Source organism: Mesoplodon densirostris, chromosome 2 (genome assembly GCF_025265405.1).
Source record: "Mesoplodon densirostris isolate mMesDen1 chromosome 2, mMesDen1 primary haplotype, whole genome shotgun sequence".
NCBI classification, from domain to species: domain Eukaryota; kingdom Metazoa; phylum Chordata; class Mammalia; order Artiodactyla; family Ziphiidae; genus Mesoplodon; species Mesoplodon densirostris.
Window position 1 is genome coordinate 59,633,425 of NC_082662.1, and position 72,089 is coordinate 59,705,513.

The 72,089-nt window shown below is 38.4% G+C and overlaps 1 protein-coding gene across 1 annotated transcript; it reads left to right on the forward strand.

Moving 5' to 3' along the window:
* Positions 1–592: 592 nt before the first annotated feature.
* Positions 593–60,572, forward strand: IL23R (interleukin 23 receptor). The gene is made up of 10 exons (XM_060084422.1): positions 593–662; positions 4,535–4,831; positions 17,828–17,951; positions 28,544–28,704; positions 32,779–32,924; positions 38,281–38,437; positions 51,209–51,298; positions 53,621–53,723; positions 56,276–56,366; positions 59,922–60,572. Exons 1-10 carry the CDS (start codon positions 593–595, stop codon positions 60,570–60,572), a joined length of 1,890 nt encoding a protein of 629 aa, XP_059940405.1.
* The last annotated feature ends 11,517 nt before the right edge of the window (positions 60,573–72,089 follow it).

A 72,089-nucleotide genomic window follows, 5' to 3' on the forward strand; every position in this document is an offset into this window, starting at 1 on the left:
GGTATTTCTTTTGAACTCTCTACAGATAAAAGGGCTTTCTGTAGATTTAACTGGTGATAGCACATAAGCCTTTGTCTCACTTTCTCTTTCTTCATTTTGAATGCTTTTTTTCCTGGAAGTTCTGACATTTTTGGCTTTTCCTGAGTTTTACTTATCAAAGACTAATATTTCTGGAGCTTGATAGGCATGTAAACCTGGTCAGGAAAAGAACTGAGCATCAGGGGTTAGAGCAGAAAGAGATTTCTGATGAGAGAGGCAAGATTAGGAGGAATTATATTTTATCAAGGGCCAAAATGTCCTACTAAGGTAATTCATAGTGATTTTTGGAGGGTATAAAATTCCATACTTTTGCTTTACTCCTCAACCTGTATTCTACCTCCTCGCACTCCAGTAACTCTTCTTTGCCCTGTTTCCTTTACCTCCCTCTTCCTTCCTTTTTTTCTTCCTAATTAAAGATTCTCATCACAAACAACTGTTAGAAAAAATGTTATGCCTTTTAGTATTTTATTGTTATTTTATTAAAATATTACAATTTAAACATTTTTCATATTTTTTCTAGAGGGCGACAAAGAGCTCTTTCCTGCTTTCAGGCATGAATCAGGTCACAATTCAATGGGACGTGGCAATAGCTCTTTACATATTCTTCAATTGGTGTCATGGAGGTACAGTGTTTTGAGTACCTATTGTTATTTTTTATTCAAATAAAATATTGAGTGTTTATTATGCTCATGGCATTATGCTAGGATCTCTGAAGAATAAAAACTTATTATGTTCAAAAAAATTATAAGCATATAAAATTATGTGGGGCTTCCCTGGTGGCGCAGTGGTTGAGAGTCTGCCTGCCGATGCAGGGGACACGGGTTCGAGCCCTGGTCTGGGAAGATCCCACATGCCGCGGAGCAACTGGGCCCGTGGGACACAACTACTGATCCTGCGCGTCCGGAGCCTGTGCGTCCAGAGCCTGTGCTCCGCAACAAGAGAGGCCGCGACAGTGAGAGGCCCGCGCATCGCGATGAAGAGTGGCCCCCACTTGCCACAACTAGAGAAAGCCCTCGCGCGGAAACGAGGACCCAACACAGCCAAAAATAAATAAATAAATTTATAAAAATAAAAATAAAATAAAATAAAATAAAATTATGTGGAATGAAATAAAGTCCAACCTCCCTCCTAATGCAGGATTCATTTATCAAGCATCCTAACAGACAGACGTCTAATTCTTATACCAACATTTCCACGAAGGAGCTTATTGTTTTGAGTTGGCATATTCTATCTTTGAACATTTTTTTGTTTGTTGTTTGTTTTTTTGTTTGTTTGTTTTTTTGTGGTATGTGGGCCTCTCACTGTTGTGGCCTCTCCCGTTGCAGAGCACAGGCTCCGGACACGCAGGCTCAGCGGCCATGGCTCACAGGCCCAGCCGCTCTGCGGCATGTGGGATCTTCCCGGACCGGGGCACGAACCCGTGTCCCCTGCATCGGCAGGCGGACTCTCAACCACTGCACCACCAGGGAAGCCCTATCTTTGAACATTTTTAACTTATACGATAACTCATCAAACATTTCAACTTAATTCAATTCCACAAACCATTTATTGACGGTTACCGTGTGTCAGGTGCTGTGCTAAGCCTTGTATTCCTTTGTGCAGTAGTATTATGTGCTATTATTATTCCTATTTTGTAATTCACACAAACATCTGGCATTATGACAAAGGCATACACAGATTTTAGGAGTCCAGGAGGGAGATCATCAGAAGTTCAGGCAGGGCAGCCATCAGCATTTGAGAGTTTCTGCATAGCATCCTGGGCAGGCGACAGGGATTCATTTACTAGGACATAAGCAACACCAAGGCAGGGTCTTAGACCTTGAAGGAAACTTTGCAAATCATGAAAGTTACTCAGAATAGTGACAAAAGCAAAACTGTCTTCTGTAGGTTGGGACACATTATATTAGAGATATAGAAGTACCCCACCTTGAGAACTAGAATCCTTCCAGCAGGATACTGGACACTTCCAGAGTCAGATCAACAGCTATCCAAGAAGATTTAGTAAAAATAAGACACCAGCTACTTTTTCCAGCTTCTGGAAATATGCAAATGATAAGTAGGACTTCTGTTTATATATCCAAGTGATTAATATAAAGCAGAGAGAAATAAGACAAGCCCGTGTCATGTAGCATTAGAGACCTACCAGCTGTCCATTAAAAAATATTTTATATATTATTGTTCAATCTGCTATGAATATTTTTAATATCATCCAGACTATCTTTTCCACGTTTTCTACTAGAACAATATTTTACCCCTTTTTAACAGCTTTGCTGAATAAAAAATATACTATGTTTAGCATTCTTCTGACCAATCTAAAAAAAAAGAAGGAATTAATGTTTTATATGACTTATTTTAACATATTAAAAGAGAAATTGACAATTTTTCATATGATTTTTTTTTTTTTTTTTGGTACGCGGGCCTCTCACTGTTGTGGCCTCTCCCGTTGCGCAGCACAGGCTCTGGACGCGCAGGCTCAGCGGCCATGGCTCACGGGCCCAGCCGCTCCACGGCACGTGGGATCCTCCCGGACCGGGGCACGAACCCGTGTCCCCTGCATCAGCAGGCGGACTCTCAACCACTGCGCCACCAGGGGAGCCCTGACTTATTCTTATATAATCCATGTTGATTCCTGCTGATTACTGATTTTCTTCTATGTACTGAAAAATGATCAACTTACTAATTCATTCTTGAATACTGTGAAGCTCAGCGGTCCAGTGTTTCTGGGGTTCTTCTTTATTCCACTTTTTTTTTTTTTTTTTTTTTTTTTTTTGCGGTATGCGGGCCTCTCACTGTTGTGGCCTCCCCCGTTGCGGAGCACAGGCTCCGGACGCGCAGGCTCCGGACGCGCAGGCTCAGCGGCCATGGCTCACGGGCCCAGCCGCTCCGCGGCATATGGGATCCTCCCAGACCGGGGCACGAACCCGTATCCCCTGCATCGGCAGGCGGACTCTCAACCACTTGCGCCACCAGGGAGGCCCTTTATTCCACTTTTGAAAGCCAGGAGAATATTTGTCCAAATCTGAAGTCTTCTGACATTTTTGATATTTTCTGTGTATTCTCAAACACTACTCGCAATGGTTTCATGAAAGTATTCACAGATTTTTTAAGGTGCTCAAGATGCAGTTTGTCTGAACTTGAATTGTTGAACTTATTTAAAGCAGTCAGATGCTTTCTTAAAATGTCTTTTCACGTCTTTGCCTTCAATTCCCTATAGATAATGATGGAAGTATTTTTATCATTACTTCAACATTTAAATATTTATAACTTATATGTAAATGTTCATTACACAAATGGCCATATTCAATTATGTTTATATTATTAAAAAGTTAATTCTTTAAGCTTTGAATTCCAAAGACAAGAACCCTTAAAAATCAAATACTGACCTTTAATTATCACTATTTTGATAAGGTTTTAAGATATTCTGATACAGGTATTTCCAGAAAAAGCCTACAATAAATTTTCCTTGATGTGAATTTAATTTAATTGATATTGCATTGCATTGTCATTCAAGTTTATGAAAATGACTTTATTGTCTTTTGGTTATAAAAATAATACGTTATTGGGCCTCCCTGGTGGCGCAAGTGGTTGAGAGTCCGCCTGCCGATGCAGGGGATATGGGTTCGTGCCCCGGTCTGGGAGGATCCCATATGCCGCGGAGCGGCTGGGCCCGTGAGCCATGGCCGCTGAGCCTGCGCGTCCGGAGCCTGTGCTCCGCAACGGGGGAGGCCACAACAGTGAGAGGCCCGCATACCGCAAAAAAAAAAAAAAAAAAAAAAAAAAAAAAAAAAAAAAAAAAAAAAAATAATAATAATACGTTATTATATAATTTTTAAAACACAGAAATATACAATTAAAAATAAAAATTACTCTAACACACAGAGATTATCATTGTTAATATCTTAGTGTATTTCTTTTTAATTCATTCATCGAGTTATTTTTAACATTGAGCCTCCATTAAATATGTTGTTTTGAAACTTGCATTTCAACTTAAAAATGATGAATTTTAAGTGGTTGTCAAGGAATAAATTTTTGCAGTTAGTAATTAGTACTGATTTTACTCATTAAACTCATAGTTTTCTGTTAAAAGTAGCCTTTATCAAAGAGTGAAAGATTGAGTAGCTGGTGAATGGGGTTTGGATTCTGCAGTGCCAATTCTTATTCCTAATGTTACCTTTGAAAAATGAGGTAGACTCAAAATGTCTCAGTCCTCACCTTTAAAATAGGAGAGCTAATCATATTTGCTCTTTAGATGCTAGAGAAACTTAAAGGCTGAAAGCTGATTCTAGTCTTGTGTCATGCTGATGAACATCAACAGAACACGGTAAAAACACACTTTGCTAAACTAAACAAATGATACTCTGAGTCCTAAAACTCTTTTCCAATGGAAATTATTCAATTAATCGAAAAAAAATTTTAAATGCAATAGCACATTCTTCTGAATCTCTGGTTTTAATGCTTTACATGGAATTTTTAATTTTATCTATTTGTTTTCCAGGAATTACAAATATAAACTGCTCTGGACGCATCTGGGTAGAACCAGCCACAATATTTAAGATGGGTATGAATATCTCTATATATTGCCAAGCAGCAATTAAGAACTGCCAACCAAGGAGACTTTATTTTTATAAAAATGGCATCAAAGAAAGATTTCAAATCACAAGAATTAATAAAACAACAGCTCGCCTTTGGTATAACAACTTTCTGGAGCCACAAGCCTTTATGTACTGTACTGCTGAATGTCCCGGATATTTTCAAGAGACACTGATATGTGGAAAAGACATTTCTTCTGGATGTAAGTGTTGAGGTGCATTCAAAATCCAAATGAAAGTTAGTCTAACAATTAACTGGTAATTACCAATCTTGTCTAAAAATAGAGGCAAATTAATATAGTTCACTTCTTGTATTAGTTTAATGTAGGAATTGCAAATTCAAATGTCTCCAGGGGCCAGGCTCGTGAAATGTGTGAGTTAAGGAGGCTGGTGGGATCCTTGCAGAGAGGAAAGCACAGAGATGGTCTACTGGGCTCAGCCACTGCCCAGCTTCAGCATCTATGAGGGCCCAGTATCCCTAGATCTTTGGACACTTCAAAAGAAGACAGAAGTGTAAATTTTCAATGTGAACTCTACAAACTTTAAATGTTTGTATGCCAACGCACTCAAAAAATAATTTTCCAACACTAGTCTGGCCAAACACAGCATATGTGAAGGGCAGCATCCTCAGATTTTCACTGTTGCTCTTTTCATCTGTTTTTTACTTAACATCGTTATCTAAACTATTCAATAATATCAACCTTGAAGCAGTTCCCATTGAAAAATGTTGAGGCTAAGATTTAGGAAGGAAAAAAACATTTGCAACATTAGCTTTGTGTCCCTGCTATACTTCTTACCAGCTGTGTGACCTTGGGCAAGTTGCTTAACTAGTCTGAGCCTCAAGTCCATGTCTGTAAAATGAGGCTAATTATATTGGCTATGTATGGTAAGCATCAAATTTCAATAATTTATTTGAAAGCATATTATACACTTTAAACTACAACATTAATGTGCCTAAACCCTTTTAAATGCATCCTTTTGATAAAACATGGGGAGATTCTGATACAGTTCCCTGCTCCTAATGTCACTGCCCCAATTGTGAATAATTGTGTTTATTATAATTATTAAGAAAAAAATTAATTAAGTTAATTTTTTAAATATTTGGTAAGTTCAATTTGTGTTCATGGTATTCTGAAGGTGTTTAAGTTACTATAGTAATATGGGCTGGCTTGTATAATTATATACTTAACTCTTGGTTCTACTATTATGAAGGAAAAATCAGTTAAGTTCAGCACGGTTTTAACCCAGAGGTTCATTCCCTACAGCATCTGGGCCCATTTTCAGTGAAAGATAGAGGGCTTTGGGTTTTTGTCATGCTCCCTTTCTCCATACTTTTGAGAATCAAATCTGAGTTCTTCCTCATCTCCAGTCCTCAGCTAGACAGAGCAAGCCCACCTGGCCACCTCCACCTGCCCCTTGAGGGGATGTCTGAGAAGCAGGAGGCTTCCTTGTTCTCAAGTAAGGCTATCGTCCTGCTGGGCTCCTGATCTCTGTGATTTTCAAGAGAGAAGAGTCGTGGGAAGCAGTAGAGGTGAACTAAGGAAGGAAATTAGTAGGTTTTGGAGTCAAAGAAAAAACTTATGCCTTAAAATAATACTAACATGCTAAACTTGCCCTAAATTGTAGGAACTGAAACCACAAGTAGACATCTTATCTGATGTCTAAGGACTTCTTAGCTTGTGCACATCCTCAGGAAACAGAAATAACCCTTCATGCTTAAATACTTTCCTATTTATTCTTTGGGGCTGTGGTGGGGTGTTGAGAGAATATTTCTTTAGAGGGCAAATGAGTAACTTTCACAGTTGTGTGGAAAGGTTAGTTTTTAATTAAAGCCAGAGTAAGAAAGGAGGCAAAAGAAGTACGCCTCTTTCCCTCTGTTGCAGTTTGGGTGACAGGTTATTGCCAACTGCTCTCCCTGTGTTGCCTGAGGCCCTCTGCCCTCAAACACAACCACCAGGCAATGTTTAGGGCCAGGGAATGGCCTTTTCTCCCCTTCTAGGACAACATATTAGAAGCACTTACACTTTTTGCTGATGGCTGCTTAGAAAGAACATCACCCTTTCCACTTATTTACTTTGTGAGTTGGAACTTCTTACATAGACCTCTGGTTATGAGCGTGAAATTGTAACTGCCATGTAAGGGTGTACTCAAACTCCTGGATTCAAGAACCCCTGTGTTCTCAGGCTCTGCACTCTTAGCAAACAGAACTTTCTATTTAAGTAGGTCAAGCAAAGGTTTTTGAGGGGTTTTGTGGTATTCTAGAAATCACACTGCTTTCACTGGATCACTTTGATTACAGGATATTCATCCTGTGAGCTTTACTGTGTCAACTTATCATCACTGTTCTGAACAAAATGATTATGTGTATTTTTTAAACTGGAGACAAATCATAAAAGACAAAGAGAAGATAAATGAGTCGTTGCTGTTCCTAAAAAGATATCTAAACATATTAAAAAGGTTCTGTACCTTAATGTGTAATTTGTGAAATACAAACTATTATTATCACAGTTTTCATTTTTAGCCATAATCTTAAAAACTTCCTAGATTCTTATCTGTGATTAAATACATACATATTATGAAAAGTGTTCTATCAGAGTCACACCAATCACGGAATAAAATACTATGTCTTTATTCGTTTAAAAACACCAGATTAAACTATTCATGAAAGTCATATTTCCAAATAATCATTTATTTAAAAGTTTAAATATCTTTGACTTAAATTTTAACCATCTTTGATCTCTACTTGTCATCATGTTATCTAGTAGAAGGCACTGAATATTCGTCTTTAACATTGCTACTGAGTCTCATTAGAGACACAATAGGCTAGTCTGTGTGCTCCTTAGGTAAGGGATTATGGAGTGATCTTTGCCAGAAGTATTGACTTTCTTTTAATTTTAAATTCTTCTCATTGTCATTTTATTAATCAAGCCAATCAAGTCATGAAATAAACTTTACTAAGTGGTTGGTATGCACCAAAAATGTGTTAAACGATAGAAATTCAGAGAAGAGAGGATCACAGACAGTGTCTTCAAGAAGCTCTCAGTAGAAAATGATACTTGGCTAAACTCTGAATTAACAAGAAACCTGGCCTGTGAATAGTGAGGGACCCAATGGTAGGGGAGAGGTGCAATTAGTAGGAGAGAGCAGAGTGTTTTTTGCTATCTGGCTGTACAGGTTTTTATCCATGGACATTTAATAACCTGGCAATGAGATCTAAAAACAATTCGGTCTTATTCTTATAACCATATTCACATTCCCTTCTTTACATAGCTTCACTTTAACAAATAGTGTGTATATTTGCATGTGTGTATATAATCCATTTGATCTTTTGCAAAGTTAATCAGTTACCAGACACTTCAGAGAGAATGCTGTGGAATAACATAGCCCAAAAGACTGACAGTTGTCTTTTAGGATGGCCAAATCTGTGATACTCTGTCTGAAACCAGAGGGAAAAAATAACTTCAGCACAGATCACTGAGGGACCCCAACTCAATCAATATCCAAAATGATTTAAATTTATGTTTCCACAGCTACCTCCTTCAAGGCTCAAAGAAAACTTAAAGATTTCTTTTATCCTACTTGGAGTCCAGTTTCTCCCCATTGTAACTTGATACTACAACTCACCAAAATATTCTAAATCATTTTAGTGTGTTCTTGCTGTTTGAAAACACCTTTTTTTGTTGTTTTTTTTCTGAGAAGGCCAAGTTAAAGTTTTATTTTTATTTCTTTTAACATCTTTATCAGAGTATAATTGCCTTACAATGGTGTGTTAGTTTCTGTTTTATAACAAAGTAAATCAGCTATACATATACATATATCCCCATATCTCCTTGAAAATGTTTTTTAATTGTAAAATCAAATTGTATTCATGTAGAAAGTTTTTAAAATTTTGGACCAACAAAAAAGAAATACTCATAATTTCTATATTCCCATAATCTCACTACTAACAGACTCCCTCTTTAATAATTTGGAATATGTCTTTTTCAGTTTCAGTCTTTTTCTCTCACTTCCCTTCTCTATCTCTCTGTTTGTCTCTCACATGAGACCACTATACTATACTATTTTTTTCACTTTATCATATGGCCAGTACTTAATTAATTAAACATATTTCTAGTGCCTTCCAAAGGCCATATACTTAAACTGTCTTCTATAACTTTGTTTTTGGATGTATTTTAGGAGTGTATTTTGGGGTGTTAAGGTGGTCTCCAATTCTTCCATTATTAGGGACAACACTTTAAGAGGCAAACCCTTTTTAGCCAAATATATTTGTATATCTATGAACATTTCAGTAAGGTTGCATTCCTAGATTTAAAATTGCTGGGTCACAAGATATTACTCCCACTTTTAAAGATTGTGATATGTAAAGTGCTCTCCATAAAGGTTGTATCAATTTGCATTCCCACCAGCAGTGTGTTAGAGGATTTCCCTGAGTTCATTCCAATACTGTGGATTAACATTTTTCAAAATCCTTGCCAATTTGATAGATCTAAATGACATCTATTATTGGTTTAATTTGCAATGAGGATAAATTTTTTATATATTTATTTCTTCTTTTATAAGTAGTATTCTTGGTAGATGATTTATTTACAGGTGAAGTGCAAGAACATATTTGTACTTAAGATAAAGCTTTGGGCATAACTTCAGGTGCATAAATGTCTGTATTTTTATGCTTTCTGAGCCCCCATCCTTTCCTTTTTTTTTTAATGGGAAAGAATTATCATTTTCTTTTTTTTTCCCCCCCTTTTTTTTGGACGCACAGTGAGGCATGTGGGATCTTAGTTCCTCGAGCAGGGATCAAACCCGTGCCCCCTGAAGTGGAAGTGTGGAGTCTTAACCACTGGACTGGCAGGGAAATCCCTCTTGTCATCTTTTGAGTCGTCAAGTTTCCCAGGCAGTATTGCAAATGTAGGCCCAAGCTGAAAAGTGAGCATATGGTAAACACTCAGTATTTCCATACTTCTTTTTTTATCTTGATTCTTGGTAATTTATTATTGGATGATGCATCTGAAATTCCAGATGTAGTTCTACACTTGCTGGGGTTTCATAGGTTTCAGAGGTTCCAAGGGCTCAAACGATGTCATTAGAACTCTCTCATCTTTTCTCATTTCTTGGGTTTTGTTTTCCCCTGTGTTGGCTTCATTCTTAAATAGACTGTTTCACTATGACAGCAAGATGGCCATCAACAACTCACAGCTCACATATTACTCAGAGATAGCAGTTTCAGCAGGGGAGAAGCACCTCTTTTACAATGGCTCCAGAAGAAGATCCTTGGATAACTCTGATTGGTTCATCTTGAGTCATGTGTTCATTCCCAAGGGAAATACTCTGATTAGTTAGTCTAGGTCAAGGGTACACTTCTGTGTGATTGACAGCCCTTGGCATAGGGGTGGAGTGGGGATGAGGTTGGGAGTGAGGGAGATGTCAATTCTCAAAGGGAAAGATGGTAGCAGAAAAAACTAACAATATTCCCCATAATAGGGTCACTCAGAGAAAGAGTTGAGGGCATGGGAGAAGCGAAAAAGAGAGAGAAACCAGAAATAGAATTCTGTGAATGCCAGAAATTTTTAATCTTTTTTTATTGTAGTAAAATGTACATTTTAACTATTCTTTTTTTTTTTTGCTTTATAACAAATTTAATCAGTTATACATATACATATGTTCCCATATCCCCTCCCTTTTGCGTCTCCCTCCCACCCTCCCTAACCCACCCCTCCAGGCAGTCACAAAGCACCGAGCTGATCTCCCTGTGCTATGCGGCTGCTTCCCACTAGCTATCTACCTTACGTTTGGTAGTGTATATATGTCCATGCCGCTCTTTCACTTTGTCACAGCTTACCCTTCACCCTCCCCATACCCTCAAGTCCATTCTCTAGTAGGTCTGTGTCTTTATTCCTGTCTTACCCCTATGTTCTTCATGACATTTTTTTTTCTTAAATTCCATATATATGTGTCAGCATACAGTATTTGTCTTTCTCTTTCTGACTTACTTCACTCTGTATGACAGACTCTAGGTCCATCCACCTCATTACAAATAGCTCAATTTCATTTCTTTTTATGGCTGAGTAATATTCCATTGTATATATGTGCCACATCTTCTTTACCCATTCATCCGATGATGGACACTTAGGTTGTTTCCATCTCCGGGCTATTGTAAATAGGGCTGCTATGAACATTTTGGTACATGTCTCTTTTTGAATTATGGTTTTCTCAGGGTATATGCCCAGTAGTGGGATTGCTGGGTCATATGGTAGTTCTATTTGTAGCTTTTTAAGGAACCTCCATACAGTTCTCCATAGTGGCTGTACCAATTCACATTCCCACCAGCAGTGCAAGAGTGTTCCTTTTTTTCCACACCCTCTCCAGCATTTATTGTTTCTAGATTTTTTGATGATGGCCATTCTGACTGGTGTGAGATGATATCTCATTGTAGTTTTGATTTGCATTTCTCTAATGAGCAAAGATGTTGAGCATCCTTTCATGTGTTTGTTGCCAGTCTGTATATCTTCTGTGGAGAAATGTCTATTTAGGTCTTCTGCCCATTTTTGGATTGGGTTGTTTGTTTTTTTGTTATTGAGCTGCATGAGCTGCTTATAAATTTTGGAGATTAATCCTTTGTCAGTTGCTTCATTTACAAATATTTTCTCCCATTCTGAGGGTTGTCTTTTCGTCTTGTTTATGGTTTCCTTTGCTGTGCAAAAGTTTTAAGTTTCATTAGGTCCCATATGTTTATTTTTGTCTTTATTTCCATTTCTCTAGGAGGTGGGTCAAAAATGATCTTGCTGTGATTTATGTCATAGAGTGTTCTGCCTATGTTTTCCTCTCAGAGTTTGATAGTGTCTGGCCTTACATTTAGGTCTTTAATCCATTTTGAGCTGATTTTTGTGTATGGTGTTAGGGAGTGATCTAATCTCATACTTTTACATGTCCCTATCCAGTTTTACCAGCACCACTTATTGAAGAGGCTGTCCTTTCTCCACTCTACATTCCTGCCTCCTTTATCAAAGATAAGGTGACCATATGTCCGTGGGTTTATCTCTGGGCTTTCTATCCTGTTCCATTGATCTATCTTTCTGTTTTTGTTCCAGTACCATACTGTCTTGATTACTGTAGCTTTGTAGTATAGTCTGAAGTCAGGGAGCCTGATTCCTCCAGCTCCATTTTTCGTTCTCAAGATTGCTTTGGCTATTCGGGGTCTTTTGAGTTTCCATACAAATTGTGAAATTTTTTGTTCTAGTTCTGTGAAAAATGCCAGTGGTAGTTTGATAGGGATTGCATTGAATCTGTAGATTGCTTTGGGTAGTAGAGTCGTTTTCACAATGTTGATTCTTCCAATCCAAGAACATGGTACATCTCTCCATCTATTTGTATCATCTTTAATTTCTTTCAACAGTGTCTTATAATTTTCTGCATACAGGTCTTTTGTCTCCTTAGGTAGGTTAATTCCTAGATATTTTACTCTTTTTGTTGCAGTGGAAAATGGGAGTGTTTTCTTGATTTCACTTTCAGATTTTTCATCATTAGTATATAGGAATGCCAGAGATTTCTGTGCATTAATTTTGTATCCTGCTACTTTACCAAATTCATTGATTAGCTCTAGAAGTTTTCTGGTAGCATCTTTAGGATTCTCTATGTATAGTATCATGTCATCTGCAAACAGTGACAGCTTTACTTCTTCTTTTCCAATTTGGATTCATTTCCTTTTCTTCTCTGATTGCTGTAGCTAAAACTTCCAAAACTATGTTGAATAAGAGTGGTGAGAGTGGGCAACCTTGTCTTGTTCCTGATCTTAGTGGAAATGGTTTCAGTTTTTCACCTTTGAGGACGATGCTGGCTGTGGGTTTGTCATATATGGCCTTTATTATGTTGAGGAAAGTTCCCTCTATGCCTACTTTCTGCAGGGTTTTTATCATAAATGGGTGTTGAATTTTGTCGAAAGCTTTCTCTGCATCTATTGAGAAGATCATATGGTTTTTCTCCTTCAACTTGTTAATATGGTGTATCATGTTGATTGATTTGCGTATATTGAAGAATCCTTGCATTCCTGGAATAAACCCCACTTGATCATGGTGTATGATCCTTTTAATGTGCTGTTGGATTCTGTTTGCTAGTATTTTGTTGAGGATTTTTGCATCTATGTTCATCAGTGATATTGGCCTGTAGTTTTCTTTCTTTGTGACATCCTTGTCTGGTTTTGGTATCAAGGTGATGGTGGCCTCATAGAATGAGTTTGGGAGTGTTCCTCCATCTGCTATATTTTGGAAGAGTTTGAGAAGGATAGGTGTTAGCTCTTCTCTAAATGCTTGATAGAATTCGCCTGTGAAGCCATCTGGTCCTGGGCTTTTGTTTGTTGGAAGATTTTTTATCACAGTTTCAATTTCAGTGCTTGTGATTGGTCTGTTCATATTTTCTATTTCTTCCTGATTCAGTCTTGGCAGGTTGTGCATTTGTAAGAATTTGTCCATTTCTTCCAGGTTGTCCATTTTATTGGCATAGAGTTGCTTATAGTAATCTCTCATGATCTTTTGTATTTCTGCAGTGTCAGTTGTTACTTCTCCGTTTTCATTTCTAATTCTATTGACTTGAGTCTTCTCCCTTTTATTCTTGATGAGTCTGGCTAATGGTTTGTCTATTTTGTTTATCTTCTCAAAGAACCAGCTTTTAGTTTTATTGATCTTTGCTATCGTTTCCTTCATTTCTTTTTCATTTATTTCTGATCTGATCTTTATGATTTCTTTCCTTCTGCTAACTTTGGGATGTTTTTGTTCTTCTTTCTCTAATTGCTTTAGGTGCAAGGTTAGGTTGTTTATTCGAGATGTTTCCTGTTTCTTAAGGTGGGATTATATTGCTATAAACTTCCCTCTTAGAACTGCTTTTGCTGCATCCCATAGGTTTTGGGTTGTCGTGTCTCCATTGTCATTTGTTTCTAGGTATTTTTAAATTTCCCCTTTGATTTCTTCAGTGATCACTTTGTTATTAAGTAGTGTATTACTTTAGCCTCAATGTGTTTGTATTTTTTACAGCTCTTTTCCTGTAATTGATATCTAGTCTCATAGCATTGTGGTCAGAAAAGATACTTGATACAATTTCAATTTTCTTAAATTTACCAAGGCTTGATTTGTGACCCAAGATATGATCTATCCTGGAGAATGTTCCATGAGCACTTTAGAAAAATGTGTATTCTGTTGTTTTTGGATGGAATGTCCTATAAATATCAATTAAGTCCATCTTGTTTAATGTATCATTTAAAGCTTGTGTTTCCTTATTTATTTTCATTTTGGATGATCTGTCCATTGGTGAAAGTGGGGTGTTAAAGTCCCCTACTATGATTGTGTTACTGTCAATTTCTCCTTTTATGGCTGTTAGTATTTGCCTTATGTATTGAGGTGCTCCTATGTTGGGTGCATAAATATTTACAATTGTTATATCTTCTTCTTGGATCGATCCCTTGATCATTATGTAGTGACCTTCTTTGTCTCTTCTAGTAGTCTTTATTTTAAAGTCTATTTTGTCTGATATGAGAATTGCTACTCCAACTTTCTTTTGGTTTCCATTTGCATGGAATATCTTTTTCCATCCCCTTACTTTCAGTCTGTATTTGTCTCTAGGTCTGAAGTGGGTCTCTTGTAGACAGCATATATATGGGTCTTGTTTTTGTATCCATTCAGCCAATCTGTGTCTTTTGGTGGGAGCATTTAATCCATTTACATTTAAGGTAATTATCCATATGTATGTTCCTATTCCCATTTTCTTAATTGTTTTGGGTTCATTATTGTAGGTCTTTTCCTTCTGTTGTGTTTCTTGCCTAGAGAAGTTCCTTTAGCATTTTTTGTAAAGCTGGTTTGGTGGTGCTGAACTCTCTCAGCTTTTGCTTGTCTGTAAACGTTTTAATTTCTCCATCAAATCTGAATGAGATCCTTGCTGGGTAGAGTAATCTTGGTTGCAGGTTTCTCTCCTTCATCACTTTAATTATGTCCTGCCACTCCCTTCTGGCTTGTAGAGTTTCTGCTGAGAGATCAGCTGTTATCCTGATGGGGATTCCCTTGTGTGTTATTTGTTGTTTTTGCCTTGCTGCTTTTAATATGACTTCTTTGTGTTTAATTTTTGACAGTTTGATTAATATGTGTCTTGGCGTATTTCTCCTTGGATTTATTCTGTATGGGACTCTCTGTGCCTCCTGGACTTGATTAACTATTTCCTTTCCCATATTAGGGAAGTTTTCAACTATAATCTCTTCAAATATTTTCTCAGTCCCTTTCCTTTTCTCTTCTTCTTCTGGAACCCCTATAATTCGAATGTTGGTGCGTTTAATGTTGTCCCAGAGGTCTCTGAGACTGTCCTCTGTTCTTTTCATTCTTTTTTCTTTATTTTGCTCTGCAGCAGTTATTTCCACTATTTTATCTTCCACCTCACTTATCCGTTCTTCTGCCTCAGTTATTCTGCTATTGATCCCATCTAGAGTATTTTTTATTTCATTTATTTTGTTTTTAATCGATGCTCAATTCATCTTTAGTTCTTCTAGTTCCTTGTTAACTGTTTCTTGCAGTTTGTCTATTCTATTTCCAAGATTTTGGATCTGGGAAATAGAATCTTGGATCATCTTTACCATCATTATTCTGAATTCTTTTTCAGGTAGACTGCCTATTACCTCTTCATTTGTTAGGTCTGGTTGGTTTTTATCTTGCTCCTTCTCCTGCTGTGTGTTTTTCTGTCTTCTCATTTTGCTTATGTTACTGTGTTTGGGGTCTCCTTTTTGCAGGCTGCAGGTTCGTAGTTCCCGTTGTTTTTGGTGTCTGTCCCCAATGGCTAAGGTTGGTTTAGTGGGTTGTGTAGGCTTCCTTGTGGAGGGGACTAGTGCCTGTGTTCTGGTGGATGAGGCTGGATCTTGTCTTTCTGGTGGGCAGGTCCACGTCTGGTGGTGTGTTTTGTGGTGTCTGCGGACTTTTTATAATTTTAGGCAGCCTCTCTGCTAATGGGTGGCGTTGTGTTCCTGTCTTGCTAGTTGTTTGGCATAGGGTGTCCGGCACTGTAGCTTTCTGGTCGTTGAGTGAAGCTGGGTGCTGGTGTTGAGATGGAGATCTCTGGAAGATTTTTGCCGTTTGATATTATGTGGAGCTGGGAGGTCTCTTGTGGACCAGTGTCCTGAAGTTGGCTCTCCCACCTCAGAGGCACAGCACTGACTCCTGGCTCCTCGATTTGGGATGATTTGTTGTCTCTTCATGTATTCCACAGATGCAGGGTACATCAAGTTGATTGTGGAGCTTAAATCCGCTGCTTCTGAGGCTGCTGGGAGAGGTTTCCCTTTCTCTTCTTTGTTCTCACAGCTCCTGGGTCTCAGCTTTGGATTTGGCCCCGCCTCTGCGTGTAGGTCGCCGGAGGGCGTCTGTTCTTCGCTCAGACAGGACAGGGTTAAAGGAGCAGCGTCTTCGGGGACTCTGGCTCACTCAGGCCGGGCGGGTGGGAGGGGCACGGAGTGCGGGGCGAGCCTGCAGTGGCAGAGGTCGGCGTGACGTTGCACCAGCCCGAGGTGCGCCGTGCGTTCTCCCAGGGAAGCCGCCCCTGGATCCCGGGACCCCGGCAGTGGCGGGCTGCACAGGCTCCCGGAAGGGCGGTGTCGACAGTGACCTGCGCTCGCACACAGGCTTCTTGGCGGCGGCAGCAGCAGACCCAGCGTCCCACGCCCGTCACTGGGCTCCGCGCTTTCAGTTGCGACTCGCGCCCGTCTGTGGAGCCCCTTTAAGCAGCGCTCTTAATCCCCTCTCCTCACGCACCAGGAAACCAAAAGGGAAGAAAAAGTCTCTTGCCTCTTCGGCAGCTCCAGAGTTTTCCCGGACTCCCTCCCGGCTAGCTGTGGCACATTAGCCCCCTTCAGGCTGAGTTCTCGCCGCCAGCCCCAGTCCTCTCCCTGCTTTCTGACCGAAGCCCGAGCCTCAGCTTCCAGCGCCGCCGCCCCGGTGGGCGAGCAGACAAGCCTCTCGGGCTGGTGAGTGCCGCTCGGCACCGATCCTCTGTGCGGGAATCTCTCCGCTTTGCCCTACCCAGGTATGTGGGGAGTTTCTTGCCTTTTGGGAGGTCTGGGGTCTTCTGCCAGCGTTCAGTAGGTGTTCTGTAGGAGTTGTTCCACGTTTAGCTATATTTCTGGTGTATCCGTGGGGAGGAAGGTGATCTCCGTGTCTTACTCTTCCGCCATCTTACCCGGAAGTCCATTTTAACTATTCTTAAGTGCACAGTTCTGTAGCATTAAGCATATTGTACATTAACATCACTGTGTAACCATCACCTCCATCCATTTCCAGAACTTTTTTCATCTTGCAAACCCAAAACTCTGTACCCATTAAACAACAACTCCCCATATCCCCCATCTCCCCAGCCACCATCATTCTACTTTCAGTCTCTGTGTGTTTGACTGTTCTAGATACCTCCTATAAGTGGAATCATATAGTGTTTGCACTTCCATGTCTGGCTTATTTTATTCAGCATAATGTCCTCAAGGTTCATCCATATTGTAGCATGCCAGAATTCCCTTTCTTTTAAAGGCTCAGTAATACTCCACTGTATGTATGAACACCAAACTTTTAAAGTGGGTAGTGGAATAGGTGCTGGAGAAGTAGATAGTTGCCAGAGTAGAAGAAAAACACCATGGAGAACCCTTTCCCAAGAGCCAAAAGGCAGAGAGATTTCAAGGTGGGAGTGACCAAAATAGCAAATGCTGCAGAGGTCAAGCTCAATGATGACTTCACAGAAATCATGGGATTTGTGGACTAGAAAGTCACGATGACCTTAACAACAGTGGTTCTTGTGGAATTGCTGGTCTGAATCTTCATTGTTTGGGGTTCAAGAGTAAATGGGAGTTGAGGAAAAAGACCAGTATAATGGACTTTAAAAAAAAAAAGCTATTATGAAAAGGAGAAAGATACATTGGCAGCTGAGGGGAGACAATTTGGAGAGGAATTTTCTTTTTGGATGTGAGGAGGAACTTGATCACCTTAGTATCCCCATAGGAGAGGAGAATATAGTAAAGTATATGGAGGAAAGTAGCAATGTTTGAGGGCAAAGTGGGTTGCAAGGTGAGCTGGTAGGGATGGAATGGGGCAGGTGTTGTGTACCAATTGGCCTGGTTTTCCAAATAAAATGGAAAGTTTATCAACTAACTATAAAAATCTTTATGTTTCTATGCTCCTAAGTGATATATTTTGTTGCAGATCCACCAGATGTACCTGACAAAGTAACCTGTGTCATTTATGAATATTCAGGCAACATGACTTGTACCTGGAACCCTGGGAAGCCCACCTACATAGACACCAAGTATGTGGTGTACGTGCAGAGGTAGGTTCCCTCCTAACAGTCTAACCTGAGCAATTCCACTCCAGTCCAGCCCATGCTGTGCCTCCAGCAGAGATCCAAGAAATCAACTTTAAATATTAAATGCATCCTTTTTATCCCCAACTCCCTAATTATGATCAAGGAAGCTACCAAAACCCTTTTCAGGCCATTAATATTTTCACTCTGTGGGACAATGTTTTCCATAATCTTTCTACTCTTTTTACTCATTGGAGGTAATTGGGGGCAAGGGCCTGATGGGATACAGCACAGCACAGTTTTAAAAGGATCTTTGCTTAAATCCCAGCTCCATCCTTCTTCTAGGGTTTAGGCAATTTTAATCTCTCCAAATTGCCATTTCTTTATCTTTAAAATGGGTTTAAAAATAAAACCTAATGCACAGGGTAATTTTAATTATTTAAGTGGAATTTGGCTTTTTAATTGTGTATCACTGTGCCAGGTCCATAGTCAGCACCATATTCATGGAAGCTATTATTATTAATAATGACCCCCAAATCTTAAATTTGGTGTCTGTGTAGGCTGACCATCTTCCCTGGTTTGCCTGAGACTAAGGGAGCTATCAGGACACAGGACTTTCAATTTTAAAACTGAAAGTAATAATTGAATGAAAGTAATAATTTTCTAATTGGAGTTGAGGAGGGCTTTGTGGAAATGCTCTTTTGTTACGTTCTAATAATAACCAGACTTCAGGAGCCAGACAACCATGCAGCCAAAATCTCTTAAGTTTTATGCTTAAAGACAAATAATTGATCATAAAAGTTATATTACTTCATACTAAATTAAATTGGGAGAAATGTGTCTTTAGTTTCTGCTATTCAGAAACTGCAAAATAGGAAAAGGTTGATGTGAAAAAAATATTTTCCTTCCTGAATGTACATAGTTCAAATGTTTCACTGTTAGAGCAGTTCCTCAGAGCTACTGAGGCTGTCACCTGGGCTATAATCCTCAGTTTGGCTTGAATAAAACTCTCTTCTATCCCTTAAAAAAAAATGTTTCACTGTTACATCTAAACTATATCCACGTGTGTCAGTCTGTGTTGGACTCCTTTGCTAGTGTTAAAGATGGAAATAATACCATTAATTTGGGGGAAAAATTGTGGGCAAACTGGGCTACGTTGGTCACCCTATCCTTGTTTTGTTTCATTTATTTTTTTTTTTAAAGAATGTCTTTAGGGCTTCCCTGGTGGCGCAGTGGTTGAGAGCCCACCTGCCGATGCAGGGGACACGGGTTCGTGCCCCGGTCTGGGAGGATCCCACGTGCCGCGGAGCGGCTGGGCCCGTGAGCCATGGCCGCTGGGCCTGCGCGTCCGGAGCCTGTGCTCCACAGCGGGAGAGGCCACAACAGTGAGAGGCCCGTGTACAGCAAAAAAAAAAAAAAGAATGTCTTTAGTTTTGTACAATTGATCCTTGAAAAACGCAGGGGTTGGGGTGCTGACCCCTTCGTGTAACTTTTGACTCTCCCAAAACTTAGCTACTAATACTCAACTGTTGACCAGAAACCTTACTGATAACATAAACAGTTGATTGACATATTTTGTATGTTATATGTCTTTTTTTTTTTTTTTGCGGTACGCGGGCTTCTCACTGCTCTGGCCTCTCCCGTTGCGGAGCACAGGCTCCGGATGCGCAGGCTCAGCGGCCATGGCGCACGGACCCAGCCGCTCCGCGGCATATGGGATCTTCCCAGACCGGAGAACGAACCCGTGTCCCCTGCATTGGCAGGCGGACTCTCAACCACTGCGCCACCAGGGAAGCCCTGTTATATGTCTTATATACTGTATTCTTACAATAAAGTAAGCTAGAGAAAAGAATGTTATTAAGAAAATCATAAGGAAGACAAAATACATTTACAATACTGTACTGTATTTCTTGATACTCTAAGTTAATGTTGTCTGTTTACAAGATTAATCATCTCTTACTACTGACATCAAAAATGAAAAGATCATGTGAAAAAGAAATTCATGTTTATTTACAGGTGTCACAATTCATGCATTGATAGGGAAGAAGCAGCAATATGATTGCTTTATAATAGCCTAGTATAACTGATATGATTGCTTCATAGTAGCCTAGCCTATACACTAATGAATGAATCATTATAAAATTTTTATGGCATACAATATTGCAGTCATATTCATAATACAGCATTGGAAACTGTTACATTTTTTAAAAAACCACTTACCTGTGAATGATAGGCCGATACGCAGTTTCTCTGATTAGGAAAAACAGGCATACTGTACGGTAATGTAATTCTTTGAAAGCAAAGTTATAGAACAGTAAGAAAGTAACACATTATTAATTTTATATTAAATATCACTCACTTTATGCCTATGTCAGGATAGACTAGTATCTACTAGCATCTACAAATATTTTATGCATTTATGACATACCTAAGTTTTTCTTAATTTTTTGATATCTCTAGGCTATGCAGTTCATCTGTGAGTTTTTTCAAATTGTCACAAATCTCCTAAAATTTTTCCAATATATTTATTGAAAATAATCCACCTATAAGTGGACCTGCGCAGTTCAAACTCATGTTGTTCAAGGGTCAACTGTATTTGAAATACACGTTTTCTCTAGTAATTCTCAAAAGTTTCACAAACTACTTTTTCTTTTATACTTAAAAAAATTATTTATTGGACTCCTACTGTTTGCCAAGCACTGGGCCAAAAGCTTTATATGTGCTACCTCATTTAATCCCCTATACAACCTTGTGTGGTACATATGATTATTTTTCCGATTTTTGTAGACAGGTGACTGAGGCTTAGCTAGGTTAGGTGGTGCATCCAGGGCCACACAGCTATGAGAGGGAGAGGTGGGATTTAAATCTGGGGTGGCCTGACTGCTTTCTTCCTAGTTTAGTCTTTTCTGCTGAAGGTGCTTGGGAACCCAGATCACAGGGCATATTTGAGAGATGCTATCCAGGTCTCATCATTATGGGAAAGAATAACCTTCCAATCTTGCTCTCTCTCTCCAGTTGTTAGGTACTCAGAATAACTTTAAGTGAAACATAAAAAGTAACACCTCTATGTTCCAGACATTTTGGGTAAAAACTAGACAGATTTTATGAATACATTGCTAAGCCTGGGGTTACTGGCTACATGTCATGGGTAAGAAGCTCACATCTTTCGCTAAGTAGAGGCATGGTCAGGTAGCAAAAGGATGATGGAAACACTGAGATCAGTGATGGGTTGTGTTGTCAAATATATAATATACTAAGCACTGCGCTCCGTACTTCATGTGCCTTACATCTGCAATCCTCAGCTTAACCTTGCTCAGTAACTATTAGAATTGTCCCCTTTACAGAGCTTATGTTACTTCCCCTTAGACATAAGGGAGCCAGGATTCTAACAGGTGTCCAAGACTTAACCAATCCTCCTTGCCTCTGGGATAAAGTAGGTCCCTTGAGATGATAAGAGTCCATGAGGACAAGAATCTCATTGCAAAGGCAACTTTAGGAATGTGAAAATGAGGGCAGTATGGGAGCAAACACCACAGTTTAAGCTCAAAGAAAAGTTAGGTAGTGCCAGATTGACAGAGAATGCCTAAGTTTTGCTATATCCTGCAGCTTTTACTATCTCATGGATCCACTGATCTTGATTAGTTGGTTAATTCTTTTTCTTTTAATATAACAGCTTTATTGAGTATAATTCACATACCATACAATTCACCTTATTTAAAGTGCACAATTCAATGATTTTAGTATATTCAAAGAGTTGTGCAACCATTACCACAATATTATCACATTTTCTTCATGCCAGAAAGAAACCCCATCTCCATTAGCAGTTGCTCCCCATCTCCCCCCAACCCTCCCAGCCCTAGGCATCCTCTGTGCATTTGCCTACTCTGGACATTTTATATAAAAGGAATCATACAATTTGTGGTCTTCATGACTAGCTTCTTTCACTTAGTATAAGGTTTTCAGGGTTCATCCATGGTGTAGCATGTATCAGAACTTCATTCCTTTTTATGGCTGACTAATGTTCCATTATTTTATGAATATATCACATTTATCTATTCATTAGTTGATGGACATTTGGGTTGTTTCTATTTTTGGGGTTACTATGAATAATGCTCTACTAACATTCATGTACAAGATTATGTATAGACATATGTTTTCATTTTGCTTGAGCATATATTGATATTTAGGAATAGAATTGCTAGGTCGTATGGTAACCCAGTTTAAACTTTTGAGGAACTTCCATACTGCTTTTTTTAATTGAAGTATAGTTGATTTACAATATTATGTTAGTTTCAGGTGTACAACATAATGATTCAATACTTTTATAGGTCATATTCCCTTTAAAGTTATTGCAAAATAATAGCTGTGTTTCCCAGTGCTGTACAATATATTTTTGTTGCTTATTTATTTTATAAATAATAGTTTGTATCTCCTAATCTCATACACCTATCTTGCCCCCCCCACTAGTAACCACTAGTTTGTTTTCTATATCTGTGAGTCTGTTTCTGTTTTGTTACATACATTTGTTTTATTTTTTAGAGTCCACATATAAGTGATAACAGAGTATTTGTCTTTCTCTGACTTATTTCACTAAGCATAATACTCTCTAGGTCCATCCATGTTGTTACAAATGGCATAGTTTCGAGCTTCCCTGGTGGCGCAGTGGTTGGGAGTCCGCCTGCCGATGCAGGGGACACGGGTTTGTGCCCCGGTCTGGGAAGATCCCACATGCCGCGGAGCGGCTGGGCCCTTGAGCCATGGCCACTGAGCCTGCGCGTCCGGAGCCTGTGCTCTGCAATGGGAGAGGCCACGGCAGTGAGAGGCCCGTGTACAGCCAAAAAAAAAAAAAAAAAAAAGGCATAGTTTCATTCTTTTTTGTGTCTGAGTAATATTCCATTGTGTGTGTGTGTATATATATATATATATATATATATATATATATATGTATGTATATATACCACATCTTCTTTGTCCATTCATCCGTTGATGGATACTTAGGTTGCTTCCATATCTTGGCTATTGTAAATAATGCTGTTATGAACATTGGAATGCATGTCTCTTTTTGAATTAGTGTTTTCACTTGCTTCTGATATATACTCAGCAGTGGAATTGCTGGATCATATGGTAGTTCTATTTTTAGTTTTTTGAGGAACCTTCATACTGTTCTCCATAGTGGCTGCACCAATTTTCAATCCCATCAACAGTGTACTAGGGTTTCCTTTTCTCCACATCCTTGCCAACATTTGTTATTTGTAGACTTTTTGATAATAACCATTCTGACACGTGTGAGTTGGTATCTCATTGTTTTGTTCTGTTTTGTTTTGGCCATGCCGCACATCTTGTGGGATCTCAGTTCCCTGACCAGTGATTGAACTCAGGCCCTCGGCAATGAGAGCGTGTAGTCCTAACAACTGGACTGCCAGGTCCCCTCTCATTGTTGTTTTGATTTGCATTTCTCTAATGATTAGCAATGTTGAGCATTTTTTCACGTGCCTGTTGGCGACCTGTTGGCTACCCCTAATTTCCTATTTAGTATCATAAAAATGTTCTCCTAATATTTTATAAGATTATTATATATCTCTTTTAAAAGCTATTAACACATTAACAATTATATCTGTCTAAATTATTTACACATGGTTTTTGAGGGACACATCTTCTTTATCAAGTGAGGAATACTTGCAGTAGTTATGAGTACTGAAATTGTTCTCAGTACCCAAAAAGTCACTTTGAAAGTCTTAAGAATAGATTTATTGAAGAGCAAACTGTCAGAAATATCCATTGGAAAGAGTGCAGGCTTCAGAGTTTTATGTCTGAATTCCAGTTCTGAGACTTATCATTTAGATGTCTTTTATGGTACAAATATCTGAAAACCCAAGTGCAGTGACTTAAACAGACAAGGCCATAGTGGAAGGTAGTACAGAGCTAGCATGTTAATTTAATGATACCCCAAGGAACCAGGCTCTTTCCACCTTTCTCCTCTGCAGCCTTAGTGTGTTGGCCTTAATCCTCAGATGCTACACATCCAGGCTTCTCATCCAAGTTTCAGGAAGGAAAGAGGTGAAGGGAAAAGGACATTCTCCCATGGACTTCCACTTGCATTTCATTGGCCAGAATTGAGTTACATGTCTACTCTGTCAGGATGGGAACCTCAGAGAGGGGTGTTATGGGTGGAGTTCAGTACTGTCATCTAATAGTATCTGCCACAATTGCTAGCTGAGGGATCTTGGTAAATTTGTTTAGCTTTGCTAAGCCTCAGCCTCCTGAGAAATGAGTATAAGTAATACCATACTGAGTGTTATAAAACTTACAAGAGAGCAAATTATAAGAAAAGGCTCACAAATAGGAAATGTTTAGAAACTGACAAAAAGGCGATGTTAGAATATTAGAACATTAGGGTGAAACTCAAGGCTGGTTCTCTAGATTTGTTTGATTTTTTCCTAAATCAAAACCTAACTGATTTGGGAGACAAGATTAATGTAAAGCCATAAAAAATGATCACTTACAGGATATTATAAACAATAACTTTATGTTATTTTCTAGTAACAGTAATTTTGGACAGATGACTATCTAGGAAGATTGTTAAATGTGCTCTAATAAGTAAGACTAATTTTCTAGCTGTTGTACATATGTCAGTAGTAAAGTCACTCATTTATTCAAACTAGAAATGTAAACCCAATGTGGGCAAGAATTTTTGTTTGTTTTGTTCATTGCTATATTGCTTGAGCCCAGGATGAGTCCTGGCGCATAGTAAGCGCTCAATAAACACTCGTTGAGTGATTATTCTGATAACTAGAAATAAACATTTCCTGGTCCTATATATTAAAAAAAACGTTTTTTACTGGCTTTTCTGAAGCCAAGAGCAAATTATAGCCAAACTCAGGCAAACCTAACCCAAATTCTGACTTGATTGAGTCCAGATTAATGGAATTTTATCATTTTTAAAAAAACTTTATCATATGTTATCAGAAAAGATGTGAAGGGTTACCATAAAAACAAATGTTCTCCTCTAGCAAATTCAAAGAATGAGCTCCTATAAGCACAGACAAATTGGAAAAGAAAATGAACATCTGTTTGTCTTACAATTAATTAAAACTGCACCCACGAGTTGAGAAAAATTAGAGAAATCCATTTTTCTAACTTATGGTTAAGAAGGCCTTTCCCCCTAAGAAAAAGGTGAGTTATAATGAATTTTGTGGTTGAAGTGGTATCAGATTTAAAAAACCTTTTCTAGATCCTGGGTTCTCAGGGTATTTTCCACTTGGGCAGATATGTAGAGATCAGCATTTGCAAGGTTTCACTTCCAACTCATGTGGTTCTGTTTTCCAGTAAAATCACATATAGAGAGAGGCATTTCACCTAAGCCCACCCACTTGTTTCCACAGTGGCAGAAAGATGGCATTCCCTCTATGGCAGCATATGGGCCATCAGGGCCTCCGTCTGGTGTTGGATTGAAGTTGTAAAGTAGAGGAATTGTGTCTGTGTTGCTTCAAGAGTCTTCTTTCTCCCCAGAACCTTTGTGGTGACCCCAGCAGCAGAGCTGCATGTCCATTCACATACACTCCTCAACCCCTTTGTATTTTGCTATGTACCAGTGGGTGGTGATAGAAAAAAAAAAAAAGAATCTCTGCTAATAAATATCTACTTACTGTTGTCCCATTACGCTCAATAGCTTCATGTAAATATGTTCTTTCTTTATCTTGGATACTCTTGCAATGTCTGGCACAGTACCGTCTACTCAACAAATAACTTGTTGAATGAAAATAAGTGCATGATGGCCCTTCATTCTATTTTATTCAAGTCAATTTAACAAATATTTATTTAGTATTTCATGTCTTCTTGGAACTATGTTAAATGCTAGACAATTTTTTAAAGTATGCAACATGTCTGTGCATGACAAGTTTATAAACTGTTTAGAACAGCACCAATGGTAGAATTTTCAGGTACTATGAAAGACCAATAGGGTCTCTTAGTTTTAATGAGACCCCTAAAAACAACTGCCTACTCTTCCAGTTCATAAGGCCTGCTTGTTTTTGCCACATCTCCCTCTCCATATGCATATTCATTATAACCAGAGTTCTTAGATATAATTCCAAATATATTTGAGGCTGTGATGTTATATTTCTACTGAGTTCAATAACCAGTTCATATGTTAAAATCCCTCTCCTCACTGATTCTGCACCAGTGCTAGGAGAGCTAATTGTGGCTGGGGACAAACACAAACTTACTGACTGATATTACTTTATATTCATGACCACTCACCTCAACTGGACCCAGGTAGCCACCCAGTAGTCCTACTACACTTCACTGGCCAAGTCACTCCCCCACTAACCGGGTAATTATTTCATTACTCTTTATCTCATCTCTGGTCTCTAAGATCTTCTCCCCTTCTTCACTCTATTGATGACCTGCTTTCTATTTCATTGAGAAAATAGGAGTAATGAGAAATACCACAGCCTCCCTCATCTGCTGACACACTGACATCTGTACCCACATACTTGGTCTTCCCTTCTAGTACTATGGATGAACTACCATTGCCCTGATGCCAGCTCTCCACTGTGTACTAGATCTTACCCTGCCTGCCTACTAGAGGACATTGCTCCAACAATACTCCTCTCTTTCTTCTATATCATCACCTTTTCTGTCTTTACTGGATCTCCTCATCAGCTTTCAAAGATGATGTAGCATCTGCTCTCTTGAAAATACAACCCTCCCTTGGTCCTTGCCTTCCACTAATCTATTTCTCTGCTCCTTCTATGGCAAACTCCTCAAAAGAGTTGTTTGTACTTTCTGCCTGTACTTCCTCTCTTTTCATCGTCTCTTTAATCTAGTCAAGTTTTTGCCCTTCACCTCCAGGTCTTAGCAGTGTCACTAATGACTTCCCCATTGCCAGATGCAATCGTTTATTCTCAGTCCCCACCCTCCTTATCAGGAGGATTTACTATCAGGAACATTTAACTTAGCTTTTTACTTCCTTCTTTTGGCTTCCAGGACAGCACTCCCTTTTTGTTCTCCTCCTACCTTCCTGGATGCTTTTTCTCAGTCTCTTTTGCCAATTCCCCTCTATTCCAGTAAAGTAATGGTGACCCAGAGCTCTATCCTAGGACCTCTTATTATCTCTATCTACACTCATTACCTAAAAGATCTCACCCAAATTTATGGTGTAAAACTCCCTAATCTATATCTCCAGTCCAGATATCTCTCCTGAAATGCAGCCATCATTTATTTAACGTCTTACTCAATATTTCCTCTTAGATGTCCAAAAGGTATTTTCAAGCTAACACTTTCAAAACCAAATACCCAGTTTCCTTTCCCCAGACTCGCATTCCCTATCTCAGTAAGTGGTAACACCATCCTTTGCAGTATTCAGGTTAAAATCATTGGAGTCCTCCTGGATTCCTCTCTAACACGCCCCCCATTCAACTGATCAGCAAAACCTATTGGATCTGTCTTTTAAAAACTGACTTCTCGGGCTTCCCTGGTGGCGCAGTGGTTGAGAGTCCGCCTGCCGTTGCAGGGGGCATGAGTTCATGCCCCGGTCCGGGAAGATCCCACATGCCATGGAGCGGCTGGGCCCGTGAGCCATGGCCGCTGAGCCTGCGCGTCCGGAGCCTCTGCTCCGCAACGGGAGAGGCCACAATAGTGAGAGGCCCACGTATCGCAAAAAAAAAAAAAAAAAAAAAAAAAACTTTGTAACATACAGTTGTATGCAAAAATTGTCCTAAAGTATATAGTCAGTCATTACAATTAGATTCTTCATCTAAAATAGTGCTTTGTGGTCTAGGTGCTGATATGAGGGGTAGACTTTAAAAGAAGAATTAAATTGCCTAGTAGCTATGGTTAATGTCGGTTTGAGAATACACTTCCATTTTGACTTGTGGTCTCAATACGTGTGATAAAAGAATTAGCCACAAACAAATTAACAACATGTATGTGGTTTTCTCTAACTGGAAAATATTCAAAGATGCCCTACTTACTACTTACACATAGTTGCCATTCTCTTATTTTCACATTTGAATACTTATTTACCATGAAGTTAGCATTCCTTATTACAAAGCCCTTGCATGGAACCCCTGTGCAATGCTCCTTCTCAGAGGGAGCTCATTTACTTCAAGCCATGTCCACAGCTGCCCTTCCCAAAGAGGTACAGTAGGCACAGTACCCAGGGCTCACCATACTTTCAGGAGTCTACAAGATGTTTAACTGCATTTAAAATCACAGGAAAAAATGAACAATTAGGTCAAAGAAAATGGTTTAATATGTGATATTAATATAGTTGCTTTTATATCAGCAGTTGTGAAACATAATCTATATGAATATATGTGTGTGTGTGTGTATATATATATATATAAACATAAACATACCTACACACATATAAACTTTTTTATGTTAATGGAAGAAGGGGTCTATGAAGGCAAAAGTGCTTAGGGCCCATGAAAGTCATACTGTGGCCCTGGATGGTCTTGACTTTGTTTTAAAAAATTCTAAAAGTGAAACCAATTCTGATTCATTTTTAAGTAAAAGGTTGCCTTCTGAAAGCTAGCTAAAAAGATAGCATCAAAAAAATTGAGGAATAATGAATTCAAACCAACATAACTGGTGATCATAATCTTTTTTTTAAGTTTAGAGACAGAAGAAGAGCAAGAGTATCTCACTTCAAGTTATATTAACATCTCCACTGATTCATTGCCAGGCGGCAAGAAGTATTTGGTTTGGGTCCAAGCTTCAAATGTACTGGGCACGGAGAAGTCAAAACAAGTGCAAATTCACCTGGACGATATAGGTAAAGAATAAGAAATTCTGTAATGGCTAATTAATAAACAACTAATTTGTTCTGACCTAATCAAATGAAGTTGAGATCTGAAAAAAGTATCCCTAAAATTCCTGAAGATCATGATACAGAAAACAAGAATTACCCATAAACCATTGCCTGAGACAAGCCAAAGATAAGTAAGGCTGCCATTGTGTTGTATATTCTTCCAGTCTTATTTCTACATGGGGTATGTCTTTTCACAATATTTACTGAGAACTTCTTATGTTTAACCATTGTTCTAAGAGCTAGGGAGAATGAGATAGACAAGGAAGATGCTTCCTGTCCTAAATATCTTGCAATCTACCAGGGAAGAGGGAAAGAAATAAGGATTATAATAAAGTGTGATGAGTCTTATGTTGTGAGAAGTACAGCATACTAAAGCATTCTACTGTATATGCTATTTTGGAAGTTATGTTTTTGTTTGATGTTGTTTGAAAAGTTCTACAAAAAACATAGAAAATTGTGGAGAATTATGTAGACATCTCTATATACACCAGCCAGATTCAACAAAAGTTAACACTTTTTTGCTTCAGGTATTTTAGAACTGCCTTTTAAAAAAATAATAATATAGAATACAAATTTCTATTAATTTAATCTATAATCTTATTTTTAATTAATATCTTTAATTAGTCCCTTATTATTGTTCTCAATGCTTCACCATCATAAACTACACTGCCATGGACAACCTTTTGGCTGAATTTTTGCATAGTAGTTGTTTTTTTCCTTAAGATAACTTCCAAAAAGTGATCGCCCTTGAGTCTTTTACAACTATATCCTAGTCCTAAAGCCAGAGTACAGCCAAAGAGCACGAAGTGTGAATCACCTTCTCTTTGGAGATTCTAGTGCCAATTATTCCTGTTTTTATTATTAAAGATGATTTAAGTAGCTAACATTTATGGCACACTTTCTTCAGTGCTAACTGCTTTTACATACATTATCTTATTTAACCCTCACAACAGTCCTATTTTGTAGAAGAGATTATAATTTACACATGAGGAAACCAAGGCTAGGTGGCATTAGAAGTTGAGTTTGCAGAGCTAGGAAGCCTCTAGTTCTAGTATCCTCAACTCCTATCCTCAGTCTTTATTTAAAGCACACTGCAATGTGTCTGACAACTTTCCTGCTGATTAATGTTCTAGGGGATGTGACACCTCTTGGGGCACAACACGGGTATCCTTTGGGGACTACTGGGGTCTTCTGTTGGAACTAATATCTCAACGTCTCAACTAAACTGAACTATCTCAACTAATAAGATTGGTCTAAAAATCTGTCCTTATGCTATGAATATTGGCTTTGAAAACAAACACTGCTGACTATGGTGATGAATAGTAACTCCATGGTACTGTATATTCTTGGAGTTATAGTTCTCCACATTTTTGTAAGTTTACATTTTGAGGTAGGATATAACATGCCCTTATCTTAAAAACAGGTTCCCCTCAATGGATTAATGACGTTTAAAGGCTATCGTGTTCAGTATCATTTTGGCAGTATCATTTTTAGGAACTAGATTATTACTCTTAGTATTACTGCTATTATTACCATTGTTATCTTATTATGATCTTAGTGTCATTGCATCCATTTATTGAACACCTATAGTGTTCCAGACAATTAACATGCAAATCACATTTAATTCTGAAAACAATCATGCATGGTACTACTGTGCTTATTTTATAGATGAAGAAAGAGATAAAATAATTTGCTCAAAGCACATAGCTAGTAAGGAGGAGAGCCAGATGTCATCTCAGACTTGCCGGCTTGCTGTAGTTAACCACCACCCCACCTCCCATAAAGGGAAAATCTCATCTGGCTGTCACCTCCAAATCTGCTTTTCACACTGAACCAGGGAGCCTCTTGTTTAGAGTTACTCCACCTCCTCCTCTTCCTCCTTTCTCAGTATCCCAAAATAGACTCTTAGAAACTCAGGTTGAAAAGCACAGGTTGACAGTGTAGGAGGCTACTCCCAGCAGAGCCCCTAGGTTATTAACGGATGAACTATATTCATTTCTGGCACTTTAAGAATGAGAAATTGCAAGTTAGATATATGAACTGTTCTATGAAACTGAAGACAGAGGACTCTGCTGGGAGCAATTTCCACATAACGGGCTTTAATTAAGTTAGGAAGATATGCTGAAAGGCAGGGCTGAATTAATAGTGCAGTAACACTGCCAAAATGACATGTGAGAGGAATGCTTAAATTTCTCTTATAGAGAAATAAGTTTCAATACGGAAAACGCAGTGCCTTCTGGCTGCCATTTTGAACATTAGTTCTCCCCACTGAATAATTATAAGTAAATACATGTTGTTAGAAAGACACCAAAGAACTACAATATGGTTCTTTATTTCAATATAAGTGGAAACTAAAGATATGGCATCTACGATGGAATTGATGGTTTTTTTAAAAAATGTAAGATCTAATGGGAATGTATGAAACCAAAGCAATGAGAGCAAAAATTCAACATTCTGAGTCTTGTGTAACAAACTAATGTTCAAGTACATATTACATAACATGTTTTTATTTGAAAGATATAAGCTCATTCAAACCTAAACCGTCAGGTCTCTATTGCATTGATCTGCTCTGTGCTAAGACTCTATCTTAAACCCAACTTACTGTTCTATCTGCGTTTCTCATAGGACTAAGCAGACTTTTGCTTCCTCCCCAGAATATTTCTTTCTGCAAAAGGGTCTCGGAATGCTTGTGCTGTTACATCTGTGGCAGGTCACACTCAGAGGTGGGAGACAGGAGGGAGTAGGTAATTTGTAGCCTTGAGGGTGCTTAAATGGTCCCAAGTGGTTTCAGAGCCCTGGAGATCCACTTCCTTGACTCTAGAAATCTCTGAATTCTGATTCTCATTACAAGAAGCTTAAACTAGCAAAAGGAAACCACCTATGGAATTCAGATGATAAAACTTCAGTATGATAAGCTCTTTAATTAGATTAATCCTGCTACTACTACTTATGTTCTATACTGGGTTTAGCCCAAGGATTTTATTTTAGGTCAGTGCTACTAGAAAGCAAATCTTAAATTTTTATATTTTTCTATAAATCATACATCTGTGCACATAATTTTAGATAATATTATTCATTGAAAATAAAACAAATTTCCCAAAGAATACTTTATAAACTTAGAATAAACAAAAAGGAAACTAATTCATAGAGAATATTAAGCTGTAATAATGGCCTCTAAAAACACACATACAGGTTCTTGAGTTCTTTGTTAAGTAATACATCTAACAAAGTTATAGGTTTTCACTGTTCTACTATGCATATAGGAGAAATGGGAAGTGCCCATGATTTTATTCTGTTCAGACAGAACAAATTTACAAGAATTTACACAGTTTAGAAATACAGAGCTTCCAGTTACACCATTACACCTAGTACAAAAAATAACTAGTAAGATAACCAATCAGAATGTCAATTTCCTTTTGAAAATCATAATCACAGAACACAGCAATAATTTGTAAAGTGTTAGAGTCTTCTGAGACTCCTTGTTCAAATCATACTTTCAAGTACAGATTTATTTTAATAGATAACAAAACAAGTTAGCAATAGATATAAATATTCATACAAGTTGCCCTATGACACAAGAGAATAAAAATATTATTGTGAGCGATCTTAATTTTACATCTTACCAAATTAGATTCTCTGAACTAAATTTAGGATGCAAAACATCATTTCTCCCTAAACAGATGCGGGAAAGAAGAGATAGCTTCTTTACCTCCTTTTTACATTCTTTTGTTAATAGGCCAGGCTTCAGAATTTCATTAGTTCGGAATACAGGGGAGTATGAGGTGGGAAAGGACAAGATTTTAAGATTCTCCATTTAACAGAAATGGAGAATGGGTGGAATAGAATTTTACTTAAGAACAGTAGTTTTCTCCTACATAATAGATTAGAAAACAAGAAAAATTTCACGTTAATTAGACCATGAGATTTTTTTTTTTTTGGTACTTTGAGTTTTAACATGTCTAAATATTGATGAAAAAATATTGATTTCTCCCTAGGCAAGTTTTAAGCTGCTGTATTTCTGTTTTTGTTTTTCTTTAGTGATACCTTCTGCATCCATTATTTCCAGGGCTGAGGATATAAATACTACAGTGCCCAAAACCGTAATCCACTGGAATAGTCAAACATCAATTGAAAAGGTTTCCTGTGAAATGAGATACAAGGCTACAACAAACCAAACTTGGAACGTAAGCTAACTTTCACTATTCTTTTGCATGTAAGTGAGTGATAGAAAAGCCAGCCAATAGTCAGTGACCACAGTGGATGTATAATGATCTATTTTACATGTTTTTATCTGATTGTTCAGGTAATATTCAAACCACTCTACTTTTAATAATGATGCTTCCAAATAGAGAGGTGTTTCCTGAAAAGGTCTCTTGCCTTTTGTAAACTGCTAAATAGACAAATATCCAACTAGGACGGATTCATCTCTTTAGCTCCTTGTAATTCACTGTCTCTTAGGGTGAAATTTATATCAGTGATTATGAATATAAAATGTAAGTATTCTATGCTGAAATTTAACAGCCACCCAGGGAAATAAAATCTGTTCAAAAAGCTTCAGATTTATGGGTGTCTCTTTTTAAATGAAAAATGTGTAATCCAAAATGTAAAATTTGTTACTATATTAGTCTTAGATGAGCATAAGGTAAAAAGTGAATGTCTAGGCAAACTAACCATCCTTAAATACCAATGGTAAGTTAGTAAGCGTCTTAGGAGAGGCATAGGTACAAGGTTCCTTAATAAAATCACATCACATGACAGCACCTGTGGACATTATAATAAAAACTCACTAATTTGAACTACAGGGTAACACTAGCCTGGCTGAAGAAAAAGTACCAGTTTTAGTGTATTTGAAAACAAATGCCATTTTATTATTTTTAAGTCCAATGAACTGCCATTTAGTCAAAATAATTAAGGAATGGAGTTTATGGCTTTGCTTAATTAATAGTTATGTGTCATGTATGAATTTACCAGTTTTCAGAGAGTTAAGTGAAATGATATGTATTTATTCTCTGGTGATTAGCATGGCTCCAAAGTCTTCATCATTCTGAACATCAACAATATTGGCTTTGCTGTAGAACAATATGTTTAAAGAGTGTCAAGAAAATGAGGGTAAAACTATACTGATTTCATGACATACTCTAAAGACTGCTCTTTAAAAAGAAATCCCAGATGCCAAGTTGTTTATTTACCCTTGTTAATGTACATGAGAAATGTGACCTTTTAGTTGTTTAGATTACACTTGGATGCAAGTCCGTGTTCTGCAACATTTGGTCAGTAACCAAATGAAGATCCTGCTGGACTCGTTGACTAAATAACTGCGGCATTTGTGTGCACAGCAACCCCATGCTTGAAGCCTAAGACAAGCAAGATTAAAAACTTCACAGCCAATCTTTTGCATATGTGGAATTTAGGTAAATTTGAAAACAACCCAAATGAAACTCTCATCCTAGATTTTGAGTGGATGAGGCTTTACTCTAATAAGACACCTGGGTAGTGTCAGGGTCATAGGATGATATTGAGAATACGAAATTTCTTTATTTGGCATAATTAGGAGGAAGTAATAAGCTATAAGAATGTTTAGAAAATAGAAAGGAGTTACAGTATCAGTATCTCTGAATAGATTTTCAGAAACCAACTGTTTTCTTGTTGAAATTCTTGTTCTCTGCTCCCCTTGGTGGTGCTACATATGCCACTGTGAGACTTGGTAACTCAGACGTAAATCTGAGCTCCCTTTTCAAAACCTTCTCTTTATCAGAAGCAGGCAAATGAAGGAGCTGAATTTCATCTTCATCACAATCTTTTGTGATAGGTAGTATCAGCTCCATCATCGAAATGAGGACATAGGGCTTGAAAAGAGCTTAAGCCAGGTTCTCCAAGCTTACAGCGTTAGTAACTTAGTGCCTCTTACAGACCCTACATCACTTTGGGCACCCCAAAAATGTTTGGAAAATGAAGAAACCAGTTTCAATTCAAAATCTGTATCCTATCCCTTTTACCATGATTCCTCCAAATGTAATTACTCACACAGATGACTCAAGTCCAGTTGGTAACAGCCAGAATGATGCTTTGTTTTTTACATTTGTTACCCGTCAGTTTCATCTGGATCATGCATAAAATGTTGTCTTTACCTCCTTGTAAGGAGACAGGAAGCGAGAGTCATGAAGAGTGGGCAGACACAAAGGACTACCGATTTGCTCTTCCACCTCAGCTCTGCCTGCATCAGATAACTGATGGAGGGAAGCTCTTCACTTCAAAGTGGCAGACAGCTATGCAGAAAGCCTTGTGGCTAAGCACATAGGCTCTAGAGTTCAAAGCCTGGCTCTACCACTTTCTGGTTGTGCAGCCTTGGGCAAGTTCCCTAGCTTCTCTGGGCCTCATTATTACCACACCTAAAAGAGGGATAAGATAAGCACCTACCTCATATGGTTTGAGGGATGATCAAATGATGGAAGAAGCTAGCCCAGAGCCTGGAATAGAGTTAATGTTCAGCAAATGCTGGCTGTTACTGCTCCTCTTCATCTTAACCTCCAGGAGAGCCATGCAGCAGGTGTGGTCGAGCCAAGGATGCCCACCTGAAAATCAAAATCAGTGCATTGAGGGTGTTTTCAGCTGTTTTTAGCTAAGCTGCATATAAATTATGAGGTATCAGCCAGTCCTTCAGGTGAATCTGCAAGGCTGACACCATGGGGAGAATATCTTCTTGTTGGTTATATTCATGGACTGTCTCCCTACCTCCCTGGCATCCTTGCCCACTTCTGTGTACCTTATCTCAGGAACATTTGCCATGTTGTTTGTATTTACCTGTTTACACGTGTATTTTCCCATCCTTTAACTATGAGCCCCTGGAAGACAGGACTGTTCCATAATCATTTTTGTATTTCCATTGATATTTATAATGTCTGGTTCACACAGATAATATTTTGACACATTAGCTATTAGTATTATTATTATTTGCCTTTAATGGTGCCAACAGCAGTGATAGTAAAGTAGGGAAAGCTTGACCAGAAGTTCAGGTGAATGGATTAACATTGACTCGAGTCTCTGATTAAGCTAGACCAGGGTATTGGCAAACTTTTTATTCAAGGGCCAAATAGTAAACAATTTAGGCTTTGCAGACCATAAGATCTCTGTCCCAACTATTCAACTCTGCATTTGTATCATGAAAGTAGCCATAGACAATATGTAAATGAATGGACATTGTTGTGTTCCAGTAAAATTTTACTTTTGGACACTGAAATTTGAATTTTATATCATTTCCATGCATCATTGAAATAGTCTTCTTTGGACTTTCTTTCAACAATTTAAAAAATGTAAAAACTCTTCTTAGCTCATGGGCTGCACAAAACCAAGCATTCACTTTTTTCCTGGAATGGCTAATAGAACAGCAGGCAGATAGCCAAGGTTCAAATCCTTGGCCTTTGCATTTCAAAAGTGTAAATGCTAGTATAGGACAGAAGACTTGTAAGAACATGTGATTAGTCATGACTGGCTTTCTCAATCCCCATCCCCCTTCCCTCTCACACCAAAGACTAGATAAAGATTTCTGAGCAGAGAGAGGGGGAAATGGGTGAGGGGAAGAGGTTGGTAAGGGGGAAGAACAAAAAGAGTTTAGACTTGGGTGGTTACTGAGCAGGACCCCTCATCTGGGCCATGCCCCAGGTTGGGAGTCAGAGGGAGTTGGGATTATAGAACTCTGAATAGGTTGAGATTTTCCCCTTCACCCAAGGATGCTCTCAGAAATTTAGGTGTAACCCTAAGAAAAGAGATACCTCAAAATGATGGAGATTAAGTTTCCAGGCCTCATGCCTTCAGAATTGAGGCTCTAAAAAGAAAGCAGCTGCTATAAAAATAAAGTTATATCTCTGGCCCTTGAGGCCATACCCTCTGCATAGGAACACAGTTAGGTCCAGCTCTCTCAATGTCCATTGTAGCCTCTGAAAGTATCATTTTGAAGGTACCATCTTCAGCTTGCAAGGCCCTAAGCAGGCACCTGGTTGGCCTCTTAGTAGAAACAACTGTTAACAGTTCCATAAAATTCTTCTTTCTATTTTAGAACTCTGGCTGTACTTTAGGGTATTTCTCTTCTTAGAGGACGTATCTATAAACATAATGGCAGGAGACATATTGGAGATCAGCAACTCCCCTACAAAAGAAGCTCATATGAAGCAGGGTGCATATGGAAGTCAAACTTTTGGCACTAATAAAATCTCTCCTGGCACAGGGAGATCAGCTTGGTGCTTTGTGACCACCTAGAGGGGTGGGATAGGGAGAGTGGGAGGGAGGGAGATGCAAGAGGGAAGACATATGAGAACATATGTATATGTATAACTGATTCACTTTGTTATAAAGCAGAAACTAACACACCATTGTAAAGCAATTATACTCCAATAAAGAGGTTAAAAAAAAAAAAATCTCTCCTGGATCCCAGTAGACTCTAGGGGCCTTCAGTCATATTTAGAAAAGCAGAAAATTTCAAGGGCCGTGGGTAGAAATGTGGCTTATGGAAACTCTGAATGATATCTTTCAGGAAACTCAATATCCCAAAACATATTTTTATGGTTTTTACATTTTCAATGCATGGCAAGTTTTAAAGATTTATGTTAAGACTGGGTTTTTAACATTAGAATCTCTAAATGACGTGTATACCTTGTTTGTGTGTGTGTGTGTGTGTTTTAATTGTGATAGTTTTAACTTTCTCTTTCGTGGTGACTGTTTTCTCCCAGTTGCTGAATAAATGCATTTCTAGACTTTTTTTTGTTTACGTTTCAATTGTGCTTCACTTTTTTTCAGTAGATCCACTATTACAACACACTAAGGCGCTGTGTAAATGCCTTGGTTTTTCTCTCCCATCTGAACCAGCTTGTCTGGGGGTCCTTTTTCATTATATTATATAGCAGGTTGTAGTCCCAGAAAAATGATTTTTAAGTTTATCTCTCAGCTATTTTCTTGCTTATCTTCCATTGGATTTTCACATTTCAACAGTCTTAAATGTTTTGTTTTTTCATATATATATGAGAAAGGATATATATATCCTTGTAGAATGCATAGATCTGCAATAAGGACCAATTTAACAGCTTAGTTGGTAGGTAATTTTTTCCAAAAGCCATCATTCACAAGTGAAATTATTTCATCATTCAGGAAGAATTATTGATCTAAATATGCAACTGCAGAGAGAGAGAGAGAGAGGAGGGAAGAAAGACTGAATTCAAACAATTGCTAATTATGTCCCCTTCTCCCATCCTATTAAAATCAGCTGTTCCAAAATTAAGAATATATTACATTTTGGAATTTCTTGATATTTAAAAGCTTGAAAGAGTTGTCAAACACTAAGCAACATGTATTTCACTTTTAAGGTTAAATAACATGTATTTGATTATCTTTGGCCATCTTTTATACAAAGTAGCCTATTCCTCTCTGTTTTCCCAGGGTCCTGGAACATAATAAGTGTCCCATACATTTCTGCTAAATGGACTAATTGTTTTAAAAGCACGCTGCATCATTTCTTTATGGTATTTCACTATGGTTATTCATCCATTTTAGGTTAAAGAATTTGACACCAATTTTACATACGTGCAACGGTCAGAATTCTACTTGCAGCCAAACACTAAGTACGTATTTCAAGTAAGATGTCAAGAAAAAGCTAAAAGGTACTGGCAGCCCTGGAGTTCACCCTTTTTTCATAAAACTCCTGAAATAGGTGAGTTTATTTATATATTTAATTTCTTAGGCTTCTCTTTTGACTTCTGTCTCTTGTCTAAGTATATATTTGTTTCTCCTTAATTTCTATCAAAATCGACAAAACTATTTTAGGGCAGGTGATAACATTTAAATTGTTATTTTCCTATGATTTAAGGCTGACCACAATTTATGTAATGGTTCTCAAACATTCCAGGGCATAAAAACCAATAAAAACCACCTGGGGGTGCTTGTTTAGTATGCATGGGATTACGTAATTCTCTTCTCAATAAAATCTAGCTGAGCTATTATCTTTAGGTATTTTCCTGCTCTTAATATTATTCGTTTAATTTTCTAGTCATTTACACATCGTTCAATAAAAGCCAAATAGACTCAATTGTAAGCAAATAATAAAATAAATCTATAGTAATTTTCATAATACTCCATAGTGGCCCCATTATCCTGAAGATGTCTCCTTACTGCAGGTAGTTTATACACTAGATTAAAATTTTTTTTCAGAACTGAAGTACTTAATTGTAATCACATCATTATTAATATCATTCTTGCTATAATACAACATCTTGGAATTGTGTTTTATGTTTTCAAAACACTTTGACATACATTATAAATATTGATGGACACCAAATAAGTAGAAGATGCCAAGAGCCAGACAAGCTAAGAAGTTCTTTTGGTGCCCCCTACTGCCAAAATCTCAGAAACACATTATTAAGGGAATCATTTACAATACTGGTTATCAGTTCTCTTTTTTTAAAGTAATTTTTAAATTTAAGGTATTCTGTTTTAAGTTGATATTTTTAAAATTCTTAGGACTTTAGATGCCATTTTAGAATAGTCAGAACTTAGTTGATAATCTATTTTAATGAAATCTAGAATTGTTTAGCAAGATTATTCAAATTGATAATTAACATTTACTTACCACTTACAAAGTACTACTATATATAAGCTTGTTTGACCTTTACATTAGTCATATTTGGTAGTGTAATTGGCATCATTTTACAAATGAGGAAACTGAAGCATGATTTGTTTCATTGCTAGTGTGTAAACAGCAGTTAAAGGAGAACACGAGTTTTCTTACCACCATCCCTCAGTAATCTCATCAATTTCTTTCTTTAACCAATTACAGTTGACCCTTTAACAACATGGGTTTGAACTCTGCAGATTCACTTATACACAGATTTTTGTCAATAAATGCTACAGTACTACACAATCTGTGGTTGGTTGAATCCATGGGTGCAAAACTGGGATGCAGAGGAACCAAGAATACTGAGGGCCAACTATAAATTATACGGGGATTTTTGGCTGTGTGGAGGGTGAGCACCCCAACCTCTGTGTTGTTCTAGGGTCAACTATACATCAAAGTGGAGGAACAGCTTACTAAAATATCCTACAGGTTAAGTACAGTCAGCTCTCCATATTCATGGGTTCCACATCCACAGATTCAACCAACCATAGATAGAAAATATTTGGGGAAAAAAAGTCTGGAAAGTTCCAAAAGCAAAGCTTGAATTTGCCTCACACCAGCAACTATTTCCATAGCACGTACATTGTATTTACAACTATTTACATAGCATTTACATTGTATTGGGCATTATAAATAATCTAGAGATGATTTAAAGTATATGGAAGGATGTGCATAGGTTATGGGAAAATACTACTCCATTTTAATTACGGGACTGAAGCTTCCTCGGATTTTTGTATCTGCGGTGGGGGGGTCCTGGAACTAATCCCCCATAGATACCAAGGGACTACTGTATAGGACCACAAATGTTCTCCTTTAAAAGTAAAGGCCGTAAACCTCACATAGAAGGAACAGGAACATCAGCTACCCTGCAACAATTCTAAATGTAAAGTCTTTGTTTCCTAAGGGGGGGAAAACCACTTAAGAGGCAAAAATGCCAGTTAAAATGAAATATCCCTGAAAGCTTGCATCCATGTTTAACATGTTAGCTAAGAGGAACCATAAACTATTCTCTTGGTACAAATTCCTTTCTAAGACACACTAAAGAAGAAACAGGGAAAGTGTGTTAGGGAAAGTGCTAGTATTAAATCTTTTCAAAAATTTATCTCTTTTTTTCTGTTTGTAAAAGCAATGCAAGTCTGTTGTAATATGCAACCTAGAAATAAGTGTTGTTAACATTTTAATGGATTTAATACTAGTTTTTTTCCTATGCACATATTTTTAAATGGTTGATGCTGTGGTATATGTACTGTTTTATATCCTGATTTTCTTACTTAATCTACCTTGTTGAATTTAAAAACCTATTAATGGGTGCATTCCAGTTTATGGATGTAGTATAATTTAATCATTTCTCTATTTAAATAATATCTAGGTTATTGCATTTTTTCCATTATCAATAAACTTCTTTGAATAGCTTTGTATATGAACTCTCCTTATGTCTTTAGGTCTTTTTGGATCAAGAGTTAAGCACATTTAAAGATGTTTGATGCAAGTTGCTAAACTGCTTTTCAGTAAATCTTTAATATCAATTTCTTTTTAAAAAGATATCCATGAAAAGACAGTAATTCATTTAAGTTGTTCATGAAGTATTCATATATCCTCTACCATGCACCAGACACTTGCTAGGTACTTGTAGAACCTCAGTGAGCAAAGGAGACAAAGATCCCTTAATTCTAGAGAAAATAGTCAATACAAAAGTATAATAAAAAGTAAATAACATTATAAATATAGAAATCAAGCAGTAAGAGTCAAACCTCACAACTGAAGTTTGAATTGTTTCATAACCAACTTGTTTAATAATGGGATTTTTTGGCTAAACTTTCCCAGTAATTAAGGTTTATTTATTTATGAAGAAACACAGCCCAGGCAATACTTCACCCTCCATGCAGGAATTTCCTGTTTTTGTTCTCTAAAATTCTCATATGTGTATCAGTAAATTGATTCATCCTGAAACAATGTGTTTTCAAAATTATGCCCAGATGGCACAGCAGGACAAATCATGAAGTAGGTATGGCTTTTCCTGCAGGCCCCTAGCATTCTTCTGTATCACTTTCCCTCTGGATAGTGCCTTTCCTTGGTCTTTAAAAACCTGGTCTCCAAAAGAAACCAAAGGAACTCAATTATAATAAGGGTTAAATGACGTATTATCTTTTCCTTCCTTAGAGTATTTAGACTTCAATGGAAAACAAAGCCTTACACAGTAGTCCCCCCTTACAGGTGGGAGATATATTCCAAGCCCCCCAGTGGATGCCTGAAACCATGGATAGTATCAAACCTTATATATGTTATATTTTTTTTCCAGTACATACACACTTATGATAAAGTTTAATTTCTAAATTAGGCACAGCAAGAGATTAACAACAATAGCTAGTAATAAAATAGAACAATTTTAATAATATACTATAGTAAAAGTTATGTGAATGTAGTCTCTTTCAAAATATCTTGTGGAAATTTAATGCCTTTTGCATCTTAACTAAGCACTTATCACACTCTATAGCTGTAACTTTTGCAGTTTCAGGTATGACAGCAAAACTAGCACAAATTTCTTTTTCCCTCTTCACAATTTCAAGGATAGAACATACATTCTTACCATACAAGTTAGCAACCTCAGCATAGGATTATTTTTCCTTCCTTAATAAGTCGAGAACTTGCATCTTTTCACTTCCTTTTCACTTAAAGGAAGCACTTTACGGCTTCTGTTTGGCATATCCAAATTGCTGGCATCACTGCACTTGTACTTTGGGCCATTATTATGTAAAATAAGGGTCACTTGAACACAAGCACTATGATAACCAAGACGTGTTCTGATAACCAAGAGAGCTACTAAGTGACTAACAGGCCAGATCCGTGGATGATTCCCATCTGGGGCGGGACAGAGCTGGACAACGTGAGATTTCATCACACTACTCAGAATGGTATGCAATTTAAAACTTAAGAATTATTTCTGGAATTTTCCATTTAATATTTTTGGACCCAGTTGACCAAGGTAACACCCCAAGGAAAGCAAAACGTTGGATAAGGGGGGACTCCTGTACTAAAAAAGAAAAAAAAAAAAATCAACCTTAGTTGATTACTTCCTCTTGGGCTTTAACAATCCCATAGGAGAAATTTCTCTAGATTAGAGACTCACATTTTTCTATACTGGTATAATAACAAGAGGCTAATTCAGTGACTGAATCCAGGTGACTTCAGGATAATAAATAATATAGCTAACATTTACTGGATGCTTATTGTGAGTTGGGCACTGCGATAAGGATTTTACTCATCACTGCAGCCCTATAAAACTGTTATTCCAACTGTGCAGATGAAGAGATGAGGCTCAGGGAGGTTAAGCAGTTAGCTGAACATTATAAAGCTGGTAAATGGTAGGGCCAGGGCATAGCTCAGGCTGTAGGATTCCAGCACTCACCCTGTAGCTCTACTGGTCTCCTTCCTAAGAGACCTAGGAGGGTCCCATGTCAACCTTCCCTGGGCCACCTAACCATATTCTCCTCTACACATTAGCTAATATGCCAACATAACTTCATTTAATGTAATGCTTGTTATGAAATGCAAATAAATGAGAGAAGAGGGAACTGTAAGATGCTATCAACTATTTCTACTTTGGCAATGAATACAAGATGTGGGAGCACATTTGGGTTAAAGTGATGAGAATGAAACAATAGAAACCTTGGGATAGGATAGTGCAGTCTGAGATGAGGACAAAGTATAGATGGGAAAGGTGACCTTGCCCAAGACAAGGCACCACAGGGAAAAGCATAGTGTGTTTTTCCAGCTGGCCCTGGCTCAGGAAAATGTCTTGAAAGCAGTGCTTCTCAGAGCGGGGTCTGTGGACCATCTACATCAGAAATGCTTGGTACTAGTTTAAAATACAGATTCCTCAGCCTCTAGTCAAGTGATACTTCTGCAGCGAAGTGTAAGAACCAGTGTTCTGGAAGTTGGACACACCCTTTAAGAGGGAGAAGTGTCATGAAGGCTGTGGGTAGGAAATGTGGACAGAAAGGGGGAGAACAGAGTGCCCAAGCCATTGCCTTGGTAAGAGTGGTTCTGGGGGTGAGAAAAGGGTGGGTACATGAGAGTCTCAGGCCACTCTCTCTAGTACTGTCCGGTTCCCTCTCTATTCCTTTTCCTCCTGCCCACCGCTTCCTCAGTCATTGGGCACCCCAACTCTCTTGACAGCCCAGGATCCCAAGAAGCACGGGATGCAGGACCTAGGCTCCAGTAAACCATCACATCCCACATTACCCCCTCTGCCTACACCCTCCCCTGCCTCTGGGTGTGAGGTTTCAGCAGAGGCTCTGAAAACCTCCAGGGGCTGCTGAAATGGCAGCTTCTAGACCACCAACCTGGATAGTCGCTGTAAAATTTCTGGGGTCTTTAAGCAGTACAGAAAGAGCCCCAAAGGGGAAAAGATGGTTTGTCAGCATAAAAAACCAACACTGAAAATGTGAACATGAATTCCCTACTACCAATATGAGAAGAGGTCTTCCAGGCAGGAATGTTTTTCAATTCTGCATTGTAATACAGATCCCTTTGTAATGAAGAAAAAGTAGAGGCTTCTCTAATCCCTTTAAAGACAAGTCAGAAGCCTGAGGGAAGGGCAGTCACATTTCATAATGACTAATTAACTTGCTTGAATTGCAACTTTCAGTAGAAAAGTTTCCCAGAGAAATCATATTCTTTTTTTTTTTTTTGACAATTCTCCAGAGGAAAGCAAGTATAAGCAAGATATTAAACCACATCGTACCTTGTTCTCACAAAATACTGTTTGTTGTTGCATTACCAGTGACTCAAAGATTCTCATTAATTTTCCAGGACTTTTAGTGGCTTTTTAGCCACTAAAACAAATGTTATATCAATGGAACCAAATATGGGTGGTATTAAATATAATGCAAATTAGAAGTGGCACACAGAATGGACTCTTGCAAAAATTCTGTTATTTGTAACTAGAGATTTCTGATTCATTCATATTGAGATGGATTATAAATTTGTAGATTTGTGGTTACTAAACTGGGTTAAACATATACACAATGTTCCTTGAAATACTAATCTTTTTAGACACTTCATCTGGATTTATTTAATCTTTGGGTCCTGTCCCTAATAAACCACCAGGGTTTTGTAGAATAAAAAGCAATTCATAAGAGTTTCACAATTTCTCTGAGGTTTGCAATCTGGTAATAGAGAATAAAGATTATGCTTTTTCATGAGGAAGTAATAATCTCCTGTATTAGTTTCCTATTGCTTCTGTAAAATGTTAGCATAAATTCAGTAACTTAAGACAATACAAAGGTATTATCTAGTAGTTATGGAGGTGAGAAATCCAAAATAAATATCACTGAGCCAAAACCAAGGCATCAACAGGACTGTGTTCCTTCCGGAAGCTCTAGGAGAGAGTCAGTTTCAGTGCGCTTTCCAGACTCCAGAGGCTGCCTGTATTTCTTGGCTTGCAGCCTCATCTTTCATCTTCAAAGCCAGAAGTATAGCATCTGCCAATCTCTTTCTCTGACTCTGACCCTCCTGCCTCCTTCTTATAAAGACCCTTGAAATTTCATCCCTGTAATTTAGGATAATCTCTCCATCTCAAATCCCTTTTGCCATATAAGGTAATCTATACACAAATTCCAGGGATTAGAGCATGGTCATCTTTGTGGGGTCATTATTGTCCTACCATGTCTCCTCACCTAACCACACACTACCAACAATTGCAATTTTTACCAACTATGCAAGTTTTCACTGCGATTAGGTGCAAGCAAAAGAAATAAAATCTGGTTCTCTTAAGCAGAAAGAGAATTATGGGAAAGATAGCTGGAAAGTAGTAGAAAGGCTGGCAAAATGATCACAAGCAGGATCCAAGGGCTGCAGGAACTAGAACCACAGCCAAAATCCCAGCCTAGGAAGAATCTGGTGAGAACTCTGCAGCTGGCACTGTGGTCACTGCCACTGCCTGCCCTGTGCCCTGGACACTCCACTGGTGTTGCTGTTACCAGACCCTGGATATAGCTGTTGCACCCATATTGGATTTTAAGCGATTTCCTGGAGCTGTGTGTCCTGTGCGAGGTGGGGAGGAGGGCATCTGATGAACTAGGCTCAGGTCATCTGCTTGCAGCTACTTGCTGGCTGTGGGGAGAGGGGGCCTCTGCTCCATTGAGGCTACCACAGTGGGAAGCCCTACTGGCCTCCTACCTACCCTAGGATGCCCACAGAGTAAGTCCTGGTGCTGGGCAACTGAAAAATGGCAAATGTCCACTAGACTGTTCAGACTCAGGAACAGGTACATGCTGGCTTGACAGCAAGGTTGCATCTTTGAAGAATCCTAAACCACTGGGTAAAACTTGGAAGCTGCCTATTTTTGCACATAGAATTTTGCTACACTTTGGCATCAGACCCTCACCTCTGTGTGGTCCATGTCACTCAAGAAAATGTCTAGATGGCTGCTGCTCTTTACCGTTTCCTTCTCTTATTCTTTCTCTTTAACAATATGATTGCCATATACTATTTCTTACCTTCTTTACTCTCTGTGTACCAAGTACTTACAGCCTAGGAATATAAGCATGAAGACGGTCCCTTGAATATGCCTAGGCACGACCTCCTATCATTAATATACAAGGATAACATGGTAACTCATGAAATGATTCATCGTTTGACTTGTTTTTCGAGGTGTGATAAAGAGTTTGTTCTGATGTATTGTTTTCTCTGCCCTGGGCTTCTGGTGCCTATTTGATAGGTCTGGCCACTGTCTTTTGCTTTGCCAGCTGACATGGACTGGGGTCAAATCTTCAGCCTTGGCCCAATAATGTTGAATTCCAACCACAGAGCTAAATTGGCCTAGGGAGATAGCATGTAAATGCTGTGAATAGCTGAGATTATTAGAAGGAGAATAGAAAGAAATCAAAAGGAGATGTTTATGTTTTAAGAAAAACAAGATGGAAAAAAAAACCTTCACTTACTTGAAAAATACACCTTTAATATGGCTCCTCTTTCTTAAATATCTAGAAACTTCTGAAAGAGAAAGGTCTAGAAAGGTCCCTGTGTCAGCTCTGGTCAAACATCTAAGATGCAGGCCTTGATTAGTGTGGCTCTGACACCAAGACTGGCAAGGACAAAAATAAACAAGGGAGCATTATAAATGTCCATACCCTTTGGCCCAGTAATTCCACTTATAGAAATCTAGCCTTAGGAAATAAGCAGAGCTATGGAAAGGAGTCTTATGTACAATTATATTTATTTAAAAGCTAATTATAAAAGTAAGAATTTGGTAACAATCTTAAAGTCCAATCATAGCAATAGCTAACGCTTATTAAGCTTTTAATTTGTATAAGGCATGGTACTAAGTGCTTTGTATGAACTATCTCATCAAACCTCATGAATGAAGTGCTGTTATTACCCAATTTTACAAATGAAGATACTGAGTCACAAAGCAGTTAAGCAACTTGTCCAGGGCCAAGCAACTCCAAGTGGTAGAGCCAGGATTTGGACTGAGTTTCATCTGAATCCAAAGCTGGTATTTGAAATCACCAAGCTATACACTTTCTCAATGGGGGATGATTGAATAAACACAGTACAAACATCATGAAATATTAACTTGCCATTAGTATGATGATTTTGAACAATTTTTAATAAAATTTAATTTTATTAAATTTTTAATATTAAATTTAAATTTAATATTAAATTAAAAAATCCCAGACACAACATTTAGTAAAGAGCATGATCTCAACTAGGGTACAGATATACACAAAAGACTGTTAACAAATGTAAAAAAATGATTGTTTCTAGTTTGTGAACAAATGTAAAATTGTATTTTCTTTTTCATACTCTTCTATACTTTTCAAGCATCCTACAGTTAGCAAGTATTGCTTGTATAAAAGGGAAGTAGTTGGTGTTCAGAAGAAGATAACTCTAGGCAGGAAGAGTCTGAGAATCAGTGCTCAATGGGTTAGCCCAACCATCGTCCATTGTGGTGGGTTCCAAGCCCTACAAGGCCAGGCAGCTCTAACACACTGGCCAGCCCACAGGGAGCAATGGCTAAGTCTCAGCATGGGAGCACTGCTCGCAAGGCTGACTCAGCTGCCCCATCTGGAGCCATCCTGCTACAAAAGTGAGATTATTAATTAATGGAGCCAGTGACCAGCACAAATTACATGCCAGAACCAGGTAGGAATTTTCACTCTTGGACCTCTACCTAGGTGACTTTGGACAAGTCATTTATCCTTTTTATGCCTTTGTTTCCTCATCCATAAAATGAGGACAATAGTACTATCTACCTGATTGGGTTGTTGTAAGGATTAAATGAGAGAAAGCATGTAAAGTCTAGTACAGTATCTGGAACATAATTAGTACTCAATAAATCATCACTTTAAAAGAATAACAGGGCCTCCCTGGTGGCGCAAGTGGTTGAGAGTCCGCCTGCCGATGCAGGGGATACGGGTTCGTGCCCCGGTCTGGGAGGATCCCATATGCCGCGGAGCGGCTGGGCCCGTGAGCCATGGCCGCTGAGCCTGCGCATCCGGAGCCTGCGCGTCCGGAGCCTGTGCTCCGCAACGGGGGAGGCCACAACAGTGAGAGGCCCGCATACCGCAAAAAAAAAAAAAATAAAAAAAAAAATAAAAGAATAACAAAACACACTTTGCCCCATGGTAGACGTAGAGGGAAAGGCTGAGGAGACTGATTTGACATTATCCCTAAGAAACAGATGGAATACATTATTGCTAAAACTAATTCCTTTTGAGTGGATTTGATTAAATTAAGCTGGTATTGGGTAGGCCAAAGAATGTAGTTATGCTTCTAGTTTTGTCCAAGAACAAGAAACTACATCTTTTTTTAAAACCATTCTAAACTCCCTATAAACATACTGCCTTCTGTTAAGACTAACTCTAGTGTCCAATGTCAGTGTGTATAAGTTATATAAAAATTCTTACCAAATTAGAGATGATTTGGGGTTTCTGAGTATACTCAAATATATGCTGTGAGAGTAATAAAGCATAATTTAATATTCCGCTGCAGGGACAGAAGCGTCTCTTTACAGACATAACATTGCAGATATTAAATAAATAACAAAAATACCATGAGATTTTTTTTCTAGCATTTTAGGCAATACACTGATGATTAGAGTTGATATAAACAATGTTTTTCAGTCATGGCAGGTGGATTAAGGGGATGTATTAGAGTTTTTTCCCCTCTCTCTTTTATTTTTCTTATTAAAATTATTTTTTCCTATTATAGTTACTGCTTTTATAATGAAAAATATTAAGTATGATTTAAGAAGAAATGACCTAGCCACTTGGTGGCAGTATGTCATGAAGATAATAGTCTATATGGCTTCATTTCAGTCCTTCGCATAAAAATTTTGTCATTGACAATATATACACTACCATGTATAAAATAGGTAACTAATGAGAACCTGCTGAATAGCACAGGGAACTCTACTTAATGATCTATGGTGACCTAAATGGAGAGGAAATCTAAAAAGAGTGGATATAGGTACAGCGTATATACGTATAACTGATTCACTTTGCTGTACAGCAGAAACTAACACAACATTGTAAAGCAACTATACTCCAATAAACATTAATAAAAAAAATTAGTCATTGGCTTGATTTCTTCTCTGACAGTTTTGTTTATAAATTGTCTTACTTCAGATATCTGATTCTTTGTGAAATTACCCTCTTACAATTAAGCATCTCTTTAAATGACTTTAATTTAATCTAATTTAAATTAATACATGTGGTTGATTTGAAACTATGATAACAAAAAGACTCTAAAGGAAGATTATGTTTATTCTCTATTAGGGCTAATAAAGCCCTAGTCAGATATGAAAATTATTTTTATGTGATGCAAATTAATAACTGACGTTTCATGCCAAATAACCACCTGTAGTTTATACAACAGAATTATATTAACCTGTATTAAAAGCCAACAGCACCATATATTTTTTAAATAAAAATGCTAATTTTAAAATAATAAAGGTGAAAACAAAAATAATCCAGCAACATATGTTATAAACCCATGATTTTGCAAAATTGAAAGTTGTGTTACATTTTAATGTAATATTTTTCTTAAAATTGTAAACTAATGTAGATGCAGACTCCTGCTTGGGCTCCCTGAGAATGAACATAAGCCTGTAAAATACTAATTTAGATGAATAAACCTGGCTGTTGACCACTGGGGATGGAACCACATGCTTAGGGAAAAAAGAGACGTAGTGAAGCATTGAGGAGCCAGAAAGAGCTTCTGATTTGTCACAATCCACAGTGAAACATTTCCCTCTTGCTGTGGAGAAGTGAGAATAAAAACACAGGAAAGAACTTTTGGCTTTTCTGATGTTTTCATCTTCTAAAATTCCCTACCCATTGTTCTTAGAACACTACTCTTCAATCAAGCCTGTGTTTGCACCCAGATCAGCCTTTTTAAAACATTTCCAAAGACCCATAGGAATCTTTTTATCAGAACTCTGTGATATTTTTCTCAAAGAGAGTTGCCCTGGCCACATAGCTTGTTATACAAGCCTATGATATCTCCGTAGCAGTTAAGGACACCTCAAATTGTGATTTCTCCCTGGCCCCCAAAGTGATTCTTTTAATAGAAGAATTTGAACACTGAAATCAGAATGACTGAATAAATAGGGCTTGAGGCCCTCTTGGAGATCCAGAGCTTAGAACCATTTTCAGGAATATCTTCTGTCAGCTGGGAGAATTGTGCCCTTGAAGTCACCTCTGGCAGCTTTTAATTATCAGGAGGGAGGAGGTGGGTAAGGAAACTCCAGGACTCTTTTTTCTTTTATAAATTTATTTATTTTATTTTATTATTATTATTATTATTATCTTTTTGGCTGCATTGGGTCTTCGTTGAGGTGAGGTGTGCGGGCTTCTCATTTGGTGGCTCCTCTTGTTGCAGAGCACGGGCTCTAGGCATGTGGCCTTCAGTAGTTGTGGTGCACAGGCTTCAGTAGTTGTGGTACGTGGGCTCAGTAGTTGTGGCTCACGGGCTTAGTTGCTCCGCGGCATGTGGGATCTTCCCCGACCAGGGCTCAAACCCGTGTCCCCTGCATTGGCAGGCGGATTCTTAACCACTGAGCCACCAGGGAAGCCCATCCAGGACTCTTCTGAGTTCAGGCTGAAAACAAGTTAGCTACCAAGGCAGCTGACCCCACCCTGGTCAGAAGATTTCATTAGCAGTGTTCTGACAGGATTTACGGGTAGACAGGGCTGGCCAGGGTCCTTGCCCGCCGGGAAGGAGCAGAGGAAAGTCATTAATGGCATTCCACCCTTATGTTATAACCTCAAAGTGTCTGCTAATCAAAACTGGGCTTCTTATATGAAGCCAAGAGGCTGTTCACGAACAGCATCTCTAAGACCGTGCAAAGGCAAAAGTGACATATCTTGGAGGCTCTTAAGGAAACCTAAACTTTATTGCATCATCTATTGGAAGGAATCAAGTAGAGACCAGTTGTGTGTTTTTTTCTGGCTCGGTGAATGAAATAAAGCTCCTTGGAATTTGTTGCCTAGAAGCCTCATGAAATTAGTGGACACAGCTTCAAGTCTTACAAACCCTAGGTAGTTTTATTGTCCTTTGAATGTTTCCTCCTTTAGGATTTACCCAATTTAATAAAAAGAAGAAGACACACACACACACACACACACACATACACACACACACACACACACACACAGAGGTTTTTGCTTTTACTCCATCTTTCCAGCCTATTAAAGTTACTGGTTTACTTTAATCATCTCCAAACAAGTGAAGAAACTCTCTTAGGAAATTGGGTAACCTGAGTGCAAAAAATAAAAAGCTAACACTATTTTCTTTTTGTTTAAGTTCCCCAGGTCACACTGAAATCATTTCAACATGATACTCAGAATTCTGGGCTTCTAATTGCTTCCATCTTTGAAGGACACCTTACTTCTGGTAAGAAAATACTGCTTAGGTTTGTTGAGTAGTCTTTACTAATCATCCATTTGAATGCTCCATACTGAAAAATCATTGTCAGGCATAAGTTTCTTGACAGTAAGATATGCCACATGCTTTCCACAGGAAAATAATCAAACAAAAATCTGCTTAAAATTTAATTTAAGGAGTGGTTTAGGTAGATTTTGCCAGCTTTGCTCTGGGTTAGATACATGTTCAGTTCAACTGGTGCTGGGGCTCAAGACCTCAAAAATTCTTGCTAAAAAATACCATTATTTGAGTGTCTACCATGTTCTAGGAATTTCATATACATCATCTTTTTCAATCTTCAAAATCTTCATCAATCTTCAAAACAACCTGTTGAGGTAAGTGCTATGTATCTATTTTATAGTTGGGAAAACTGGAGCTCAGAGAGGTTGAGGAACTTCTTTGGACTAAAATTTAAATCCAATTTTCAAATCCTGAAGTCTGTGCTCTTTCTTTATACAAACCAGCTCCCATTTTATTTGTTAGTATGACTTTGTATTTTCCATTGATAAGCATATCTAAATGTTTTAGGCATAAAAAAGATATTAGATCAGGTTGTAGAGCATTTATCTCCTTGCATAGAAATCTGGCAAGAATAGTATAAAAACTTTGGCAGGTGATATTGACATTCTTTGGACTTCTGTTTATTTATTCAAAAAATATTCTATGTTGCCAGGCACATATTTTATGTGCCAGGCACTATTCTGAGTACTGGGGAATCAGCAGTGAAAAAGATGAACAAAGCCCCTGTCTTCATGGAGCTTCCATTCCAGATAGACAGGGTGGGGTGGGAGTGGGGGAAACCACAAACAGAAAAAGAAAAGGAAGGTAGCAGCAAGTGTTATAAAGGAAATGAAGCAATGTAAGGATACTCTGAACTTGTGTTATGTGAATCAATTATGGGCCAAGTGCTTAGGTTCAGCACAGATCCCTAATCACAAATGCCTGTACAGACCTGCACCTTGATGTTTCTGTGGGAATTGTGGAGGCTAGGAACTCATGGCTGCTCTGTTAGATAGGTATTATTTTACAGAAGAGGAAACTTGAGCTTCAGCAAGTTCATTATTATGCTCTGATGTTACAGAGCTGATAAGCGGCAGCATCTAGTTTGAACCCAGGTATCTCAGGTTATTCTCTTGGTGACTCTGCTCTACTCCTCAAACCCCTTTACCTGGCCCCATGTTAACTTGGGAATTATTCATCCTCCTCCAGGACTAATGCACAAGGATATGTGGAAGCCAGTACCTCCCATTAGTTGCTTGAAATCCTTAGCAATAGTATTTTAGTCCTAGGAAAACACTGATTCCATACCCCACTGGGACTTTGGAGCGAAGTAAGCCACACTGGCCCTGGCCCACCAGTGGCTTTAGGAGAGGGGCTGGACAGCGTGGAGACCCCCAAGTGCATGTTAGGTGCAGCTGGGGAATAACTAGGGCAGGGCCAATTCAGTGTCTGACACATGGTAAGTATCCGATAAACGTCTGCCAGAGCGGGGGAGGAAGGAGGATGGAAGGGGCCAATACCCAGCATGGCTCAGAACCAACTCCAGCATGACAGGTCATGTCCAAATTAAAGTTTACATTTGAAAATAGAAAATAGGGTTTTTCGTGTACTAGGGAGAAAATGGGATGAGCCTGGTAGGTAACACATGCTGAATATAATAATTATTTAAAGATTACAGGTGATTAATTCCACTTCAAAATTCAAAAAAGCATTGTTTTTAAAATAAAATGTCGGTGTAAGATATATGGCAATTTGGATTTCTCTCTTATAACATATATTGTTCTAAGTAGAGTGAATGTTCTTTTTTAGCAGGAAAAAATTCATGAACAATAAATTTCGAAGAATGGTGACCAGTTGTACATAACTTCTGTCTTGTACAAAAGGTTAAAAAAAATGAACAACTCAGTTGTGATTGTAGCCAGCTTTAGACTCTGTCGCAAGCAATTGGGAATTCTCACTCGTGTCGAACAAACCAAATTATGTTTATCACTAAACCTTTTTTATATAAAATGTGCAAGCACAAGCTCAGAAAAATGTCTAATGCTGACCACATTTGCCAGAGGCTCAATTCACTGACATCAGATATATGCAGCCCAATTCCCTCAAACAAAAGGTATTGTCGTGCAGTTTCGAAGGGCAGTCACTTTACAGCCCAAGGTAAAGGTTAATTTTTTTTCCCCTTCCTATTTCCTTTGAGATCAATGACCTTCGCTTGGAGCAGAGTAGAAGAACAATGATTCTGGCGTCACATAGATGGAAATTATACCTAAAATTATTTTTCTTTCCTTTCAGACAATAGGCAACAAGACATTGGGCTTCTATTGGGAATGGTCTTTGCCGTTATTTTATCAATTCTTTCTCTGATTGGGATATTTAACAGATCGCTCAGAACTGGGTAAGTTTCTGTAGAATTTGTTTTCTCATTTAGACATATACTGGTACCATCAAAATGTAGTCAATTCTGTGATTTACTAGAAAAATTCATCAACATTTTTCTTGAGAGAAAGACAAAACAAAAGAAACTGCTTAATGAGTACCCACCCATGCCAAACTCTTTACAAATGTCATTCATTTAATCTTTGCAAGATCCTGCCAGAAAAGCTCAGTGGCCTATTTTACAGATGACTTACACGAGGCTTAGAGAGGTTAAGTGCTCAGCCCAAGGTCACCAAACACTAAGCCAGGAGTCCAGACACAGCTGACGTCTCAGCCCATGTTCTCTCTTTCCCTACGCAGCCTTCTCATTGTGCCCTCAAGTCTGTCTACGGTGCCTGAACTCTTCACAGTACTTAAGTCGTAACCTACCTCAAGTTCTACCCAAGCAAATCCCCTGAATCAATGTGAAGAGAAGTGTGGCAATGTGTGAATTCATCACTTTGATACCAATCGTGTTAGTGTTTTAGCATCCAGCCCCAATGCCCATTCCCCTTGGCCTCCTTCAGTCATTTTTTTCCAATATGGTATTAGTATAATAAAGATCAATGCCTAATTATTTTAAAATGAGACTTTGAGGGAAGCAAGGCCTTTGACACCCTAAATTTTACCAGATGCACTGAGTATTTCTAATTGGTTAATAGAGTTGTTTGATGTGGCAGTCCCCCAGTTCGTCCAATGAGGCACAAATTTAACACATGTGAATGTTCTTTGCCTAATTTGCACTGAGTTTCTATTTCTTGCCATCACTTGCTTCATGAGATAATCCTTCTTTCTTTGAAATTTATAATCAAAATGCAGTAGAGAGATTCAGAATGAGCTATTGTGAATAAAGTACACTAGTGATATATTTTTTTAATTTACATAGGCTTTTTCCTCAAAACCTAAGCTTTTAAATTACACATTAATAAATATATCCCTGGTACCCTTGTGAGGTGAGAAAACTAATATGGAACTTTATTTTAGGTTGTTTTAAAATATACTTGATTATAAAACCCTGTGAAATATCTTAATGTTCCAACTTGTAGTACATAAGCATATTAATATTTGTGTTATTATCCAAACATGTCCTAGAGAGTGTAAAATTTTAAATAACATTGTTTGTTACGAACTAAAACTTAACTTCCTACTGGTAACAATAAATAAGAAAATAAAACAATTCTTTGCTAATTTAATTATTTAAATAAGCATTCTTTTTAAAAAGATAAAACTAGAGATAATTCCAATATTACTATTTTACATATGAGCAGATACTGTTTTTACTATAACTTTACATTATTTATAAAAGCCTTATTTTAGAAACAGAACTGGAAAATGGAGAGCAAAACAATTTTAAATATAATGAAAACAAGAGTGGTATCTATCTATCTATATATATATATATATATAGATAGATAGATATATACACACACACACATATATATTTTTCTCACTGTATCAGTATGCTGTATAAAAACTTTTCTTCAATAGCATGAACTTATTAATTTGGTCTAATTTTAGGTATACAAAGGGAGTGTGAATTATTTAAAAAACTGAACCATAAAACATTGTATAAATATGTGTAAAGAAATTATTTTTTACCCTACAGTTCAAGGTCAAATTGGGCAAGCAAAGTCCATGCAGCCAATTTGGTTGTTACTTAGTAAAAGTTCTTAGAGAAGCTGCATAAACAGATACAAGAGTCTGATCTGTTGTGTTGCGTTGTTAACACATAATAATGTGCCAGAGATCAGTGTAGTCTCTTCGAAGCTCCCGGGACAACCTTTTTGCTCAAATCAGTTTTTACATAAATGCAGAAAGTGCTTTCAACACAGTGGCAGTGGCAGTGCCAAGGGGTAGCTTAGGAGGAAAAGTGAGGTGTTCACAGCTTCTCACTCTTCCTTCCATCACCCGATCCCAGAGATCCGTAATAAGTACACAGCCTAAGTAAAAACTGGTGTCCTCACCATGCCACACAACTGCAAGCCAACTTCCCCGGACTCCTGCTCCAAGTACATAAGGAAAGTCTGGAGCCACCACTATCATCTCAACCTTATTTAGAATCATTACAATTAGAGGAGCTCAAATATTATAGTTTTATTATATGACATTCTCTTCTTTAATATTTCTCTGTGGTTATGGTCCCCTTGGAAAGTTTTACAAAATAGCCCTTAGGTTTTACAAACTTTTCCACACTGACATCTCCACTTATAATGGTTTGCCATATTTAACATGTATATAGTTTCACTTCCTGGGTGGTTCTCCCATTTATCTTGAATCTAGTGTGAGTGTTTTGTAATGTTCTGGCTTATTAGAGACAGGCAGAGCAATAGAGAGAAGAGGAAAATCTGAAAAGGTATTGAATCAACTTCCCACATAACTTTTTAAAGTAAGAGATGGAAATCTTAGTTTCTGCATCGGAAAGTTTGGTTTTAATTATGCATTCCATTCTAGTTGATTTCCTAATCTCCTAGATGATTGCCTGCACCAATCCTCAAGTAAGATGCTTATTCTTAGTCATTTTTTGTCTTTTAGAATTAAAAGAAGAATCTTATTGCTAATACCGAAGTGGCTTTATGAAGATATTCCTAATATAGAAAATAGCAATGTTGTGAAAATGCTACAGGTAACCAAACACCATCAAATACAAACTAAACCAAGAGTGCAGTCCAATAATTAGAGTAGAATTTCCATTCAAATAAAGAGATATGTGTGCATATTTGCACAACTGTATAACTTATGTAGAGATAAAATTATACATATTTCAAAACATAAGAGAGATGAGAGAATGGACTAAGGGAAGAAAAGAGAGATGAAAGAGAGAAGCAATGCCATTCAAAAAAAAGAGTGAATGGAAGATTGTAAGTCAGGTGCCAGAGCCACTTACTTGGTGGCCAAGCAATTGGAAGGTGTCTTCAGGGACAAAAGGAAGAGGGAAGAAAATCTCAATAGATCGAGCCTCAGAGACACAAAGGGGCTTCTGTTTTACATGAGACTGGAGAAGCAGGTGGAGCCCAAGGAGGACACCACTTTGCTCCTGAGACCCAGTGGAATTCGAGAAGATGAATGTGAGGGGACTATGGCAGATGGCGTCACCAAGGGTGGGCCAGGTATCCAGTTTAGCAAAGAATAGAAGGGTGCCCCAGGAAGACCCTGAGGCTATAGGGGACTTTGCCAGTTATGGAGGAGCTGCTGCTGATTATGGAAGCGGGGAAGTAATCTGCTATGTGTGCTCCTACACTTTCTGGCTCTCTAGCCTGGCTGTCAAGGGGTTCAAAACTCAGTTGATGGGACAGACACATCATTCAAGCATTGCAATTCAGTGACGTAGTACAGTAACAGAGATGAGACCAAACATGATGAGAGTATAGAGGAAACATATTAAAAGACAGGAAGGAGTTGCTCAGGAGAAACGGAAGACACTCAAAATAGACAGCCTACATGAGCAAAGGCACAGAGGTGAGAAGAGCATTGTTGGGTGTTGCTTTGTGGAAACACTTGATGTGAGGAGTGGCTGGAATAATGTGGGAATGCAGAGTGGGATCAGATCACAGCAGGCCTTATTATGTAGCTCAGACTTCATTCTGCCAATCAATAGTTTTCAAACTTGAAAAAAAAGTTATTTTTAGCCTAGGAAACCTTTGTTCAAATGATGTGAGGAAGACAAGTATTTGTAAAACAAGAAAAAGTGGCTCTATTTGTAGATCTAGTGAGCCCGTTAATCAACTCCTTCCCTAGCGCCAGGTGAGTCCCTAAGGCAACAGTTCTCAGCCTTGGTTGCATGCTAGAATCCTGATTCCCAGGCCACAACCCAGGGTCTTTGGGGGAGGGAGGACAGGGGGAGACCCAGGCCTCAGCATTTTCCAAAGCTTCCCAAGTGATTCCACTACACAGCCCATGCTGAGAACACTGTTAAGGGGTTGAAAACTATTGCTAAAGCCAGTGAGGAGTCAGTGAGGGGGTGTCCATTGGAATAGGAATGGTCCTAGGAAAGAGGCAGAATGGGAAGGTAGAGAAATGAGCATCGTGAGTTGTGGGCCAAGTGTCGAGAAGCAAGGGTCCTTGGTGCTGACTTTGTAGAGGGTCTGTAACATAAGAAGTGGAATGCATCTGTGAAATGTGACAAGGAGCAGGCCACTGGTGGTCCAGGGGTTCAGCTAGAAGTGAATGGAAGGGGACTGAGAGTGGAGATATCTTTTGATGAGTGTAGACTAGAAGGGAAGTAAGAAAGGGGCTATGCCTGCCTGACACATGATCAAATACTCTCAATACTGATGCGACGAATGTATTAACAGTAGCTCCAGAGCAGTATGGACTCAGAAGCGTGTTTGTACTAAATTGAATGGGCTTGAGAGGACTAGTATGGGGGGGAGGGGAGAGGGAGGAAGAGGACTGATCAAGCACGACTATGAAGGGATGAGGAGGAAAGTCTCACCTGGAGCAAGAGGAGGGATCCTTGTCTCTGGATCCTTGAAGGAGAGAAAGGGTGTGGACGTGGTTGATTTTGAAGGAGGTAATGTTGCCTACACAAGTGGATGGGTGGTCTGGAATAACTGAACCCACATATAGAATAAAGCACATAGCTAACAGCTGACTGAAGGCCAAGTACATAGTCACCAAACTACAACTAATAAATACTGTGGTCTTGATATGCATTCCACTTAGTCATTCTGTCTTGCTCCCCCATTAGTTATCCTAGGGAACTGGGGACATTCTGTGATTTGGAGCATTGTCCCTGCCCTCGTTGTGATCAGATCCTCCTCTTCCTTTACTGTCCTCACACTGGAATAGTCCCTGTTGCTCTTCTATGTCCTTCACTATGGTCTGACTCCCATCCACTTCTCCACTCAGCTGCCAGGCTGAAGAGGGGAAAACACCCCCTTCCTCTCAGTTTACTATAGCAACTCTAGTTCCTTTGACTTCATCTGACCCATGACTACATGTTTGCCCTTCCCAACCCAAACCTGGCAAGTGCCTTGGGGAGGCAGAGCCGAAGAAAATTTGAATGACCCTTCATGCTGCTTTGTTCAAGGTCTTCGTCTTTGTCAAACTTCCTTCCCATTCTGGGCTCCTGGAATTAAAAATGAACCTTAGGGTTTCCTTCAGATGAGGTTTTGTTTTCTGCCCAAAGACTAAGGGGTACTGTTCTAGTCAGTTCAGGATGCTCCAACAGAATACCATAGACTGGGTGGCTTAAATGACAAACATCTATTTCTTACAGTCTTGGAGGCTGGGAGGTCCAAGATCAAGACACCAGCAGATCTGGTTCCTGGTGACAGCTCTCTTGCAGATGGCTGCTTTCTGGTTGTGTCCTCACATGGCAGACAGAGAGATCAGCTCTCCCGTGTCTTTTCTTATGAGAACACTAATCCTATTCATGAGGGCTCCACCCTCATGACCTAGCTACCTCCCAAAGGCCCCACCTCCTAATACCATCACATTGGGGGTTAGGGCTTCAACATATGAATTTTGGAGGGACTCAAACATTCAGTCCATAGCAAGTGGCTATAATTTTGTAATTGTGTTGGGTGGGAGTTATTTGCCCTGGGAAGCCAGCCATCAGCTGGAAGGCCTCGAGTCCTTTTCTTACCAGAAGAGTCATCAGGCTTTTATACAAATAAAAACTTTCTTCACCTACCCTCCTGATTGGTCATCACAGACATGTCTGAATTGTGAACAGCTAGCTGCACACCTTTAGAACCACAGCACAAAGCATTTACTACAACCTTATTCTCAAATGGAAGCAAAATAGGATTCTCCATGCACTACCCCCCACTGCCAATTTTCTTTTATTTAAGCAACAAAGAATTTTCTTGTAGAAAGGAACTATAATATTAAGAAATAGTCCAAAATTTTAAAAGGCCCTGAAATAATTTGCAAGTTAATATGAAAGAGGCTTCTTTCTCTTTAAAATTTTTAAATAAAGGCATGTGCTTACAGCATGGATTATTTTTATTACTCCTTTCCTTCAGTCTCCTCCTGGGAGAATTTAACAAACGTTTGGAATGGAGCAGGGTAACAAAAGACAAAAGGAGGAAATCATATGGGAAGAGAAACACTCTGAAGAAAAATGAGGGGGAAAGGAAAGTTGAGGGAAAGCAAAATTCCAGTCCTTACTCAATTATCCAGTTGGCTCCTTTAAACTTCTTTTGTAAAATAAAACAATGTCTTTTCTTTCTAGGAAAAAAGTGAATTTATGAATAATAGTTCCAGCGAACAGGTCCTTTATGTTGATCCAGTGATTACAGAGATAGAAATCTTTCTCCCAGAAGAAAAACCCATGGACTACAAAAGGGAAAAGAACACAGGATCCGTGGAGACAAACAACAGCCTGCAAAAGTCACTACTCACCAACACTACAATTGTATATATTCCTGATCTCAACACTGGGTATAAACCCCAGATTTCAAATTTTCTCACTGGGGGAAACCATCTCAGCAATAATGATGAAACAGCTTCCTCAACTCTGGAACCACCAGCTGATTGCTTAAACCTGGGAAAGAATGCCAGGTTTAAAAAATATCCTAATTTTTCTTTCTCTGTCTCAAGTATGAATTCGCTAAGCAACACACTATTTCTTGAAGAATTAAGCCTCATTTTAAATCAAGGAGAATGCAGTCCTCCAGACATGCAAAACCCTGTAGAGGGGGAAACCACCATGCTTTTGGAAAATGCATCACCAAATGAAACTATTCCAGAACAGACCCTGCTGCCTGATGAATTCGTCACCTGTTTGGGGAGCATGAACGAGGCGTTACCATCTATAAATTCTTATTTTCCACAAAATATTTTGGAAAGCCACTTCAATAGGATTTCACTCTTAGAAAAGTAGAGCTGTGTAGTCAAAAGCTGCCTTGCAATTTGAAGATGGCTCTCTCCCTCAACACAAATTTAATTCTGCCCTATTTTTTTTAATTGGAGAATTAAGATCTAAAGATAGAACATAACTCATGGCCACAAAAGCAGCAACAATATTAGGGATGCCTCCTATATTTTAGAAGATGTATCAACTATATCTTTTTTAATTTTCCTCATTACAAGGCACAAAACAGATCTGTCTTTTGTATGAAGGATAAATAATACAAAACATGTGGTAGTGAAATAAATGCTGAAAATCGTTCTTTGAAATGGAGATATTAGTATTCGCTTACAAGAGGAAAAGCAAGTTTAATTTTCATTTTATTACTTAGTGTTCTCTCGAGTGCATAAAAATACAGCCCACAGACAACAAAATAGGTAAGGGATGGAAACAGAGGAACAATTAATTGCATGTTTACTGTGTTGGGCTTTTGCCCTACTACTTTCTATTAAGATGTTAAGAATTTGATCTTCCTTATTTTGATTTTGGACTGAGAGAGTTTTAAAACAGTGATGTGTGGAAATCATGAGATAGCTGTCTTCATTCCAGTTCAGAGTGATGGCATTGTTCTCCTGTGGTGTAAATGGTGTATTAATTACACGGTAGTAGATTTATTGAGGTAGAAGATGCAGGATCAACAAGGTGTAATTATTTCTTTTGTATTAGATATCTGTCACAAAATTATTGTTAAACCAGGTATTTTTCCAAGTCTAGGATGGCAATACTGGCCACACCTGTCACTGCCCCATAACTTATGTCTCCTGTAAACATCACCAACTCATCACCACGTGCCTTTCTGCTGAGCCCTAAGGTGGCCTCAGAATCCTCGCACCACAGTGCTCCTCATGGCCACAGTCAATAAGGGCTGGGGCTGGAGATGAACTCTATCTGCCAACCAGGTCAATATTGGAAGGGGGTGATCTTAAAAATATAAAATGCATATTTTAATTGAGAAATGGTACCCAGCAGACGTCTCTATTATGATTAATTTTTACATCAGGGGGAACTTTTTTCTAATGATCAGAACAATTTGAAAATTGAATAATTACCCATTGAAGTTCTCTTCCTCTTCTAACAGTTGTCAGCAATAATTTATATTCAGATTAAATAGCTTTATTTTAGCAAACAAAGCAGTTAATCAAAAAAGGACCAGTTGTTAGCACATGAGCAAGCTATTTTGTTTTGTTTTGGCTTTTGAAAAAAAAACAACCCACAAAGCAGTTTTGTTGTCATTAAATGTCCCCATGAGGAGGATGAACACACATCCTGGTTTGTCCTGGTTTTTGTCTGTTGTCCCAGTGTTAATTATGGCCAGTGTGCCTTTTCCCTCTCAGAAGCATCCCTTTGGATGATAAATCATTTGGTCACTCTATCTATGAAGACTGTTTAATGTCCAACATATAAATAATTTATCACAATTCATCTCTTTTTTTGCCTTGATGGTCCTCTTTATTTTACTTTATATCATTTACTAAAGCCATTGTGCTCCAAAATGAACATACTATTGGTGTAAAAAATGTATCTCCTCCTGTGAAATTCTATTCTGTTTACCCTAAAATATGTATATATTTGTTGTACTTCACATATTCTGAAAGATGTATATTTTAAATCACTAATGAAATGCTAATATTAAATATCATGACTTGTAAATGATCATATGCCTTTATGTTATTCCTTATCCAATGGGAGAATATAATGAAGCAAAGAGGCAGGTAGTATTTGAGATAGAAACAACAAAAGACCAAGATGAATCTTTGATGTTTACCAATCTGCTGAAAACATCTGTTAACAAGTGAAAAATATTTTCATAGTGTATTTCAGTATAACTATAACCTGCCACACATCAAAAAAAGCTTTTGTCAGGCTTATAGGATTGCAGCATTATTTGATCTTCTGTGTGTGATTTCAATGCAGTCAGTGCTTCCTTCAGAACATCTCCTTCTTGTCCCGCTGGAGCAGAAAGGGGGCTGCTTTCTCTTCCTATAGTGTCCTTCTCACACCCACGTCACGTTAAGAATGGAGGAGACACTTCTAGTTCCATCCATGCCATTGGCCCTTTTTGGTTCCAATGGACTAAAATTTGAGGCTATACCTATAAACAAAGCAGTATGCTTACCATTGCCCGAACTCAGAGAAAATTTCAACTGCTTCATCACAATGCAACCTTGGTAAACGGCAAAGGGTTTTCTTTCTATGATTCTTCTTTTTTAATAAAGTTATTTATTTTATTTATTTATTTTTGGCTACATTGGGTCTTTGCTGCTGTGCGTGGGCTTTCTCTAGTTGCTGTGAGCAGGGGCTACTCTTTGTTGTGGTGTGCCTCATCATCGTGGCTGCTCTTGTTGCAGAGCATGGGCTCTAGGTGCATGGGTTTCAGTAGTTATGGCATGCGGGCTCAGTAGTTGTGGCTTGTGGGCTCTAGAGCACAGACTCAGTAGTTGTGGTGCACGGACTTAGTTGCTCCACAGCGTGTGGGATCTTCCCAGACCAGGGCTCAAACCCATGTTCCCTGGATTGGCAGGCAGATTCTTAACCACTGTGCCACCAGAGAACCCCATCTTTCTATGATTCTTATTCAACAAGTATTCACTGAAGTGTTGAATGCCCCTACTATGTGTAAAGGCACTTTGAACCAATATAGATGTTAACAAAACCAACCAAGTCCCTGCAGCCTTAGAGCTTATATTCTAAAAGCAAGAAGCAGATAGCACATGGAACCAAATCACTGCCCTTCAGGGAGCTTTTGGTGGGGAAGAGGGTGAGGATAGGAGATGGAGAGAGGCAGAAAAAATAAAGAAGAAAAATGCCAGATAATGAGTGCCATGTAGAGAGGTAAAATGGGATAATGTGATAGAGAAGGACTTGGTGGCCACTTTGTGCTGGGCAGTCAGGGAAGGTCTCTCCCAGGAGGGGACACTGCAATCTGAATCACAGGTAGGAGCTGCATGTGAGAATCAGCTTGCCACTGATAAGTCCCTTTTATAGAAGAATTCTCCAGAGCTAATGTCTCTACTTCTTTCCCTCCTGGACAAGTTGCCCCTAACCCCAGACCTCTGCCACCTTTCCCTTCCTCAGTCAGAATTTTCTGTAGCTTTAGGGGACAACTTTGTATCTTTTCATCTTTCCATCTAGCCCTTGGGCTTATTATTAACTTTCTTTCTCTGAGTCTCACAATCTAAGTTACTACTTCCTAAATGAACGTGTCATACTTACTGGTGTGGGTTACGGAGAAAGAGGAAGAAAGGGAGAGAAAAAGCCCCTCGAGATACCATCGAGAGGAAAGAAGGGGAGAGAAATATAAAGAAAGAAAGGTTAGTATGCAGTGATGCTGAAGCAAAATGGAACACCTTGGTTCTGGACAATACTGAAGCTGATTAAGGGACATCCAATTTCCTCCTGTTCTTGAATCTTCTTTGCTCCCTACTTCTCTTTTCTTGCATAGAAGCAATATGGGGAGGAAAAATTGAATTACAATTTGGGGGTATCTTCTTGGTTTGTGTGTGTATTTTATCCTTTTTTAAATTAGGAATTTGTTTTTGCCAGAGTTAGAAATAATACAGATGCTATAAGAGGGCTTTAGAGTTTTAGCATGCAGTTTTTGGGTAACATGGGTTGTTGTTTGGCCCTCCTGGTTCAGTCAGAAGATGTTCCCAGCTTCTTTTCTTTCCTTCTATTTTCAGTCCCTTTGACATAGAGGCAGAACATGACTATGGCATAGGGCAGAGGTTTTCAAAAATAAATTTTAGCAACTGATCCCCTTTCTCCAAATGAAATCTATTGCAGAAGCCCCAAATATAAAACAAGTGAAAGCAAATATTCTGTTGAAACAGAGGGTGACGTTCATGCTCTCCTCTGTAGCTGCTGCTGAAGCAGCCTATGCATCCATGCATAGGCTTACATATGAAAATCCAAGGCTGGGGAATTTCTAGTCCACACCTGGGTGATCCGGGTTCTAGCCCAGCTTTGAGATGCCTGTACCTCAGGACTGAACTAAACTCCCCATCTCAGCCACAAGGTTGCCACCAGGCAAAGAGTACCAGAACTCCCTCGAACCTCCCTACACTCTGAATGACTTTGTAAAAAGCTTTCTCTCGGAGACTACTAATAGAGGTGGTACTATATGCAATAATTAACTTGTTTCTTTCCAATTACTTCATCATAAATGTCTGGGTTTTGTTCAAGTTTATGTTCTTTTTGTGATTACTAAGAATAAAATATTGTGTTGTGAATATAATTAGATTTTATAAACCCAAAGACTGCCAAATTGTGCTGCAGTTTATCTCTTTATGAAGTAATCATACCAATTATAGGGAGATGATGTTTTAATGGAAAACATTACCCACTTGGCAGACACTATTGATTTAAGATAAAAGGAGCGATTAAAAACAATTTATGGATCTCTCTTGGGTAAAAGCATGAAACCAATATAAAATAATTGGATTCTGATTCATGGAGTGGATTGTGTGCAACTTTCTTGGATGCTATCGTTAAGGCAATATTACAAGGATATCTAACAAAGGTTTGATAGAATGTTATTATGTCTCTTTCCTACTGCTAAGATTATCACCATTAAATCCCAATTAATGTTTCATGTTAGGACTACCCTAGCCATTTTGCTAATTTCACTTTTAAACTTAATTTAGGATAAATAATCTGTATCTTTTATATACAGAATTTCCATCGATTTTCTGAAGATGCATTTCCTTTATGTTTATGGTCAGGAAAACAACTTATTATCTAATTCTCATAATTAGCATTTAGCAACAAATTAAGAACTTATTCTTAAATGCTCCCTTTTTGTTTGGGGTAGGAAGAGGATTCAGGCCTAGCTTTATGAGGGAAAAAAAAAAAATATATATATATATATACACACATACACTAAGCAAGTGTTGCAGAAACACAGTTCTTGAGATCACTGGTTCAAAAATTCAAGCAAAACAAAATGCAGTTTCTAACCATAAAGGCATACCTAAAATTAGTGACTCTGTCAGAGCACAGGAAGGAAATCATAAATAGTCAAACACTGGAACCCAAGTGTGAGATGCGGAAGTCCATAAACCTGACTGTTTCTTTCTGTTCACATCCTGCCTGAGAATTTTATTAGAAGTGAGTGAGAAAGAAAGAATACAGTAGTAAAATATATATATATAGTTTTAAGCTATACAGTTATACATGAAAAAAACAAATCTAAGCAATACCAATGTAAATGGAATGAAAAGTGACAGTGCCTCTTCCCACCCCTGCTTCCCATGTGTCATCCCCATCATCAAAAATAGTGACTCTCAACAAGTTAATGGTGTTCTTTCCAATATGTTTTCCACCTAAGTGGTTAACATATAGTATTATTCTGTGACTTTTTATTTTCACCTAACAATGTATCTTGGAAACTTTTACGTCATTATATTTAACCTTATCTTACTCCTTTAAACAGTTGCATAGTATTCCGTAGAATAAATGTGTTTTAATATATTTACCTATTCTCCTGTTAATGGACATTTAGATTGTTTCCAATTTTTCACTAGTATACCCATTCCTGTAATGAATCCTCTTATATATGTCTGTACACACATATGTGAGTCTGGGGGAAGGGATAGATACTTAAATGGAGACAGCAAGAATAGGAATATGAGGTACCTGAGAGGAGAGGCAGGAAGTGTCACTAGACTTGTGGACTGAAGAGGAGGAAAAAGGACTAGAAAAGTTGAAAAGCATGCATTTTAGGTAGTGCAGGCTGCTCATGTCCACCTAGTAAACAACACCAACCCTAAACTCTCATCATACTCCCGCTGTTTTCTTTCAGTGTTCAGGATTTTATGGTAAACATGCAAAATTTGATATTCATTGGATACTGGCTGATGTGATGCTTATTTAAAACCTCTTCTCATCTGGATTTAAACAAAGTTCAGCACTCATTTTACTTTGGTATTCAACGTAGAATATTATTTTAGTAGCTAAAATTGAAAATCACTTGTATTTCATTAAATGAGATTAGGATTTTAAGAAGCTGCCAGCTGCCAAGTATTTGCAGGTTCATTTTTCCTTTTTTAGTATTCATTGCACATTCCACCCAGCATGCTACTTCGGAGATTCCACTTGATTGAATAGAGGCAGCATATGTAGAACCTTGTGAGGGATGGGGAAGGAGCTCGCGAAAGCCCAGAGTAATGCAGAAAAGCAATTCGAATGCAACAAACAAACAAACCCAGAAACACTTTGGAAAAATTCTAGATGTTGGTTTCAGCCTATCCTCATAACTTTAATGAAATGATGATTTTTAAAAGCACTTTTTAAAACTCCTATTTTTTCTCCATTTTGTTTCCTTTGTTTTACTAAGCATGGAAATCCTTCTGTTAAAAATCCAAATTTTAACAAAAAATTTGCAGAAAAGCATGTAGAGCTACAAATACAACTGATGTTGCAAATAGGTGGACTACACTTTGTTTTATTTTCCCTTTAAGAGTTTGGATTAAGGTCAAGCAATCAGGGTTTTTGAATCTTAAATCTCCCACATGCCAAGTGTGTGACCCTGGGCAATCACTGGAGTTTCATGTTCTCTCTCTTCATCCTATTTTCTGGGACAGGGACACGGATCTTGGTGTACCTTGCAGAAGAAGATTTGACTGAGTTGACTACTCTCTCCTTCCTGAAACACTCTCTTCATTTCACTCTCAGGACACCGCTAGCCCATGACCTCTTTCTCTGGCTACTCATTCTCAGCCTCCTTTTCAGGTTTCTTCTAGGCCTCTCTGTCACATAAATGCTGGAGGCCCCACAGCTCAGGCCTTTGTTTCTCCTTTGGTGATCCCGTCCATTCTTGTGGCTTAAAGCACTATCTACATGTCATGAAAACAGATTAGCCCGACCTTGACCCTGAACTCCAGACTCATACATTCAATTGTCTGTCTGACATGTCCATTTGCACCTCCTCACAGGCTGTAAGATCCAATACAAGATGATCTCCCAAGACTTCTCTTCTCAGAGGCATCCCTATCTCAGTAAATAGTACTGCTCACAAATCTTGGTGTCATCCTTGATTTTTTTTTTTTTTTTTTTTTTTTTGCTCTTACTCCTCATGTCTACTCTTTCAGGAAAACCCATTCACCCCACCTTTAAAATATATCCAGAAATTAAATCACTTCTTACTACCTCTGCTGGACCACCCTAGTTCAAACCACCATCATCCCTTGCCTGGGTCACTGCAAAAGTCTCCTACAGATCTTCTTCAATAGAGTAACTAGATGATCCTGCTAAAACAATGTTGTCTGTTCAAAACCTGTCAATGGCTCCCCATCCCACAAACAATAGTAGTCCAAGTCACTACAGTGACCTGTGAAGGCCTAGCTGGTGTACCTCTCTCTGTCCCCTGGCCACCTAGCAAACACCTCAGGGCCTTTGCCTTGCTGTTCCCTCTTCCTGAAATGCTCTTCCCCAAGGTTGTTGCATTGCTCACTAGCACACTACCTCCGGGCCTTCCCTGGTCACTCTATCTAAAATTGGAAACCTGCCCCCCATACTTCCTACTCTCCTCCCCTCCCTTTTCTTTATTTATTGTACTCACCACCATCTAAAATCAAACATACTGCATATTTCATACATTGTTCATTGTCACCTACTACAATGTAAGATCCAGGAGGGCAGAAATTTTGTCTGCTTTTTTCCCCACCAATCTTTAATGCTTAGAAGAGTGCCTGGCACATCGTAGGTTCTCAATAAATATTTGTTAAAAGAGTAAATGAATAATAGACAATGACACAATTTATTAATTCCATCTGTTTCCCATGAGAAGGAAAACAAAATTACATGAAGGCATCAGAGAACTTTCAGGCCTCAGTGTGTCTTCTGAGGCTCTTCCATATAGTCTATTATTTTATAGTCTATTATTTTATTTTATTGTTTGTCTCTAAGCTGCCATAGTATAACTGATGAGAAAGCAATGATACAATGTAAAAATATGCATTTTTCTTTCCAACTCTGCAGTTTTCTTTTATTTCCTTGGATCATTTCAACATGGCAGTTATTTTCAACCACCTTTTTAACTTTTGACTGAATTCCTTACTTCAAATAGATTCATATGGCAGAGTTAATAACACCTCAGTGAGCAAACAATACTTTCCATTTCTTCAGGAGAAAATGTTTCTAGCTACCACACTAATTAGACAGCTTTCTCTGATAATCAGGAGCAGAAAAATTGTGTGGTGTGTTAAAGAAAATGAGCAAACCAACAGGTGTGCTCACCTTACAGGACATTCATTAAATAGCTCACTAATAAAAAAAAAAACACCAGATGAATTCTGAAAGACCAGGCATTCTCATCAATAGGAACTTTGGTGTAAAAAAACATCACTATATTCTACTAAAATAGTAGATATAATACGTAGAACATACTTACTTACTTATTACTTTTCTAAATGTCATCTATTTTGTTTCAATCTAGCCTGTTAATTTTTTCAATGAAGCTGGGGTCGGCTCGGTGATTTATGCAGTGTGGCAGAGCTGGGGGCACATCCACTTTCCCGACTCCTACTCCAGGGTTCTTTTACCACCTAAACCAACTTAACCGCTTAGAAATAGACCAGTAGCATGGACTTGGAGGGCATTATGTTAAGTGAAATAAGTCAGACAGAGAAAGAAAAATACTGTATGATATCACTTACATGTGGAATCTAAGAAATACCCAAACTAGTGAATATAACAAAAAAGAAGTAGAATCACAGATTAAAGAACAAACTAGTGGTTACCAATGGTGAGTGGGCTGGCAATAAAGGGGTAGAGAATTAACAGGTATAAACTACTGGGTATAAAATAAGCTACAAGGATATATTGTGCAACACAGGGAATATAGCCAGGATTTTATGGTAACTATAAATAAAGTATAACCTTTAAAAATTGTAAATCACTATATTGTAACCTGTAACTTATATAATATTGTACAGCAACTGCACTTCACTAAAAATTAATAAAAAAGTAAATTATTGATAAAATAAAACCGTTAATCAATTCAGAAAAAGAAAGAAATAGACCAGTAGCTCTTACCTGCCTAAACATTAGAATCACCTGAGGAACTGAAAAATCAAACAAAAAAGAAAACCCAAAACCTCCTGAAGCCTGATCACGGTCGCCAGCCTCATCAGTACCTTTTTAAAGGTTCATCAGGGGTATCTTGTGTACTGCCAGGGTTCGGAACGGGCCACTTAAATGTTTTTCCTTGTAAAAAGGAGCTTTTTGCCTTTGTCCGTTATTATTCAGCATCCCCACTTCTTCCATGACCTCTTCTTCTCAGGGACAACAGACGGCAATCAATGGAGCCCCTTCCTCACCACCACCTCACCTACAAATTGCTTTCCCCCATCCTCTCTCCTTACTTTCATAAAGCAAAAGAGGTACACCTTTCCCTTGTTAAGCTACTTTCTCCACCTGGCACTGGACTCGCCCCCTCATCTTGTGCCTCCTTAGGGACTGGCTATAGTTAACTGTTTATAAATCACACCCACCTCGTTCTTGTTTACCAGTGTCTGGCTCATCGTAAATGTGGTACTTGTCTCTTCAGCATCCATTCTCACATTCTTACTTACTATCAGGACCTCTCTATTATTGAAGCAGCAATATACCCCACTAAAAGCCATTTTCCAGCCTCCCTTATGACTACGTGTGGCCATGTGATTGAGTTCTGTCCAATGAGATTTACATAGAAGTTTTTAGAGGGATTTCCAGGAAGTCTTTTTAAAAGGGAAGACAGACACGTGGAGAAACCTCTTCTCCTTTCCACCACCTCCCTTCCTTCTTCCTGATGACTGGAAAGTAGACATGATAGCTAGAGCTCCAGCAGCCATCTGGGGCTGTAAGATGACCTGAAGGATAGAAGCCACACACTGAGGACGGTGGAGCAGAAAGATGGAAGGAGCCCACATCCCTGATGATTTTGAGGGGCTGCCCTGGAGAACTTACCTCTATTTTTAGGTGAGGCTAATATTTTTAACTCACTGTTATTGGTAGTCTAGATATTTGTATATGAGTTAATCATTATGGATGCAATAAGTAATCAGAAATTAATTTTTCTAAGAAAGGATGGAGTACACCCCTATGGTGGCCATCTATCATCTGCCCAGTTCCCCTTCTCTGGGAACTGCCCCTTTCCTCCCTTCCACATGTTCCTTCAGTGTCACTCTGGTCAGCAGGCTGCAGTTGATTAGTGTGGGGTACCTGAATCCAAGGCAGGCCAACCAAATGCCCTCCTAGGACTTGACTCTGGTTATAACAATTGGGCTAGAGGTACACACTTGACCTAAGCTGGACCAATGAAAGGCCTTCCCGAGAAATTCTGGAGAAACAATCTCTCCAGTGACAGAAGTTTAGATGCAGAGTTCAGAAGCTGTTGTTAGTCATGTTTTTTTTCTCACATGACCAGAATTTAAAAAGGAGGATGGTTTGCAGAGAGCAAGAAGAAAAAACAGATGAACAGAAAAGGGCAAAGAGGAGAGATGGAATGAGAACCCCAAATGTATCAGTCCCTGGTTTTAATTGTTAACAAGGTTCAATTACATTCTTCATGACCTACAGTATAAGAGAAAACTTTATCATACAGTCATCTTTTTGCATAAACTACTTAGAGTTGTATTTCTGTTATTTGTAATTGAGAGTCCTAATACAACCCTCCAGAGTTATAGCTTTGTATTTTGCTCCCAGAATCTATATAGTTTTAATAATGATTAGCGATAGTGGCGTTTATCTTGTGCACTAATTTACCTGAAATTGAATAGGGACTACTGCACAAACATATATTTGGTGTTGTTTTCAGTAAATTTTTAGTAAACTGGAGTTAAAACTAAAGCCATCCTGACAACTTCTTCCTCAATCAACCTCTTTGCAATTACAGACAGAAGAATTGGCCATAAATGCAATTCAGCTTAAAAAACACCATAAATTTTAAAAGCCTGTGAGGGACCACTAGATTGCATTATCAACTCATTGTACTTCCTATTTGGAAGACTAAAATTAGAAACGAAATTCTAATGTTTTTGTTTATATAAATGTTTATAACTGTCATCTTTCCATCTCAAACAATTATGCCTCGCTAAAGACATTGCACACTAGTTGAGAAGAGGAAGATACCTTTAAATTATGTGACTGAGTTTCAGAATGTTAGTAAAGTATGGCTAACCATAATGTTCAAGCTAACTGATGAAAATTTCCTTTTCTATGACTATGTAAACAAAAATCTTTTGCGCAGTACCAAGTTTTTTGGTTTGTTTTTTTTTTTTTTTTTTTTTTTGCGGTACGCGGACCTCTCCCGTTACGGAACACAGGCTCCAGACGTGCAGGCTCAGCGGCCATGGCTCACGTACCTAGCCGCTCCGCGGCATGTGGGATCTTCCCGGAGCAGGGCATGAACCCGTGTCCCCTGCATCGGCAGGCGGACTCTCAACCACTGCGCCACCAGGGAAGCCCCAAGTACCAAGTTTTATGTGGTATAATGTGTAAAAGAGAAAGCAC

Excerpts from the sequence above, each read along its gene's own strand:
- IL23R (XM_060084422.1), top strand. The coding sequence starts at position 593 with ATGAATCAGGTCACAATTCAATGGGACGTGGCAATAGCTCTTTACATA. Across the intron at positions 4,832-17,827 it reads AAAAGACATTTCTTCTGGAT|ATCCACCAGATGTACCTGAC; the intron begins GTAAGTGTTGAG and ends ATTTTGTTGCAG. Across the intron at positions 28,705-32,778 it reads AATTCACCTGGACGATATAG|TGATACCTTCTGCATCCATT; the intron begins GTAAAGAATAAG and ends GTTTTTCTTTAG.